Source organism: Bidens hawaiensis, unplaced genomic scaffold (genome assembly GCF_021521415.1).
Source record: "Bidens hawaiensis isolate Kalapana, Puna unplaced genomic scaffold, B.hawaiensis_p1.1 tig00011466_1, whole genome shotgun sequence".
Lineage (NCBI taxonomy): Eukaryota > Viridiplantae > Streptophyta > Magnoliopsida > Asterales > Asteraceae > Bidens > Bidens hawaiensis.
The window spans coordinates 659,558-730,197 of record NW_027491894.1 but is presented as its reverse complement, the minus strand read 5'-3'; the positions used below and the strand labels follow the sequence as shown (position 1 = coordinate 730,197).

The window sequence follows — 70,640 nt, the reverse complement described above, 5'->3', positions numbered from 1 at the left end:
GCAGTAATAGCCCAAGAGATAAATGCCGAGGATGAAGCACTAGCCAGACTCGCGCTACGCCATGCTCGGTGGTGCATGAACCCGATCACGAGTGAGCATAGTCCGGTTGCACCTCCAAGTAATCCAAATTCTAACATGTATGTTGTGGATGGGTTCCCTCCTAAGTCTTCAAGTAATCCAAATTCAACATATTGCTTTTTATAAATTTTTAGGATGCATATAACATTAATGTTAAGTTTCTATATGGTCATTAGAAAAGTAAACAAGAGTACAAAGATGATTCTATCAGAAATGATTTGAAAAAAAAAATAAAAAAATTGTTCGCGCTACTAAGGAGATGGACTTTGATTTTTATTATAAAACGACTAAATCACACACCTACTACATCTACTGACATTCATTTTGCACATCTTAATATCCTTTTGCTATGAGGACTAGACTCTAGAGCTAGCTCAACAAATTGGGCACCACCCGGGCCCACTTTTCTCGAGACTCCGAATAAAAAAAACTACATATTATTAATTATTATTTTTTATATTTTAAGTTGTTTTATATATCTAAAGTAAAAAACTAAAGATTTTAGAGGCCAGTTTTTTATACTCGTCCCGGTCTACGAATTTTCAAGGATTCTTAACAAATTTTCAGACAAGGCCCTTTGGGGCAGATTGTTTTAAGAATTCCAATCTCATAATTGGGATCCCATACCCGATCTTATAACGTGAGCAAAATAAGTTTTATGTGAACTTATAATCTACCTATACTAAGAAAATAGTTATGGACACATGGCATTTTAAGATTAATTCTCATTATCAAATTCCTGTTTAAATCACTTCTCTTTTATTGATGGAAAAGAAAAAAAAATATCTTTCAATATATAGTATTGATTATAAATTCAACATACTGTATTAATTGGTCAATATCCATCTCAATTGATTGAATTATTAATATCATAACTTATATTGTAAACATACTTAATATAACAAAAATATTATTATAATAATTACGTGTCATAAAAGGTATTTTCTTCAAAATTAAAATGTATATAAAAGAGTTTGTATTTAGAGAGTACACTAACATTCAATTTTTGAGACATCTAAGAAAACTATAATATATTTTTCTATTCTACAAATATTGTTTAATAAGTCTTAAAATAATAAGTCTTAACAATTAAATAATTAAATAATATAAAGAGACTTAATTATCTTTGTTATTTGTATTAATTTATTTATTGTAATATATACATTAACTTATCCCGTGTGATACACGGGTTTCTAAAGCTAGTATAGTTATAAAAATTATCCGTGATCTGTGGCTAGGGTTGTACACTTGTATCCGGCGTGGACTGTGTGGCTATCCAGCCACACAGGGTCCATAAATTTGAATATATATTTAATTATATATGGGCCTAATTTTTCACTTGCTCGAGGCCCATGAGAGCCCACAATTTTAAACTTACACTAAAAACCAACTTATAGATAACATCAAATTGTCAAGTAACCTAATTTTAAACTTATCCTAAAAATCAACTTAGATACATCAAAAGTGGCATGTACAATATGCTACCATATTAACACAACAAACTATTTTCTAAGCAAACAACTTACGAGGATGGCTTTGCTCGCCGTCAATATACTTGTCGATAGACCACGCCGCGAGTCCGACCACGATTATATACACGATAAAGTTCGCGGTCAACATCGGCACCATTAAACCTCTACCAATTCTCCCAACCTCCATTGTCACACTCACAAACACACACACAACACCTTGGTGTCAAATGGAAATTAATATGCTTTAACAACACCCAAACTATGTATGAAATATTAATAAGCACTCCACTATGCTTGTTTAACAAGGTATGAGTAATGTGTTAGGTTAAGGTACAACTTATGTTGCTTAGGGTACAAGTGGGATTTGGATGGTTTGAGAATTATTTGGAGGTGTGTAGAAAACAACAAAAGGAGATTCCTGGCTTTATTTGGACATGACATTGTTAATGGGTGTAGCTGTAAACGTGGACTAGGGTTTGTACACGTGGACTGCATGCAGATAGTTCATAGATTGGACCCAAAGTGGATAAAACAAAACTTTCGCAGGCCTGATTCCAATGCTTGAGCCCATTTCGAGGTCACATAATCTGATAATCATAATTCATAAATCATAAAGCTATATCAAGAGGTGTATAAATCGGGTTTTTCTACTGTCGGCGACTAGGTATGACAGGGTCTGGATATGATCGGGTATTGTCATACTCGGGTTAAGTTTGGATTAGAGTATTGTCTCTAAAAACCATACCGTATACCCCGAGTTCAGGTCGAGTATAGAACCGGTGTTTTAATACCTTATTTCCGGGTATCGAAAAAACCTTATTTTCAGGTTTTTTCCCGGTATTTTCAAGTCTAGATTAGGTTCTCTAAGGGCTGCACTTTTTGTGGTATTTTTCGGGTATAGATCGGATACTTGAAAATCGGTTTTTGGGTTTTGGAACAACCCATTTCCGGGTATGGAACCGGTTCTGGTTTTCTGGTAATATACTAGCTACAAATCGGGTCCGGTTCCGGGTACGGTTTTGGCACTAAAATTCATACCATGTCCGTACCCTACGGGTATGGTCGGGTACGGGTATGGGTAGCAAAAACTTAGGTATAAAAAAGTTATGGGTTTTTTCGGGTTCGGTTATGGTTCCGGGTTCGGGCTTTTTGTGCACCTCTGGCTAGATCTATAACTAAACCGAACAATTAGACACGAACAATAGCATGTTTCTGCTTGTTTATTAACTCTAAAGAAACAAGAACATCTAATCAGCAGACAAATATTTTTGTTCATGTTCTTAGAAAAAAAAATATTCATTCAAAATTTAAATGAACTGTTCACAAACATAACTGGACACAAATAAACAAACAAAAATGAACACATTGAAACAATCAAACATAAATAAACACAAACAAACAAATTTGTATTAGATATTATCATCATCATAATCATCATCGTACTCACAAATAGCAAAGCTATGCTCTTGATTCGAGTTCTTTAATATAATTTGTATATACTAGCTCTAATTTAAGTTTCACGTTTGGGACCAAACTCCCCTTAACGACCAAACACGTTAAGAAACAGCTTACGAGCTAGAGAGGTCACAAGTGTCTCATTGTGTAGCCACATAGGTGGGGCTATTTTTGTTTTTGTTTTTGTTTTTTTATATATTTATTAAAATCTCTTTTATATCTTTTTTCCTCGGTTTAAATAAAGTTTAAAATTTTAAAGATTATGTATAATTTATTAAAACTTGTTGATTTAAATCCACATGTCTAGTTTGGTATTGCAAGAATAATATAACTAAAATTTTGTTTTTTTTACAATTCAGTTTAATAATAATTAAGTAAATAAATTTGATTTGTTCACTTTGGTAATTGATGTGCGCAAAGAAAGGAAAACAACTTAAATAAAATTAATATCAAGACGCGAATAAAATAGTCTTGGAGCGACCCTTTTACCGATACTAAATTATTGTAATTAAATTTAAATAGTTAAATTCGAGGGCGTAATTCATGTTAAAGTTGCAACTTTAGTTGCACCAGAATGATCCTTGGTTGCATATAATATCATCAACTGAAAGACAATTTTGTTAAGTAAATCATTATTGGTTTATAATCAGAAATGAAAAGAAAACTTTATTGACTAACTACTAATCCTAAGAGCATTCTTATCCCATTCTCCATCCATATCTCTATAATTCCTCCAAAAAATACTACATTTCTTTCTTCTGTTCAATTAAATAATATTTTTTAAACTTTTATCATTACAGTTTTTCTCTCATCTACTCACAACTAATCCAACAAATATTAAAAAATAAATAGGGGCAAACAATGTTCCTTAAATGTTTCCCCAAATTTACAAAAAATCACTACATTTCTCTCTCCATCCTATAATTTACACTCACAATCATACACAATCTCACTCTATAATTTGTAAACTCCTCACACATAATTATAGGAGATGGGATGAGAATACTCTAATTATGGCAGCTTGAATATAATAGTGTAGGTAGGTTTGCGTGGCTTATTCACGAACCACACACTTAATTGCCTTTTTAATGCATTTTTAGCATCTAGTATTTTACCATAAGCATTGCACACAAGATTGAAACTTAGGTTTAATATTAAGATGACAATAATCTATGTATATTCTTTAAGTGCTAGTCATGGTGAATTGTTGCGCCATAGTTATCTTTTGGGAACTTATACATACCGTTCAGATTCATTGATAATTTTAACTAATGATACGATACCAACAATCCTCAATAAACTTACAAACTGATATGTAAGAAGAACCATTTTCGCTAATTGCCTTTTTTGCACCTTCCTTCAATCTATTCATTTTCATTTGCATTGCTTTTCCTCTTTCACCCGACACCAAATCCACTACTAGCCTCATAATCTCTTCCCTCCCCACCACTTTCTTCGTCGTCAACACCTCAGGTCGCACTGCCACCTTCAATTCCTCCGTCAGCATGGTAGCATTCATCCTCTGCTCAGCATACAACGGCCACACAATCATCGGTATACAAGAAGTAATACTCTCTAAAACCGAATTCCAGCCACAATGTGTCACAAACCCTCCAACAGACGCATGGTTCAAAATCTCCACTTGTGGGGCCCATGATGGCACCACAAACCCTACTTTTTCAGTTCGTGACAAAAAACCTTGTGGCAAATAGTCACATGGACCATCAAACTGACCATATTTTAAAAACGAGCTGTCTGGATCATGTCCAACCGGAGGGCGGACCACCCAAACGAATCGTTGCCCACTCATCTCCAAACCCCAAGCCAGCTCGTGTATTTCCTCAACCGATAATACACCCCCACTTCCAAACGACACGTAAACAACCGACCCGTCCGGTTGTTCATCGAGCCACTTAACAACCTCATGTTGTAACATGTCCGGTTCCGGTTCGTACCTTTTGCAAACCGGTCCAACCGTGTAAACCGGTTTATGCTTCACCAAGGCACTTAAACTCTCATTATTTCTTAATGCATCAAGAGTTTGTGGTTCAAGATCTTCCCACGTGTTAATCAACAAGCCATCAGCTAAAGTCACACCAATAGCAAGGTCTAGGTAATATTTATACGCTTCATCATTCCGGTTCGGCATGGGATCAACAACATCTTCCGGTCGGACCGGTTTACACCCGGGTATCTCAAACGGTTCTTTTTTATCAACATATTGTCCCACAACTTTTTTATCTAGCACTAGAGAGTATACAAAAAGCGCGGTGAACCATGCACTGCCCGTAACAAATACATATTTCGGTATCCCGAATTCTTCGGCTAGTTGCCAAGATTCGGTTGAGAATATATCGCCAATGAGGACGAGGGGACGGGGGTTTATTAAGGATAAAGTGGTGCGAATGGCGGGTATTGTTTCACGCATCATGACACAAATTTGTGTAATGACTTTGGTGTCCGAAGGGAGGACGGATGAGACGTCCGCTACGGGGATTTGGATGATGGATAGGTTGGTGGTGGTGGCGAAGGATGTTAGGAGTTGTGTTAGGGAGTGAGTGGTGGTGGCGGTGACGGCGAGGATGGTGACACGGAGGTTGTGGTGTGTGACAAGGTTGTGTCCTAGTAATAATATTGGGACTAAATGGCCCATGCCCGGACTGGCTAGTAGTGCAACGTGAAGTTGTTTGGAGGCCATTGTGATGGAGTGAATAAGTTTGTGGTGGTTTTGTTCATTTATATAGAAAGAGGAAATTGTTGTACATATAAAAAAAGGCATGATAAAACAATCTTAGTATCTTACCTAAGCTTTGATATAAAACTATAAAAGGTTCTTGTTATTCTTTTTACCGGTAGCAAAAAAATATTTTGTTAAGTGTATCCAGTTTTAACATATATGTTATTAAATATTAAAGGAGAAGTTATTAATAATATCCATTTTAAAAAATGGTTTTTCAAATTTGTCTATCATTTACTAAGAATTCTCAAAATGTCCATTACAACAAAGGGGGACGACTTTTTAATCATTCAAGACGACTAGTTCGTATAGGCAATAAAAAAAGAACACGTGTCCATAAAGCTGACGCGGCAACTGGTTCGTAAAGCCAATCTAAGGGCCAACAAAGCAGTCGACCCAACGACTACATTCATGTCTATGTCGGGCCGACTATATCGTGAACATGCCGACTAGATATGAAGACGCTAACTAGATCACAAACAACTAGATCACGTTGTTATGAATGCAGTTGTCAGGCCAACTGCTTTGTTGGCGCTTAGATTGGCTTCAAGAACTAGCCACCGCGTCAGCTTTGTGGACACGTGTTCGTTTTTTATTGGCTATACGAACTAGTCGTCTTGAAATGATTAATAAGTCGTAACGCCTTTTTTACAATAGACATTTTAGGAATTCTTTATAAATGGTGGACAAATTTGAAAACCATTTTTTTAATATGGATATGATAAGAATATTCTCATATTATTAAAATAGACAAATGAACCTAGGTTTATATAGAAATAGACAAAAATGGGGAAAAAAATAGGCATAACCAATGAAAGTGTACTAGGCAACCTTTTTAGGTACTAGTAGGCAACCCTCTAGCCTAACATGTAAACCATGATCTGGCATCATTATAAACTAACACATGGCACGCTTAAGCTACAATGGAGCCCAAGGGAACCATCTGGCTAAGAAGTCATCAATACATTGGCAACTAGCAGGCACCTCTATAGCGTAACCACACTGTCCAATAGAACATAAAAAGAAGCCCTAAACACCATTTGAGCTAATACGTTGAAACTTATGCATCTTTGGAGCCAAAACACTAAGCGGTATACATCCTTGGAAGACCCATTGGCTATGAGTGAACCTTCTTAATCTAAACACTCGAAGTAGATGGTAAAGTTGAGGGTCATAAATGAATAATAATTCGCTACACTAGTCTAGTATAAGATAGGTAATTGTAATAAATTTGTTATTGTTCATCTACCCACGCCTCCCCATAGGTATTTATTTGAACAAAAACATGTTTATATTATGTAAATAATATTTCAACCTAGAGGCTAGGTACAAACACCGGATTTCCAAAACTGGCATGCCGATATATTAAATCTTCAAGATATACATTGAATATCAACTTTTCAAAAGTACGCAAAACTAATGAAATAAGGACACGGAAGATGGTTAGGCATCACTAGGCAACATCTTAGCCAAACACTGAAACTCATGAAAGTTGAATTGGCTCGTGTTAGGCCACAAAGGAGCTAGCCTTAGAGGAACGATCTAGCTAAGAAGGATCATAGTGCGTTTTGGTTAGAATGGTGCCATAAGGCTCTAATTCGGCTCCATCCTAGCTAACTTAATGAACATGAAGTTGGTTTCGCTCAGTTGAGATGGATAGTGCCTAATTCTTAGTGTATGCGGCTATGGGTCCATCTTCTCTAGCAAACACCATCTTCTATGCCGACCATAATTTCTTTCAGTAATCATCAACGAAGCCATAAACTAAGATGCCTTATCTTGACAAACCTCCATCTCTGTCCGACCACATCATCGAAAAACTTTAGTTTCAGAGGTATCAAGGTGATGATGAAAGAATAAGTGAATATGTGGTTTTTACCAGATGGATCTGAAGAAACGTGGATCGACTCACTAGTAGACGATCTACTTTCCTCGGGCGTGATTATGCTCTTCCACCTATGGATCTCTGGAATCTGGGTTCTTCCACCTACAAAATGAACAGCACCGTGAACTTACCCCTCAGAAAGGGACAGAGGGGTCCTCTTTGGGGTAACCCTCCGGTGTGAGAATAAGTGTTTGTAGGAGAAGATAATAATATGAGAGTAAGGAAATTTGGAGAGTATTGCTTTAATATAGCTGAATACTGTGTAGTTGGATCTGATTGTGTGTCTTCCTTGTGGAGTTGATGTGGTATTTATAGTGCTAGGGTTTCCACTGATTGGGCTCAGCCTTGTTGGCCTCCTCCAATTGCTTTGCGCCACGTGTCCTTGGGGACACCTGGTGCTTTTTCATTGGTTGTAATCACGTGGTAGCACATGGGTTATGCTGAGTTGTCCACCTTTCATTGGCAGCTGTCAACATCAGCATATTCTTATTCCTTAAAAAGATACCTTCTGGAAGGTTGTCTGACGTGCACAATCAAGGTTGCCCTAATCCTGATTTGGATAAGGACGAAGTTGATTATGTGCATGTGTGATATGCGCCTATCCTGAGGATGCGCGAGGTCTTCTCTTTATTCTCACGCGCAGATGTTTCATGCGCAGATGTGATATGCACAAGCATGTGATATGCGCCACGCGCGGATGCGCCACGCGCAGATGTGATATGCGTGAGCATATGTGATGCGTGAGCATATGTGATGCCTGAGCATATGATGCATGAGCATATGTGATATGCGTGAGCATATGTTATATGCGCCATGCACATAGGTTTTGGCTTTGTGCCTTCATAATGTCTTGATTTCAAGACTCTTGTCTATATCTTGTGGGTTGACCCGCCTCGCTCGGTGTTGAGGCGGGTACATACCTCTTCAAGCCCCCCCAGTCTAATGTGTGTCTTGTCTCGCGCGAGCGAGGTAAGATAGATATTAGACTTAATAGTTTGCTCTTTTAATAGGGTTTTGTCTTTTTCTTCTTATTACTCATCATTGCGCGAAATTCTATCCTTTTGGTTGAAAACGAATCGTCTATGTACGTGATGGAAACGTGTCAGACCTTTCGTGTGCTCGAGGTGCTACAGTTGCCTTTCATGTCCCCTCACATAGTGTCAGGAACACGTGTCGCGCTCGCGTTGGTCCGTACCTGCGAGTGGTGGCGCGTGAACTCTGGTGGCAGCTGTATCGTTTCTTTTAGTGTCCCCTCACACAGTGTCAGGGACACGTGTCGCGCTCGCGTTGGCTTACACCTGCGAGTGGTGGCGCGTGGAGTCCGATCAGTACCAAAATTTCTCTCTCCTGGGCCTATAAAAGCTTTCCTGTCTTTCATTCTTTTCCGATTACCGTCTTCTGCTTCCAGATCTCTGTTCTTTTAGAGGCTTCCTCCGTTCGTTTTTACAGTTGTATGTCTGATAGTTCAGACAACACAATCTCCCCCAATAGTCGCCGTGTTAAATCGCTAGTAATGTCAACTTTGAAGAAGACCGGCAAGGGGAAGAAGACTGCTGAGGCCTCCTCGGAGGAGGTAGGGAGGACTAAGGCAGTGAAGAAGTGGGATGAGATCCCCTGCAAACTGAGGCAGGCCGATTTCGACAGCCTTATCGCCTCTCAGGGTTTTCTCCCTGAGTATGGCTGCATCCTGCCTGCGTCCGGGCAAACGGCGGCGGACCCGCCTACCGGTTATATATCCCTGTACTGCCATTTTTTCACCCACTGCAACCTTCGTCTCCCGATGACAAGGTTTGTAGGTGCGGTGCTTAGGTTTTATGGGATTTATATATCCCAAGTCCATCCGTTTGGACACGTGCGCATGACTCATTTTGAGTTCATGTGCAAATCTCAGCGCGAGGAGCCCACCCCTCGGCGCTTTCAGTTTTTTTATAAGCCCAAGATCCAAGATTCTTGGTTCTCCTTTATTCCTCGCAGTCAGAAGGTGAAGTGCTGCACTGTTTCATTCAAGAGCCTTCATGACTGGTCTGAGAGATTTTTCTATATAAGGGCTTGTGTGATCCCCATCCGCATGACCATGCGCGAGATCTCTTCTGCGCCTGCGGATGTGGGTGTCCTCAAGAACCCAACTGGCTCCTGGGTTAATAAGTTGACCGCTGAACCATCCCCTGCCAAGAACATTTGTGAGGAGGCGCTGGTGGGGGTTGGTATGAGCAGGAGGTGGGCGGACAGCTCGACTGAGCCCGTTATCCAAGTTGACGGCTTGTGTAAGTTAATCTCATTGCTTTACTTCTGCGCGAATATAATTCGTTTTGCTGATATCATTTGACTTGTTTTGTGCAGTCACCAAGGAGTATATCCACGCCGCCTATGATGAGCATATGGAGGGTGGCTCCGTCGCGCTGGGCGCTGGGGAGGTTGGCTTCCCCGATCGCTTTGATGACATGTTCATCCCTGTTGATCTGGGATTTCTCTTTGACAGCGATGCGCCTGGTAAGCCTTTGTACTAATGCTTATGCCTTTATAATACCAAATTTGGCTAACATTTCCGTTGCACGTATTGTAGATGCGCTCGAAAACTACGAGCTGGAGCTCGCGGAAGAGGAGGAGGAAGAGGAGGCGCCCCAACTAAAGCGTAAAGCTAAGGGGAAAACTGGCGCAGGGGCCAGTAAGAAACAGAAGAAAGATGATGCCCCTGTTGTTCAGGATCCTCCTACTCAGGCGAAGGGACCTGAGAAAACCCAGGTGTTTACCACCAAGTTTTCCTTGTCTTCCCTGCCTCAAAAAGTGGGCAGACCTCCTGTCCACTTGAGGTATGGTGGCGCTACCTCCTCCTTTCGCGCGGCGGAAAAAGGAAGCGGTGTTGCGCCTTCGACAGGTATACTTTGCTTATCCTTTGCCTATCTTTTATGGTTCTATGAGCGCAATTCTGATAGAATTACTAACGAATCTTTGCTCACTCAAATGTGTGTAGAGCCAGCGACCTTGGTGGATCAACCTCAAGCGCCACAAGATGCCGAGGCTGCGCCGGAGGTCCCTTCGAAGTCCCCCGTTTTACCCTCAAAAAAGGGTAGAATGGACTTCATGGCAATGTTTGCTTCGCGAACGGAGTTGCGCCAAGGTATGTATTGCGCTTTTATTTTCTGACTTATTTCTTTTAGATCAAGTCATGAACCATTTCTTTTTGTTGATTTTTTCATAGGAGTCATAGCTGGCGTACAAGCTGCTGGCGGCACTCCTGGCGCCGGTGCCAGCGCCGCTGCTTCTGCTCCTGCTCCTGCAAGTGCTGAATCTCCCCTCATCGGGATTACTAAGGAGCAGGAGGCCGTTTTACGCGCCGACCTGGCGGCGTCGAGACCTCCCTCACCTCCTCCTGCGCGCAGCCCTCCTCGCGAGACTGACTTTGGTTCAAGGTCGCAGGAGAAAAGGCCTGTTTCCGAGGAGGATGAGGAGATTGAAGTTGAAGACTCCGACCGCGGTCGCGTCAGCCCTGCAGCGCCACGAGGTTTCGCGGCGGAGCCTTCTCGTGGGGCTGGCGCTGACTTTTCTGCTTCATCCCCGCAGGTATAGGTTCGTTTTTGCTCCGCTGCGCGGACTTCCATCTTAGTGTTTTGTTGACTTAGATAATTACATTGTTTTTGCAGGAATCCGATCACATTTACCGCCCGAGATGGAATATTACTGAGGACAACACATTTCAGTCCATGGGTGTGTGTGCGGAATTCTGGGCTCATGCTGTGCCTCCAGCTGAAAGGAGGTTCCAGGAGGACCGCGCTCGCGATGACTTGCTCAACGATCATCTGTTTGCTGGGTCGGCCTTCTTTGCTGCCTCCCAAGAGCTTCGCTATGATTACGTAAAGGTACGTGATGCTCTTGCGGAAGCCAAGCAAGAGGCTAAAGTGTCTGCTTGGCATCTTTCTGATGCTCGAGAGAGAGCTGAGAAGCTCCAAGCAGAGCTCAGTGAGAACAGAGCAAGTGCTAACAGCGCCTTCGTGAAGCGCGGGCATGAGCTTCAGGCTGCGCGGGAGAAGTTACAGGCGGCGGAGGCGGACGCGGCCAAGTACGCGCGCAGAGAGCGCGACTTGGAGCTGGAGGCGGAGGCGCGTGACCAAGCTCTTGTCCAGTCTATAACTGAAAAATCATCACTGGAGAGTGAGGTTGCGCGCCTGAAGAAGGAGCTGGCGGCCGCGCAGGCCGAGAAGGATGAAGCCTTGGCGATGGCAGCGTCTAGCCAGGAAGCACTTGATTCTGCGCGGGCGGAAAAGGAAGAAGCCTTGGCGGCAGCACCGTCCGACAAAGAGGAGCTAAAACAGACTAAGGAAACTGTTGAGTTGTTAAACTCTCAGATTCCTGCCCTCGAGACGACTGTTTCTTCTCTCACGCAGGATCGCCAATGGCTAGTCTCACCGGGTATGACTCGTTGCGCTTATGCGATGAAATATTCAGACGAGTTTCAGGCCTTTGTGATGGATTGCAACGCTGCCGCGCGCTTGGTGGGTCGAGCTGAAGGGTTTAAGGATGGCTATGAATATGGGATGCTGAAGAAGAACCCATCCGACTACCCTTATCAGAGCGACGTTGCCTGCGCGGACATGGCCGCGATGGGGGAGAAGTATTTAAATACTCCCATCCCCATCCTTGGGCAGGTATTTTAACTTTAATGAGATTACTTTGATTTATTTTCCAAGTATTTTTGTACTCATATTTTTCCTTATGATTTGCAGATATCCGCGCTTGCTGACCAGCCCGACCTCGGCGCGCTTAAGAAATTACTTGACGAGTGTGAAGGGGCTGGTGGCGGCGATGATGGCGCGGGGGATGCTGCTCCTGCAAGCGGCTCTGGCGTGGACAAAGGATCCGCTCCTGACACTACTGTGATAGAAGACTCCATTCAGGATGAACAACTTGACTATGGTCAGTTTGGAGATGACGAGGAGCAGGCTGCGCCAGATGCTGAGGGCGGTGATGAGGATGATGAAGAGGCTGATGTCAACGTGGAGACTTGAGAAGCCCTTCATGTTTTTTATTTTTATTTGTAGTTTGTATCTCATCTTGTAAACTTGTAAATTTCAATGCTTTGGAATGAAATGTTGTTTTTCCCTTCTTCGCATCTTGCGCATTCCCCATTCATCTCTTTATATTGAATGTTTGCTTGTTGAATATAAGATATGCTTGCACGTTGAAATAAGAACAAGGTTGTAAGGAAATTATTATACTTAATCCTTGTCATATTGTAAGTGATTTTGCCATATCTTGATTATGTTGACACGTGTCTTGGCGTTTCCATTATTCCTCTTTTGCGCGACGTTATCGCGCATTATGGAATTATGAGTTTTTTTTAGCCTTTACGTGTCAATGTGTTACTCAGATATCCATTACAATTTTATGCGCGACCTCGACCTGAGACCTTAACAACTATGTTTTGGCATTTGCTTTGCCTTAGTTGTGTTTAGGTATTTTTATGGTCAGGCTGCGCAGCATGTAAGATGGATGTTGTGAGTTATTTGAGCTAAGGCTCACATTATTGGGCTAAGGCCCTAAGCTAAGGCTCATAATTTTGGGCTAAGGCCCTGACGTTTTAGAGTTAAGACTCGTTAACGCGTTTGCGCATGTATATTTTGCTTCGTTTTATTCTGTTTTGATGTCAATACAATGTTGTCATATTGCTCAAAATTAATAAAGGGAAGTGTGAAACATGTATGCAAAAGGTAATAGAATCCACAATAAGTGAAGATAGCGCGTATCATTATACATAATGGCTTAAAAAGCCTTGATTACAAACTTGACATTTTTTACATGAAACATTTTCTAAGCTGTGCTGCGTTCCATGCGCGCGGGATCTTCTTTCCATTCAAATCTTTTAAGGCGTATGCGCCTTTTCCCAATTCTTCCAAGACTTGATAAGGTCCCTCCCAATTGGGGGACAATTTTCCCTGGGGTATCGCACGGCTAGCTTCATTGTTTCGAATGACAAAATCATTTTTCTTGAAGTGGCATTCTTTCACGCGCTGGTTGTAATATTTTTCCAGTTTTTTCTTGTATTTGGCTTCACTGATGATAGCCGCCTCTCTGCGCCCTTCAAGTAAGTTGAGATCCAACCTTCTTTCGCGCTCGTTATCAATCTTGCTCATCATGAGCACTCTATGGGATGGACATCCAATTTCTGCTGGAATCATTGCCTCTGTTCCATAGGTTAGGCTGAACGGGGATTCGCCATTGCTGGTTTTGCTTAATGTCCTGTGTGCCCACAGGACATTAGGTAGCTCTTCGACCCAAGAATGGGATTCTCCCTCTAACCTTTTCTTCAGCCCATTCAGCAAGCTTTGGTTAGCGCGTTCCACTTGGCCATTCCCCTGAGGGTGATAGACTGAAGTGAAAATTTGGTTGATGCGCAATTCCTTGAGCCAGCTGGATATCTTCTTGTCAGTGAATTGCTTGCCATTATCGCTCACAATTTCCATGGGCAAGCCAAAACGGCATATGATGTGGCTCCATATAAACTGCTTCATCGCTTCGGCTGTGATTTTTGCTAGTGGCTTGGCTTCAACTCATTTTGTGAAATAGTCTACTGCCACTACCAAAAATTTTACTCGCCCTTGCGCTTGCGGAAGGAGACCCACAATGTCGATTGCCCATTTGTGGAAAGGCCATGCAGAGGTCACTGGAATCAAGTTGTTCTTTGGCCGCATGGTGTTTGGCGCATAGCTCTGACATGCTTTGCATTTTTGGATCTCTTTTAATAGTAACCTGCGCTCATTGCCTTGGCAACCACCATGCGCGGGCCAGCATGTATTCCACAGATTCCTTCGTGTATCTCTCTGATCACATAACTTGCTTCCTCAGCATCTAGGCATTTCATGAGCGGCCCAAGATAAGAGCGTCGATATAATGTGCCATCAAGGAGTTCATAGTTCTGCGACTTGTGTCTTATCTTCCTCGCCTGTGCGCGATCATCTGGTACCTTTCCCTCCTTCAAGAATTCCATTATTGGAGTTATCCATGATGAAGGGGTTGTATGAGTTACAAGGACAGACTTCGCTACCACCGACGGGTTGCTCATTACTTCTACCCTGACATCTTTGCCAAAGTGATCAAAACTGGTTGATGCCATCTTACTCAGCGCGTCTGCAAATTTGTTTTCACTGCGCGGAATATGAATGATTCTGAAGCAGTCAAATTGCTCGATGAGCTTTTTCGCCTGCTCTAGATATAGAGGCATGGTGTTCTCTTTGGCATCATAAAGGCCATTGACCTGTGCTGCTACCAAGTATGAATCAACATGGGCCTCTAGTTTTTTAACTCTGAATTTGTGCGCGATGCGCAGCTCAGCCAGCAGGGCTTCATACTCAGCCTCATTGTTGGTGCTCTTGAAGTCCAACCTGATGGCATAAGTATATTCATGATTCTCTGGATCCACCAGTTTGAGACCTGCGCCGGACCCTTCGTTGTTTGAAGCTCCGTCAGTGAACAATCTCCAAACATTTTCTTCATCATTGGCTCGCGGAGGGTCTACCTCGCGCTGAGCCTCTTCAACTCTTCCTTCGGGGATTTCTGCGATGAAATCAGCTAAAACTTGCCCCTTTATTGCTGGACGGGGCTTATAGGCGATCGTGTGTTCACCTAATTCCAGGGCCCATTTTGTCAGCCTTCCCGAGAGCGCGGGGCGCCGCAAGACTTGCTGGATGTTGTAACCAGTTAGTACTTCAATAGGATGACCATTGAAATATCTATGAAGCTTGCGCGACGCGTGTGTTAGTGATAAAACTAACTTTTCCATGATGGAGTAGCGCGTCTCAGGATCTGTCAGCACCCGACTCACATAGTATATTGGCGTTTGGATTCCCTTGCGATCCACCAACAATACTGCGCCGATGGCGCGCTCTCCTGCTGATAGGTACAATGTCAAAGTTTCACCAGGAAGTGGAGCTGTGAGCGCGGGCAGATTTATCAAACATTCTTTAATCTCACTGAAAGCTTGCTCGGCCTCAGGAGTCCATTTGAACTGGCTTTTCTTTAAGTAGTTTCTCAATGTATTGACAAATGGGGTAGATTTGCTTGCATGGTTCGCTAGGAACCTGTTAATTGATACCAATCTACCATTCAGCTTCTGAACTTCTTTCATGGTGGATGGCGAGGGCATGTCAAGGATGGCCTCCACCTTCTCAGGGTTCACCTTAAAACCATCCTTGGTGACCATTACACCTAGAAATTTTCCCTCTTGCACGCCGAAAGTGCATTTGCTCGGATTGAGCTTCATGTTAACTTCCGTTAGGCGCCCAAGGGTTTCTTCGATGTCTTTGAGCATTTGTTTTTCCTCCCTACTTTTGATCACCAAATCATCCACATAGACTTCTAGGTTTCTTCCAATTTGCTTGCTGAAAACGGCATCCATAAGTCTTTGGTAGGTGGCTCCCGCATTCTTCAAACCAAAGGGCATCTTTGTGTAACAGAAAACACCCTTGTCGGTTCTGAAGGCGGTCTTGTCCTCGTCTTGTGGTGCCATTTGAATCTGGTGATAGCCCTTGTAGGCATCCAAGAAACATTTGAGCTTGAATGGCGCCACGGAGTCCACCTTTGCGTCGATGTTTGGGAGGGGGTAACAATCCTTTGGGCATGCTTTGTTGAGGTCCTTGAAGTCAATGCACATCCTCCATGACCCGTTACTTTTCTTTACCATCACAGGATTGGCTACCCATGTCTGGTATCGTATCGGGCGGATGATGTTTGCGCGCAGTAGATCCTCAACCTGCTCATTCATGGCCCTCGCTTTCTCATCCCCCATGACTCTCTTCTTTTGAGCAATTGGCTCTACAGACTTGAACGTGTTGAGAGAATGTTGTGCCAGGTCTCGCGGAACCCCAGTCATATCAGAGTGTTGCCACGCGAAGACCGACATATGTGCTGTGAGCAATCTTTTCATTCTCAACCTCGTGTCGTCTGATATCGTTGCGCCAATTGTGATTTTCTGCTCCGGGAATTTTGGGTTGAGAATCCATTCCTCTGGTGCGTTGTCTGCCATTGGAAGTTTCATTCTCCCCTCCCGCGGAGTACTTGTCACTGCACACAAATGATCCCGGTATACAAAAGTTACACCTGTTGGTGTTGGGAACCCCAACGCGCCATGCGCTGGCGACGGTATGGCGTTAAATTGGGCAATCGTTCCTCTACCCAAGATCATATTGTGGCAAGAAGTGGTGGGCAAGACCAAGAAGTTGACAACTTCGGCTCGCTTGTGTTTCTCATCCCCCATAGTTAGCTCAAATTGTATTTGACCTAGGGGATGAATGATTTCATTTGAAACACCAGAGATTGGTGCATTCACAATTTCAAGCCTTGCTTGGTCTGCCGGATCCTGTTTTCTGAAACATTGCTCATACATGATGTCTGATTCGCTGTCAGTGTCCACCAGGACTTTTGACACTTCGTAATGAGCAATGTGTGTAGTGATAACAAGAGGACTGCTGATGGAAGGGCCTCCCCTGATTCTTGGGAAGATTACTTGTTGCTCGCGCCAATCTCCTTGGATTTGCGCGTTTCTCTTTCTTGATGTTTGCCCTTGCCTTCCTCCCTCGGCTACACAGATTCTTTTGTACTTTTTGCTGGCAGAGGCTCCTTCTGGTTGCTCACTTTCTGGTCTTGGGTTTTTCACCAGGTGAGCCAGCTTGCCTGATTTCACATCTTTTTCAATTGCATCCTTCAAGTGATGGCATGCATCAGTGTTGTGTCCCGTGGACTTGTGAAACTCGCAGTACTTGCCACTGTTTGATGGTCCCTTGTAGTGTATTGGCTTGGGGCTTTTGAACTGGACATTCTCAGTGCTTAACACTTGTGAAGGTGTTTTAGTGAGGGGAGTCCAGATTCTTGGCAGAGGTCTGCTAGGATCTCTGCCGCCTTCCCTCTTGTCACCCTCCCCGCGGTTACGAACGTCTTTTTGGGGCTGGGGTGAGCTTGGTTGCGCCTGCTTTTCTGCGAAAGAAAAACTGGTTGATTGCAACCTGGACCATACAGTGTTCTGTTTGCCCCTTCTTTCGCTGCTGCGCGGTGCCTCTGCTTGATGCCCTCTTTCTCTCGCTCTATCTTGGGTAATCTGTTTTTCATTTCTCGCGAAGACTCGCGATGCTTCCATTAGCTTGGCCCAAGTGGTGGGCATGCCATCTCTGCTCACGAGAGCTCGGCGGAGTTGATCACTGCGCGCGCCTTGTATAAAGGCCACGCGCAATAGTTGCTCAGTGATACCTCCGATTGCCAGAGACTCCTGATTGAAACGAGTGATGTAGTCTTCAATCGTTTCATCATTCCTGCGCACGCAGTGCATGATGTCATCAGGGTCGCGCGTGTGTCTGCGCTGTTGTACGAAGTGAGCTTGGAACTTTTCCAATAGTTCCTCGAACCCATCGATTTGCCCATTAGGCAAGCTTTCAAACCAGACACGCGTCGCGCCCGTGAGGCAGCGAGCAAACATGTGACACCATGTTGGCATCGTCCAGCTTTCTAGGTTTCCAGTGTTGTAAAAATCTTGTAAGAAATCGTCTGGATCTGTTGTGCCGTCATATTTGCCCAAACCACTTGGCATCTTGGTCTTGTGCTGGATAGGGGCCTTCACGATGCGCTCAGTGAATTTTGAATGTTTCACCAAGATGGCTGGCCTGTATGGTGTGGTTACATCCACTTGCCCTCTCACTGGTGGGCTGTATGGTGTGTGCAGATCCAGATCGGCTCTGGCTCCAGGCGCCATGTTCATTTGCGCGCGGAGCTGTGAACCTCCTGCATGAGTGTCTCGCGTCTTCCTGACGCTGTGCACTTCTTCATCACTAAACTCAGCGTGTTCAGTGTGAACAGAGTGACCCTCTTCCGGCGCGCACGCCCTTTTTGTTCCTTGAATGGCTTGCCTGTCAAACGCTAGCCTTTGTGTTAAGTCGGCTAACTTTTTCTGTTTGACCATTTCATTGTACTTGTCCATTAGACGTCGTTGCTCGTTTATGAGCCATTCTTTAGGGTCATTGGTTTCATCTTCTGGACCCATTGGTCCTTTTTGTTTCGCGCCGGCAAGATTTTGTAACGTGAGATCGTCTCGAGGAGTTTCAGTCTGGCCGTAAGGAGTTGTGATGAAGGGACGGTTACTAGTGGTGCGCGTAGAATCACGCGGCCCCCTCAGAAACTGCTGTCCCTCATTAACATCCTCACGTTCAATATCCTCCAGAACTTGATCGACGTTACGAGCACCAGAAACCATGGTGAAATTTTGTTTTTTTTTAGAGATCTGATGAGATCTTGTTGCCGTTGTAACAGTGGATGGCGCCAATGAAGAAACGTGGATCGACTCACTAGTAGACGATCTACTTTCCTCGGGTGTGATTATGCTCTTCCACCTATGGATCTCTGGAATATGGGTTCTTCCACCTACAAAATGAACAGCACCGTGAACTTACCCCTCAGAAAGGGACAGAGGGGTTCTCTTTGGGGTAACCCTCCGGTGTGAGAATAAGTGTTTGTAGGAGAAGATAATAATATGAGAGTAAGGAAATTTGGAGAGTATTGCTTTAATATAGCTGAATACTGTGTAGTTGGATCTGATTGTGTGTCTTCCTTGTGGAGTTGATGTGGTATTTATAGTGCTAGGGTTTCCACTGATTGGGCTCAGCCTTGTTGGCCTCCTCCAATTGCTTTGCGCCACGTGTCCTTGGGGACACCTGGTGCTTTTTCATTGGTTGTAATCACGTGGTAGCACATGGGTTATGCTGAGTTGTCCACCTTTCATTGGCAGCTGTCAACATCAGCATATTCTTATTCCTTAAAAAGATACCTTCTGGAAGGTTGTCTGACGTGCACAATCAAGGTTGCCCTAATCCTGATTTGGATAAGGACGAGGTTGATTATGTGCATGTGTGATATGCGCCTATCCTGAGGATGCGCAAGGTCTTCTCTTTATTCTCACGCGCAGATGTTTCATGCGCAGATGTGATATGCACAAGCATGTGATATGCGCCACGCGCGGATGCGCCACGCGCAGATGTGATATGCGTGAGCATATGTGATGCCTGAGCATATGATGCATGAGTATATGTGATATGCGTGAGCATATGTTATATGCGCCATGCGCATAGGTTTTGGCTTTGTGCCTTCATAATGTCTTGATTTCAAGACTCTTGTCTATATCTTGTGGGTTGACCCGCCTCGCTCGGTGTTGAGGCGGGCACATACCTCTTCAGGATCCTTGAATAAACGAGTTATATTTCATCGCATTGTCGTGCCTTCGGGCAAATGTTCACAGACATTGGCTTTAGGTGCGAGTTTTTTCCAAATCAAAAGACGAGTGTATCTAGAAATAATAAATTTAGCCACTAGTCTATTTAAAAAATTTGTTTACCGTTAAAAAAAGTTATGTAAAAAACACCATCCATCATGTGTAAAAATTATGTAAAAAACTACAAACTACAAACAAAGAAAACACCATCCATCATGTGTATCCACATCACCAACCACTCGACGCCTCGTCACGTTCAACCGCTCTTCGTTTGACACCTGGAGCTATTTCCACCTTACGTGTCATCTCTTTAATCTAATCCTTTCCATCTCACCTTCCCACCGGACCACCGAACCACCACCTTCTCACGCCGGAACTACCAAACGAAATCTCACCTAATTATCATTTCCGATAACATCACCGCTTCAACGGCAGCTTAACAGGTTATTATTCCGATTAATTTTAGGTTTTATCTATTTCCGTTATAACAGATCTATTAGTTTCCGATTAACATAAATATCTTAATCAACCAAATCTGACTTAATTGACATCATATATGTTCAATTCAATTCAATTCCTCCGTATAACCGCTTCAACGGCAGTTTATTATCTCCGACTAATTATAATTAGGTTTTATCTATTTCCGTTAACGGATCTATTACTACGCACATAAATATCTTAATCAACCAAATCTGACCTAATTAACATCATATCTGTTCAGTTCAATTCAATTTCTCCGTATAACCGCTTCAACAGCAGCTTAACAGCTTATTATTTCCGATTAATTAGGTTTTATCTATTTACGTTAACGGATCTATTACTACGCACATAATAAATCTCCGATAACATCATATCACCGTTAGCGGCAGCTGAACAGGTTATTAACTATTTAATTTAGGTTTTATCTGTTTCTGTTAACGGATTTATTACTATGCGTATAAATATCAATATGTTATTATATGATCTATTGTAGTGAACGATTATATTCTGATCTGGATCTGATAATTATTAGCTACTCTGTTTACAACAGTTTTTTGTTGAGATTAATTGTTTTGTAGTTAAGTAATTTGGTAGGAAATTTGTTCTTATGTATTGTCAGTTGTTACTAATTATAGGTTGTGAGTATGATTAGGGCTTGAACCTTATTATGTATGATTTTGGTAGAAATAGACATCGCAGAGGTGTGCATGGAAACCGAAAATTTGATCCGAATCCGAAACAAAAACTAACGGTCTAGTTTTATGTTTTTATAAAAACTGAAGTTACGGTTTAGTTTTAGTTTCACATGTAACAAAGCTGAAAAATACAAACCGAACCGAATTTATAGATTTTCATTATTTATTTTTTGTTTTAAGTAATGTATAAGAATTTAATAACTATGTAACTTAAATATTTTAGCTCAAGTGTACAGTAAGCAGTTAGTTATTGATTAACAAAATGGCAAACTGAAAAAACCGAAACCAAGCGGTTTTCAAAAGTTCAAAAACTGATATTTTGGTACTTGGTTCGTTTTAGCCAAAATCCGACCCAAACCAAACCGTGCACTCCCCTAACTGACATTGTGATAGTATATGACTTGTCTATGTGATGTGGTTTGATATTTTGTGATTTGTTTTGATTAGTTTGTTTTTGTAATTGAACGAAGGTTGACATATCATATATTGAACCAATTGATATCTATGGGAGCTGGTGAAGGAGGTAACCCAACGGCTAAGCCTTCCAAACCTACCATACCTCAGGTTGTATTACCATATCATTTCTATAAGACACACCATAATTTTCTTATTTTTTATTGTCACATAAATCATTACACACTCTTACCTTATCTTCAGGAAGCAAATCCACCTTCTTATGCTGATTGGCAAACTTCAATGCAGGTGCACGATAATATATGATATATAATCATTTTGTTTAGAATTTTGTTAAATTATTATTGAGGTTTACGCGTTTTGTGTCAGGCTTATTATGGTGGTGCAGCTCCTCCACCATTCTTTCCTTCAATTGTTGCATCTCCAACTCCACATCCATATATGTGGGGAGGCCAGGTCATCATCATCATCTACAATTAGTTGTCTGTTAAATTTTAAAATTTATGATTATACTGATGTATGCATATGTATAACTAAATTCAGCATCCTATGATGTCACCATACGGGGCTCCGGTTCCGTATCCTGCTCTATATTCTCCGCCAGAAGCTTTTGCTCATCCTGGTACGAATATGGGAACCCGCCCGAAGGTAGCATCAAGTTCAGCGAACGAGGGTCCCACTGCCCAAAGGTGAATATGCATCATGAAGATTTAAAGGGTTTTTTTTTAAGTTTAATTTACACATTATTTGTATTTTTAAATTGTGTAATTCTGATTGTAAAGTTTGAATACTAACAGTGCTGAGAGTGAGAATGATGGTTCTTCAGATGGTAATTCAAACTTTGACCTTTGGCTTTTTACCCTTGCCTCTTTTGTATCATGATATAAAATTATAGTTTTCATTTTATGCAGCCAATTTGCAGAACGAGAATCCTATTGTTAATATGCCTGCAACCGATAGAAATGTTGCTGTAGATATGCAATCTAATCCTTCTGGTGCACCTCAAATAGTGGTGCCGCCACCGATAATGGGACTGTCGGCACGGGTATGTATAAAATTAAAAAGTAATTTTTATCTGATGCATATAAACTATTTTAGATGCTATTAGATGATTTATATCATATGGATGCAATGTTTAATTAATTAAGTAATGCAACATACAGCAGGATGAACGGGAACTAAAGAGACAGAAGAGAAAGCAATCTAATCGTGAATCAGCTAGGAGATCGAGAATGCGTAAGCAGGTAGTTTTTAAACGAATAAAAGAAATTTAGCTAGATTTTAATTTTTATTAGTCACTGTGAGAACCCATAACCATAAAACTCACAGCCCCACCAATATCATGTTAACCAACGGGACCAGGTAAACTGCAACTTTGCTAGGTAGGTGGCCTTTAAGGAGTCAAAAGCATGAAAGCGAAATAACCAAACGCAGCCCAAAACCGACGTTTGGTTTTATGTTATTTCAAAAGCCAAATTTGCGGTTCGGTTTCGGTTCTGCATATTTTGAAATAACCAACTTGTAAAAACCAAACCAGACTTTTATAACCAAACCCATAAATACCGGATAAATCGACTTTTGTCATTGAATTTATGGATTATAACTTTTATTTTCGACTGTTAAGTAACTTAAAGAATTAATAAATTGTGTAGCCCAAAAGTTTTAGGCCCAAACGTGTAATAATCAATTAATCGTTAATTAACAAACAATTTTAGACCCAAAGTTTCAAGCCCAGATTCATTATATTGTGTTTCTTTTTATTGGCCCTAAAAATTTCAAGCTCAAATACCAAAACCGAAAAATACCAAAACAAAACAGTTTTCAAAAACCAAAAAAACGAATTTTACGGTTTTTGGTTCGGCTTGAGTTCAAAACTGACCCCAACCTCTTAAATTTAGATGTTATATTAATAATGTATGCAGGCTGAGTGTGAAGAGTTGCAAGCTAGAGTTGATGTACTAAACAATGAGAATCAGGGGCTAAAAGATGAGCTGCAAAAACTCTCAGAGGAATGCAAGAAGCTAAAGTCCGAAAATGAGTCAATAAAGGTTTCTGCTACCTCCAAATAAATGAACCCTTACTAATAAAATGCTTTCTTGTTATTATTTTTGTCAAATTGTTGATAGTTAATATATTGATGCTGCTTGAGCAGGATAAACTAAGTAAGGTTCGTGAACCTGAAGCCATGTCGGAAGTTGATGTTCATAGTAAATCTCGGGCAGATGAAGGTCAGAGTTAAGAATGTGACAGGATCAGACAATTTAGTTGCTAAAACTACAAGTTTAGGTTAAATATTTGTCTGTAATATGAAAATCTGACTGTAGGATTGACCGGTCAAACTAAAATGTTGTGAATCTAAACCGAGCGAAAGAGGTGGCACCTGATAGGAAACTTGTGAAACTTTTGAGTAATTTCTGATTTGATTTTACCTTCTTTAGCTATAATTATGATTCTATTGACTTCAACGGGCCTATTCGGCTCATGGCTCGATGGGTCTTAAACCTTAATAGGTGAACCAGGCAGTATAATGACAAGCAGCAAATCGTGGACCGAGTTGAATGGAAGTTGTGATCTGGGGTGGGCCGAACTGAATTTTGTTCCAAGAATTTTCTTGGCTTTGTTTATGAACTTGAAACCTATGATAGAAACTACAATAGTAATTTAACTCATCTACCATCTTAAGTGTGATACATATATTAGAACTTTTCAAATAGCTTGTGACTTGAAGCTCGTTTGAAAAAAAACTTAGCTCAAAAACGGTTTCATTCAAGTCAATCTTAGCTGACTTGTTTAAATTCCAAGCCTAGCTCGAGCCTAAGTAAGTTTTTGCTCGTTAGCTGCTCAAATTATTTGATTACTATTAAGACTGGGCACGCATGCTACCATCACAATGCAATCAATGAGGAATATTCTCTTACAAATTTAATATCATGACCTCACCACTAACGATAATACGATTAATGATACCATATTAGTGGCACACGGTGATATATCAATGCTTGATGCATAACTACTCATGTCATGTTACCGGTAGATTAGTTATTATCTGGATTGAGAGAAAAGGCTGTTACCGGTAGATTAGTTATTATCTGGATTGAGAGAAAAGGCTTTTGGGTGTATAAGCCTTTTTTTGAGTGAATGAACTAAGAATATTTGTAATCTTTTGTCCCTTTTATCCCTCTCAAATGTTTTTGTTCTTATTCTTTGCAATCATCCGAATTTGATCAAGATCGATTATTATACTCAATCAGTGATTATCATTCTTATTCCATCATTGTTGATTCAATCATGTTATCCTCAAAATATTACTTAACAAATGTATTTGTAAAGACAGATTCATCGTTACGTGAGTGATTCGGAACTAACAAAACATAAGTACACGTGCAGATGTGGGATATCTCTTCTTGTTCATGAATTGTTCTTGTTTTCATCTCATCCTCTATACTCTCAATTTCAAAAGTAGATATTTAGAAAGAATAATAAGTGGTTATAAAGATAAAAGCTGGTTATAGATATATTTTACGGCCGTGCACAAAAGTTTGCATAGTTATACATATAGAGAAATGAGGGGTGAAAAAAAGGGAAAAAGGCAATTATAGTTGTAAAAAGTTGTATAAAAAGATTGTATAACATCACATAGGAATAAAAAGATAGATATGTTTTTAATGGTTATAAGAAGAAAGATATGTTGTGTCTTTTTGGTTGCTAATAAAGAAAAAAACATACATACTTCTATTACTTCTATTGTGTTATGTTTTTCTTCTTAATTATTTAGTATTCTTACACATACTAATTTCTCAGATTTCTACAACTCTACAAGATTATCCCATGGACGCCTTTGGTTTACAGGGATCGACCATACACCATAGAACCTTGTTTAACAAGTAGAACGCGATTGATATCCGCTCTCGGGTTCGACAGTAAAGGTCAGGGAAGCGCAATCGCACATTCTAAAAACCACTTTCGTTACGGCCTAAAGCATGTACACATGAATATTGATACTAAATATTAACACAGGATCATTTCATTAATATGTGCTTGTATATCTCTTTAGGTGATTACAACGCCACAATATATCATCCCATAAATCCCAAGTTTTAACTTATTTTTCACAATGCCAGAAAACAAACAAAAATAGCAGCCTGTGATAGTATTCATGTATTCGTCTATTTGACTATTATTATTTTACTACTACCTGGCGTACACCCTAGACCCTAAAACCTCCATGCTGACGTGGACACAAGCGGACGATCATGCCAACACAACACCATCTCCGCTTGTCGTTTCACCACATGGAACCCCCTCACTTGCACCCGCCTCAACAAACACTCGGCTTGAAACTCCGCGAATTGACTCAACGCCACCGCCCTCACCCCCGCCCTACCAAACACCTCCCGCCACAACGGAACCTGTCGCCCCGACGCCTCCACCGCAGCCGTAATCCGCGGCAACAACACAAACATCTCAATCTTCCTCATCCAATCACCACCCCCACCGCCAACGTTCGCGGCCTCCAACGACTCGAGAAGCGTAGAATAAAATTCTAAACCGTCAATAACCGTCTGACGGAAAAAGGACTGTTCGCTCCCGAACAGTCCTTCCCCGTCAACGCACACGATCACATGCGGCGAAATTCGCCGCAGATCGTTAATAAAACCCGCGCCTATCTGATGAAAAATCGTCGAATTTAGGAGAACCGCGTTCTTTTCACCGTCGATAAACTTAATCGATTTAAACGATAAGTACTCGAAATTTCGAAACAAGATGAATTCGATATCGAATCGTAATCTAAGACCACGCGCGAATTGCCAGAGATTATCTCTGATCAATTTCGACTCGGTTTCGAACTCGTCCGAAACCACCGCGGTGATTCTCACCGCGGGCGAATGAACCTTTCGCGCATCCGCTTTTTCCGCGATCTCTTTCATTAGAGACGCTAAATGCTCGCCATACCCGATGTCGAAATCGATGACGTGGACGATCATCGCACCGTCCACGGCTTCGAGTACCGCTTGGTTCGCGGTAAAGTCCGCGAACATCGGGATTGGCGAGACGTTCGAAAACGTCTTGTAGGCTTTAATCGCGTGCACGATTTCCGAACCCGAAGGCGACTGAGTCGGCCGAGTCGGTCCGGTTAGAAGCGACTGGAGCGCTTCTTTGAAATAAAACGCGGCTCGTTGCAGCGGCTTCCCGTTAGGCGCGCGAAGCCGCTGGTTGAGCCGCGTGAGTATCACTTGCGCCAGCTGGATAGACCGAGTTTCGAAGCACTCGGCTATCCGTATCAAGTCGTCCACGTAATCATAACCGTTGTTGTTGTCGGTGTCGTTGTCGTTATCTTGGCTCATGAAATCAAGCGCGTTCATATTCGGGTTCAAGTTTTCGAACTCAGAGTGAAATAATAAACCCGTGGCGGGATTATTCGTCTCGGTATGTATCGGTGGTAGCTCGGGTAGATCGAGCGGGTAAGCCGACTTACTCGAATCATCATGTAACCCGAGTTCCTTCATTAGTGAATCCCATTCTTCAAATTGATGCATGACTCCATGATCAGTATTACTGTTACTATTACTATTACTGTTATTATTATTATTATTTTCCAGCTGAAGCTGATCTTCCGCTAAAGAAAACACAATATTATTATTATTATTAGTGGTCGCAGCAGTAGTAGTACCAGTAATCTGACTAGACGGACTGCGTCTGACGTCTAGTACCGAATTGGGTTCAAACCGGTTAGGTTCAATAGCACCACTGGTGGTAATAAGTTGATGCTTGATGCTAGAAGAGTTGATATTATTTTGGGATGAGGCAAGGGGCAATTTCATTACTCAAATGAAACACAAGGGCTAAAGTATGATACAAGTTTTTCAATAATATGTTGTGTGTGATGTAAAGACTAAAGAGAGTGTTTTGTAAGGTTCAAAATATTAGCTTTTGTAACCAATGAAAGTGGTGGTGGGGTAATGGGGCAATTGAATTGACAATACATCTTTAGTAATAAGATTGATTGATTGATTGAGCCATATCATAGAAGCTTCTTGCTCAAGATCTTCATAAAAAATAAGCTTTTGCTTTTGGGGATGGTGAAACTAGTTAAGGTACAAGTGGTGGTTAACATAGTACAAGATGTGGGAGCATGAATGTTTTGTGTTTGAGAGGTTTTTGGTGTGGGAAGAAAGTTTATCTTTGGCTTTTGTTGATTCTCTTGGTTGGAACCTTTTTAGAGTTAAGTGGGTTGACCTCTAACCTCTTGGATTGCCTTTTACACTTGATCGTGAAATTTTCACTTTTTTTTCTTTTTATTTACGTTTAATTTTGTTACTATTTTGTTAGTTTTGTGTGTGTCAACTATGTTGTTGGACCATCTTTGATGCTTTGGCGTCCATGAATATCTTGGTCCTTAGTGATGTAGAGATGGTCATGTATGTGTCGTTGCTGGTTTAACTAGTCGTCATGTTTGAGCACCTTTTTATTGTCGTTCTTGTGTTTTAGGTGATATAGCATCGTTAGTTGGTAACAATTTTCGTGAACCGTTGAAATGATGTGATGAAACTTCATGACTCGTTAGTGTGGTTTACAATTGACGAGCCATCAGCTTGTTAAATATGAAAAGTCGAAGCTAAGTTAATCTTCATTGATAAAAAAAGTTGGCATGGATTTAAGGGTCTGAACAGTCTTATGACTTTATTTTTCTTCAAATACAACAAGATTTTATTGATTTTAAAGTTACAATCTTTCATTTTTAATCACCCTATTAAAAAGTTGTATGATAGATGCATTTGCAAAATAAAATGATTTATAATGCTTTGAATGCCTTCTATTCACATAGTTACTAACTAGGGTATAGCCCGCATTACACACGGGTGGTAAAACATGTCAACAAACATAATAAATTTAAACAACAAATTTAAGCAACACAAAACTTCTTCAAACTTTCGGACCAAAACGTTAACAGTTTACATTGTCTAGATATTAATAGTTAAAAGTTATAATAAGTTAACATCAACAAAAGACATAAACATGTTCTTTCATATTAAACCACCTTCAACTTTTTCAAACATTCTATCAAAAGAAACTCATTTTGATTCACCACCTGAAAATATAATAAAACAATAGCATCCAAATTAAATATATTATAATAAATAATACTATTATTAGAATAAATTGTTAAACTTCTTCAAACATTATACCAAAAGAAACTAATCTTGAACACTTATTTTTTATTTTTGACCAATCTAGCTTCCAACAAACTTTTAAATCACTAACATTAATATTTTGTTAAACTTGCAAAACTTAAAAACGTTTTACAATAAATGAATTTTCAAATAACTTTGAAAAGATTGTTTAAATTTATGTTGACTTTGGAAAGATTAACTTTATCATAAAATCGGTTGCTAAATAAATGTATATATATGTGTGTGTGTGTGTGTGTGTTAAAAAGAAATCAAACCCGAGCTGACCCATTAAAAATATATATATAACTCAAAAAAGTTTTAAAATATAATTTGTTATTATGGAAATGTCAAATCCGTTTTAAACTAATTTATTGACTGCTTAACAAAAATAGTTTGTAAAAAGAATCAAGAATTTAATTTGTTCTTATTTGAAATTCAAAAATTTTGACCACAAATTAAAACATAATAGGATTAGATAATATTAATTTTGTTAAATGTATTATGTATAGAAACTTTCTAAACATAAGTTTGAATATAATAAACCGGTTTATTGTAAATAATTATCTCCAAAAATAACATATTGATTATAAAAAATACTATTATTAGAATAATTATACATTGAATATTATAAATTAAAAAAATAAATTATATTCAAATAATCATGTCAAAAAATAACTGATTGATTATAAAAAAAGTATTTTAGAATGTATTATATTCTAATATTTAATATTTTCATGTTTAAGGTTTTTCGAAAATCAGTTAATATTTCATAATAATACATTGGTTAATTTAGGAATCAAATAATAACAGTAATAAAAACATAAATTATTTCCTTAATTATCGTTTTTATAGTCAAAGCTGTAAATATAATTTGGATTTCAGATTATAGTAAACAGGTCAACTAATAACGGATTAAGTTAATGTACTTTAATATTTTTAGGAAATTCTAGAATAAATTATATTTGAAAGATTAATATTATACTTTAATATGTATTTTAAAGATCAATATTATAATATAGTAAATTTAGTAAATTTATAATTTAGTAAATATTAATAAAAATTAGTAAATTTATAATTACTAACATTAATATTTTGTTAAATCACTAACATTAATATTTTGTTAAACTTGCAAAACTTAAAAAAACTTTACAATAAATGAATTTTCAAATAACTTTGAAAAGATTGTTTAAATTTATGTTGACTTTGGGAAGATTAACTTTATCATAAAATCGGTTGCTAAATAAGTGTGTGTATATGTGTGTGTGTGTGTGTGTGCGCTTGTTAAAAGGAAAATCAAACCCGAGATGACCCATTAAAAAATATGTATTTAACTCTAAAATTTTTTTAAATATAATTTGTTATAATGAAAATGTCAAATCCATTTTAAACTAATTTATTGTCTGTTTAACAAAAATAGTTTATAAAAACAATCAAGAATTTAATTTGTTTTTATTTGAAATTCAAAATTTTGACCCCAAATTAAAACATATTAGGATTAGATAATATTAATTTTGTTAAACGTATTATGTATAGAAACTTTCTAAACATAAGTTTGAATATAATAAACCGGTTTATTGTAAATAATTATCTTCAAAAAGAACATATTGATTATAAAAGATACTATTATTAGAATAACTATACATTGAATATTATAAATTTAAAAAAAATAAATTAAATTAAAAATTAAATTAAAACATTGAATATTACAAATTAAAACATACATTGAATTAAAGTATAGAATAACTATACATTGAATATTACAAATTAAAACATATTAGGATTAGATAATATTAATTTTGTTAAACGTATTATGTATAGAAACTTTCTAAACATAAGTTTGAATATAATAAACCGGTTTATTGTAAATAATTATCTTCAAAAAGAACATATTGATTATAAAAGATACTATTATTAGAATAACTATACATTGAATATTATAAATTAAAAAAAAATAAATTATATTCAAATAATCATGTTCAAAAATAGCCGATTGATTATTAAAAAGTATTATTAGAATGTATTATATTCTAATATTTAATATTTTCATGTTTAAGATTTTTCAAAAATCAGCTAATATTTAATAATAATACATCGAGTAATTTAAGAATTAAATAATAACAATAATAAAAACATAAATTATTTCCTAAATTATCGTTTTTATAGTTAAAGCTTTAAATATAATTTGAATTTCAAATTATAGTAAACACATCAACTAATAACGGATAAAGTTAATGTACATTTATATTTTTAGAAAATTCTAGAATAAGTTATATTTGGAAGATCAATATTATACTTTAATATATATTTTAAAGATCAATATTATAATATAGTAAATTTAGTAAATTTATAATTTAGTAAATATTAATAATAAATTTGTAAATTTATAATTAAATTTATGGAATATTAAAGATTAATATTATATATGAAACAAATAATTTACAAACAAATTTATTAAACATTCAAAACAATTGTATTATTAAATCAAAGTTTCTGACTTTTGATAAAACTAAATCAAAATTGGCGGGAAAAAAAATCAAAAATTGGACGGAAATTATGTTTGTTAATATTTAGTAAAGAAAACAATAACAAATTGGACGAAAAAAAATATGAAATTGGACGGAAATTCATTTCTTAATATTTAGTAAACAAAACAAAAAGAAATTGGACGGAAAATTTAAGAATTGGACAAAGAAAACAATAAAAAAAATTGGACGGAAAAAAATTAAGAAATTAGACGGAAATTCACTTCTTAATATTCACTAAACAAAATAATAACAAATTGGCCGAAAAATGTCAGATAACATAAAATATGCTTATAACAAAGTGGCCGGAATATATTCATCGGATATTATAATAAATAACTAACTCTATGTGCAAGAACAGATTGTTAATTACCTTTAATATATTTGAATCGATCTGTTATAATCATCATTAATTGACCAAAAAAAATCTTATAACATCTCCTCTGAGAAACGATCAATTGAACAGAATCGAACCGATTAAAAACATCAATAACCTTGGAAGTAAAGAAAAACATGGTAAAACAATTGTTGGTAAATACTGTAGACGTTCGATGTTGGATCTGAGCGGCGGAATTAGGGTTCATATGTTCTTGAAGAGGTTAGAGAGCAAAATGAGTGGTGAAATTTGTGGTAGGTTATGAAAAATCTTCCAAATATAAGTTTTTTGGGTGTTTGGTGAACATGACACGTGGCAGCATAATAGACACTATGAGAATGAAAACATGGTGAGTTGGAGACCTAGGTGGACAACCTAGTAGAAGGACATGTGAAGGAATTGTATTGATTTAATAGATTAGTAAGATGATACTTACTATAATTATCCAGTTTTTGTAGAGTTTGAGATATTCTGAGTTATAACTCATACCCTAACAAGTAACAAGCTATGAGAAGAAATAACAATTACAAGAGTTGCCTACTACTGTCAAATAAAGTTCTATTTAGAAATGCCAAATGACCCACCAACTAGTAAAAACGTAAGAGCGATCGTAACGCCTTTGAGCTAGTAACCAGGCTTACCAAACCCATTAGCTCATTTGGCACTTGGAAGAACCAAAGGAAATATTCAGCCGCCTTTCAATCAAATTCCATATATTCTTTGCAATGTCACAGAATACGATTATGAATCACATGTCCGCGTCTTTGGAACCCAAAGGATCTAAGGGACTTGGAACATTAATCCCCATGTCAATTAAATTCAACCTTGATGGAATTAGTTAGGCAGAAGTCACCAAGCAAATATGTAAACTTTTATTGGAACTACGATTCCATATAGTATAACATGACTCCTTTGGTAAAATAAAATTAGCGATAACTTTTGAAATACCTTCACTGAGAACTCATCGACACCATCCATAGATCAAGACCGCCTATCCAGAACATTTGAAACACTAAAAATACTCTAGCACAGTAGCACTCGATTCGACTATTGAAGATGTTAGGCCAAAATTAAGTATTATATCCATTACTCGCCTTCTTTCTCTTATCTAAGAAAGAAGTGGTTAAGACTTGTGAGTGGAAAAAAGAGAATACGTTAATAAGAAAAATATTGTTTAATTAAATAAAGGCATTGTGATTTGTTAAGAGTTAAAAGAAAAACAAATTTTATGATTAATATGAGTTTTGATAAATTATATGAATAGAGATGAAGAACTAAACATGAATACTCTTACAAAATTTCCATTTTATGTAAATCTAACACGTTAACAATAACCTGACAAGGTTTGGCCTTCACTAATAGTTGGCGGCCAAATGGAATATAACATGGCATAACATTACAATCACAAGTTAGAATGTTTTAAGGCAAGAACATGTGTAAATCATTTTATTCACACATCATGTATTGTTTTAAAATTTATTGATATTCAGATAGTTGGCAGTTGGCAGTTGGGTTCAAGTTCTCAGTAAAAACATGACGAAGTATATAATTTGTTAACAAAGTAAACAATTAATTTTCTAAAACTATTCTATTTCATCATTTAAAGTGTCCTCAATAGTTATATTGCACTTTAATACACTCATAAAATGTGATAATTAATAACTTATTATAGTGTGAACGCCTTTATTTCACGTGGAAGGAGCTATTAATTTTATTATGAGGTCTGAATTCTAAAGTGTGATTCTTAAGATTTTATCCCAATATTCGAGTTTTTTTCGATTAATCATACCTTATAAAATTAGTTTTTTTTCTTCCACTTATGCTTATATTTTGTTAAACGTACTATTCACCTACCTAATTAAATAATTTGCAAACAAAAATTAAAACTCATATTTTAAACAAATACTTATAAAGGGCTGTCAATTTTTTTTTTTTAATTGTAACAACATATGTCATAAAAACACTCAAAAGAAATTCAATACAAATTAACACAAATTGAGGAAAAACAAATTTATCCGACCAAATTAATTATCTGTTTATTTAGTCACATAGTTTTGCCAGACGTTTCATGCTTATAAGAAACAATGATGCATAAGTTATCATACTCTATGGAAGTTGGTGAATCTCCAACGATGTACTTGAAACAATATTCGTCCGGCTTGAGGCCTAAAACAAGAAAGTTATCCCGTTCGCCCCTCTCTTGGGAAGTTTGAGACGTATTTCGGTTATAAAAATGTTTACTACTTATAGACTTCTAGTATATGAATATTATGTCATTATGTGGGACTCTATGATATTTTCTTTATGTTAGGACTTGTGTTTTACATATAGTGGTGACATGTCACTTCTTGTGATCTCATGCGACGTTCACTCCACTCGTATCATAGCCCTTCGGGTTTCCATCCACGTTCATTGTTATGTGAGAATATTTCTTATATCGGAATCTAACTTCCTTCCATCGATACCTTGACAGCTCACATAGAGCCCCCCCTCTCCTATTATAGTCCTCTTGTCTTTCACGTCCATTGCTTCGTGTCTTATCAGAGCCTTCGAATACCTATGTTAGGTGCTTTATCTACTCTAGACTTCAAACGTATTTGGAGAATCCAGCTTGTGAGTACATCATTTAGAAAACAAACTTGTAACAAAAAGAAAGTGTTCATATAGACACTAATAACTTAACAAATGAATGAAAATTTAATTTAAAGCAACTCTAAATTATGCTTGCATAAATATATTAAGTTCTACTACATATGAATTTACATCATTAAATATCAAACCTTATAATCACAAATTGTAAATGGTTGGCCATTGTAATTTATTTTTCTTATTATTTGCAAGTATACTATCAAGTGTTAATGAGAGAAATCTAGCAAGTCATATCTAGTAAATAAAAAGAAATAAGTCGGTATGTGGAGGATAGAGGAATCAATCAATCAATCAATCATGCCCAGTAAAATCCCACCGACAGCAAAGCTATAAGTAGGGTCTGGGGAGGGTGGGATGTAGGCACACCGTACCTCCATCCAAAGGAATGAAGAGGTGGCTTCCAGAGAGACCCTCGGCTCTAAGTACATGTGTATGAAGCAAAATAAAGGAAATCAAAGTTAACAGTTATATACAAACTACTACTAATTATAATAATATTAATAATAAGATCACAGTTTAACAGCTATATAAAAGCTAATAATAATTATAATAATAATAATAATAATATATGTAAGGGAAATACCATTATAGTATGCGACCTAAATAAGTTAAGTCTAAGCCCTAAGGTATTCAATTCTCTCTAAAAATCCTTAACTTTAATTCTACTTCTCCACGAATTCCTATCCTCAACCATGTCCTCGGAGAGGTTTAGGTCTATCAAATCATGCCTAATCCTCTCATCCCAAGTCAATTTCGGTCGTCCTCTACCCCTCCTCCCCTCTATAGTAACGTTTTCCACTGATCTAACAGGATTCGTCGTCTGTCTTCTCTTTACATGTCCAAACCATCTCAATCTCCACTCTCTTATCTTGTCTGCTATGTTCGCCACCCCTAATCTCTCGCGAAACACAACGTTTCTTATTCGGTCTAGCCTTGTGTGCCCACACATCCAACGTAGCATTCTCATTTCTGCTACCTCCATCTTCCGCACTTGTGCCTTCTTGATGGCCCAACACTCTGTTCCATATAGCATTGCAGGTCTAACTGTCACCCTATAGAATTTTCCCTTTAGTTTAGTCGGGAAACTCTTGTCGCACAATATACCTGTGGCTGCTTTCCATCTACACCATCCTACCTGAACTCGGTGGGTGACATCACTGTCTAATTCCCCATCGCTCTGTACAAATGATCCTAAATATTTGAACTTCGTTACCTGCGGGACCACCTGCCCTTCAATTGTGATCTGTGCGTCTTCATTGTCGTTTATCCCACCAAAATCACAGTGGAGGTACTTCGTCTTAGATCGGCTAATCTTTAAACATTTTGTCTCTAAATCATAATTCAGGAATTAAGGATAGAGGAATATATACTCCAAATCATAACACTAAAACTTAGGAATTAAGGTTTCGAAATAAAGGAAAGCATGTGAGATCATAATTTAATATTAGAAGTGCGTCAGCTGGAATGAAAAGACAAAGAAATGAGAGGGACAAAAAGATGAAGAAATGAGAGACTTGTAAATCACAAAAGATGATATAAAGATGGTTTTGAGATTCTTCGTGATTTAAATCTTTCATTCTCAACGGAGGTAGAGAAAGACAAGTCAGAAACACACACCCAAACTTTCTTTTTTATAATCATGAGAATTCGTTATCGAAAAATCTATGAGGTCCCTTTAAAACTCCGCTAAGCAACGAGATCCTATAAATTGCAACTTGTATTAGTTAGATGATCTTAAAATGATTATAATAGGAAATCAGTGAAAGAGAGAACAACTTTGCCATTTATTATGCAACTATTATTTTTATTTCCTTATGCACTAGTGTGACAATAAGGTTCTTTGTGACCAATAATGTTGATGTGTTTGGTTGGAAAGATGCCTTAAAGTTACCTTTTATATGAAGGAAAGAAAACATGGGCTTTAGAGCCATCATTACCCTTTTTCTACTAATAATCACTTAGTCATTGGCATTTTTTCCCCCACAAATAAGTCATCATTAGATCTCCTTTAACTAACACATATATACTTTTCTTTAGTCGTTTTTAAGTAAAACAAAAGAATAAAAAGAAATTGAGATTATGAATGAGGAATATCTTTTTAAACAGTTAGGGTGTTAGGGGGCATCATTCAGATAACCCTCGGCATCCATCGGCTACACTCAGCAAAACGTCCCTAACAAATCAGGTTAGGCGATCGGGTTTCATAATCAGGTTCTTGAAACGAATGAGAAGAGCGAGGGGGGGGGGGGGTGATTGGTCATCTCCTTTCCATTTTTTTTAATTTCTATTTATAGTCTTCATCAATCTCCGTACACTTCTTAAATTTAAGGTGACACGCTCTTATTTGTCTATTCCTCTCAGGAAATTTCATTATTCTCCATTCACCCCTACACCCTTATACATACACAAGACACCTAAAAAAAGCTTGTATATCTACTCTATTTTCATATAAATTAAAATTATCTTAACGAATAACAAGAAACGTTTTAGAATATACAAAGTAACTCACGTTTTAAGAAAAATAAAACTTGATATACAATAAGTAGAATTAGGTTGAACTGAGGTGATATAATTTTATTTGTATTAAACTAACACATATGATCAGGCCATTAGTTAAACTGAAAAACTTAAAAATCGAATCAGTAAACATGGGCAAAGTGGGAAGGTGGAACAACCCGTTGCTTAATACTAGGTGGGGAGAACATGAGATAGGGCCGGCCATGGCTTAGGGTTGGGTGCTCGACGACCATTGGCCCGACTACCCATCAGGCCCGGATTTTTTTTTTTAAATTATAAGTATTTTATTAAAAACGATATCGTTTAAACTCAATTACATAACATCCAACTTGGTCTAGTAGCAAGGGGTATGATTCCCAACCAAAAGATCTAGTCTCGTTTGAGACACATTTAAGCCTATTTTTATACGTTAGTTTTTTTTACACAACCCAAATCATAATTAATGAAGCCAATTTAAAAATTAAAATGTTTAAACCCAACAAAATATCATTTTTACTTAAGGCTAAAATATTTTTTTGCCTTCGACCCAACTTTTTTTCAATTGTCGAAGCCAACCCTGACATGGGATAAGAGTGAAAAAAAGACAAAGATAGAGATGACTGAATGTAAAAATAAAGCATTTTTATTAACGATACATTTACACACTCTCAAATTCTACTATTACATGTACATCATTTGCCCACATCAAAACTAGAACCCACAGCATATTTTAAGTTCGATCTTACATCACGCTTGAATACTGTGAGACCAAAGTCCCTTTGGTTAAAAAGGAGTACTCACTTTATTTTTTTCATTTTGTTGAAAAAAGGTTAGGAATATAAGCCTCAATTTTCTTTTTAGTTTCAACTGCTCAGTTAGCCCAAGCCCAACTCAAGTAAAAATAATAACACTTTTATCAAACTCATGAATAGCCCCATGGATCCAAAATCATCATCATTGAATCAGGTCCATATGTATAAATGTATAATTGGTCTGATCTTTGTCAATTATATGATTTCAATAACTAATGTTACAACTTTGTAGGCGATGTAACTTTTTATCTTCTAGTTCCTTCGTCCCATTAAAAATATCATGGTTTAAAAAACATAAAGTTAAGGTAGTTTGAATTATTTATTTTTGTTACCAAATGATTATAATACCTTTAGAAATTGGGTCCATCAATATTGTTGATTGATATTAGTTGTGTATGTTTAAGGGTAAACTTGAAAATTGACTAATAAATTTTTTTAAAGTGAATATTTGTAATGGGACAAACAAAAAGAAAAATATTGACATTTTTAATGAAATAGAGGGAGTATAACTTTCTTTTTTTGAAGTGTTTTTTTTAAAAAAAAAAAAACTGAACAAGCTTTAATGATTAAGATGTCTTTTTAGCTCAAATATAGTGATGGGAATGACAATTCCAACATGAATGCTCTTATATAGCAAAACTTTATTCATAGAGTTTTAAAAAATGTAATGTGTTTAACCCAGAGTAGAGAAGCAAGTTAGAGATCATGATATAGAAATCATGTTTTTAGCATGATATGGTACAAATGAAACAATAAACACATGGTAACATGCAAATAAAATAAGGGGTAGTAACTAGTAAGTAGGTAAAGATGTAGACATGTAGCTAGCATGTACAACAACATGAGATGGGTGTGCGAGCATTCGTACGTATTTCACAATATTGATCATCCCACCAAAAAAAGAATATAAAAATTATACATAACGTATCCATACAACCATAGAAATACATTAATACGAAGTCAATAGCATTACATGTCCATGCCACAAACACCCTCTCACGAACATATATGCTCGTGTCATTAACGCCCCGTTTGGATTGACAGTTATCTTCAATCTCAAATATGTATTGATAGTTACACCGTAAGTGGTAGTGACAATTCCAGTCACAATTAAATTTCTAGTTCCAATTGCGGTGTAAATGGAAACTGTAGTAAAAACGCAGATGCCAAAACGATCGAGTGATCAAATTATACGATAACATGCCACTAGATAAGCTAGCGTTCCCAAGGATCCAATGTTGGGTTGCTCATAATTAATAAGTTTATTTTCATACATGTTTGTTTACTTGAACTATGTAGGAACGGTGTCCGACACAAATGAAATTTACGTACTAAACGTACGATTAACAAGAGTCACTATTATTACTCTATAGTTTTGAACTATAGTAATTACGCATAAAAAAAAGATAAAGTAAATTGATTATAATTACTATAATTCAAAAACTCTAGAGTAATAATAATTATTCTAGTATTAACATAATTAATATAGTTATGTGTATGTTTCTCACACGTTAATTCTCATACCGATTTTTATACGTATATTGTAATCATCACAATGTAATGATCTTCAACCTTAAATGAAACAATTAAATACCACTATACTAGTTCAGTTTTGCTATCTCTATCCTCTGCATGTCCTTCCAAAACCAATGCCTAAAAACATGTTTATACATCGCCGATGAATAACCTGTGATTGAAAGACAATAACAACCGACATGCATGTCTAGCCCCATATACCCATTACACGCACCCACATATATTCCACTTGTTCAATACCAAATGACACGTTACACTAAACTCCCTATATTTATAACAACACTATACCCATGCATTCATTTCAAACAAGTTAAATCACATACTACTAAAATGAAAATGAAGGCTAATGTGTTTTCACTTTGTCTTCTACTCTTTGTAACATGTAACTTTATCTACTTTCCTCATGCGACAACCGCTTTAAGCGGTGCTGGTGCTGGTGCTGGTGCTGGTGTTGGTGCTGGTATTGCTGAAGGTCCTGTCCCAGTGAGCGATGGACCTACGGTGAAAAAGGATGAGAGGTGGCCGTTGGTGTCGACGGAGTTTGGTGAGGTGTCCGCGGTTAACATTAGAGATGGTAGCAATGGGAGTTATTATCTTCACTTTATTACGTTGAATCCTCGTGCTCTCTTTCTGCCGGTTTACCTTCATTCGGAAATGGTTTTCTATGTCGACTCAGGTATTAATTAGTCGGGGTGTGCATGAAAAGAAAAAAATGATCAGTTAGAGAAAACTGAACTGAAATAACTTAACTCAAAACAAAAACTAACTCTGTAGTATCATGCTTGTAGTAAAACCGAACTTTCCGATGGGTTTTTGCTTTTTGCATGTAACTAAAACCGAAAAACCGAATTTATAGATTTTCATTTTGAATTTGAAGTAATTCATAAGAACTTAATAAATATGGTTACATTAATTATTAATTAACAAAATGATTTTCACAGATTGATTAAATTTTGTTAAAGTAAACAACGGTTTTCGTCCCTGTGGTTTGTCCAAATATGCGGTTTTAGTCCAATAGTTCAAATTTGTGATTTTCGTCCATGTGTTTTAGTTGCGAGTGAAATGAAACCACTAGGACGAAAATCGCAAATTTGAAACTATTGAACTAAAACCGCATATTTGGACAAACGACATGGACGAAAACCGCAATTCACTCTTTTTGTTAACTTTTTAAATCCCAAAAATGTAAAGCCCAAATTGTAAAACTGAAAAATCGAAACCGAACGATTTTAAAAAACTAAAAAAACCGAATTATATGTTTACGCCCAAAACAGACCAAAACCAACACGTGAACACTCCTTATAATCATAACTAACAAGAAGAAAAGGTAAATTTGTACAATGTTCTTTGTTTGGAGGAGCGAAAATTACGGACTTGATCTCTAATTTCGTATATTAATTCAAAAAGAACATCTATATAATTTACTCATAACTTTTTAAAAACTTGTGAATGATTATCAGGCAATGGAACCTTGAGTTGGATGAACGCGGAGAAAGATAAGGTCCAACAAGTGTTGTTGCACAGAGGAGACATCTTTAGACTGACTTCCGAAACTATTTTTTACATAGAAAACAATGTTCAGTCCGGTGGTTACCGGTTCCAGAACCTTCAGATTTACGCCATTTTTCCCGGTTCAGAGGTTGATCTACAGGTATTATATATATGCACATTATATGACATTAACTTATACTTGTGTACACTTTATATCATGGTTACATGTTGCAAATTGAAGATATATTTGTTTTTGAACATTAACTTATGATCTTGTACACTTGCATGCTTCAATATATATATGTTTTTGAACCATTGAATTAGCTAGCTTTATAATTATAAGTATTTTATTATAAGTTTTATTTTATGCATAGAGTTTATTAATTAACAATGGTGTTACATGCTGCAGATTGAACCACAAGTTGCTGGAGTATACACCCCTGTTCATGATTTAGTATTAGGCTTTGATGATCAAGTCCTCCAGTCAACCCTCAGTGTACTCTCAAACTCTCTCTCTCACACACTCTCTCTCTATCTCTCTCTCTCTCACACACATAGGGCTGTAAATGAACTGAACCAAATCGAGCAAGGTCTTGATTATGTTTGTTCGTTAAAGATATGAACTCGTTTGTGAACTATTCACGAACACAAATAAATACAAACAATATTTGATTTTACTAACCGAAAATGATTAATGTCAACGATCACTCTAGCTACCAAATTTGTGTTGGTGTTTTATCAAACATAGATATTCATATATTGTTAATTTTACATATTAATTTATCACATAATTAACTCTTATTAATTTTTTTATATAGTTAATAGTTTTGTTTAAATCTATATAATAATATAGACCGGTTATTAAAAAATATTATAAACCTTGAACAAACAAACATTAAACAAAAGCAGAATAACACTTGTCAAACGTTCACGATCACAATAATTGAACGGGCATCGTCTTTGTTCATGTTCATTCATTTAGTCAATCTTACAAAGTTCATTTTCATGTTCATCCATTTATTAAATAAGCAACATAAAAAAATTTCTCACCAAACATTCGGTTAGTTTACAGACCTACACACAAAACTGGAGTTGACAAATTAATTAACGGGTTTGGATCTTTTTCAGGTGCCGCTTGAAGTGATACAAGAGCTAAGAGGAGCAGAAAGACAGCCATTGATTGTGGAAGGGCAGCCGGAAGCGAACTCAACCGACGTTGGTTTATGGGGAATCAGAGGGTTATTTGGAAGAAGCAAGCAAGTTGACATAGATAACAAAATGAAGGCATACAATATCTTTAGAGAAGATCATGATGTCGAGACTTGTTTTGGGTGGAGTGCAACAGTGACACAGGATGTGTTGAAACACACTTACTTTGGTGTGTTCATGGTGAATCTAACCAAGGTCAGTTGTTTGGAACACACTCTTTACTTTATGAGTTTATTTGAATTCTAGTGGATTGAAGAAAGGAATGGATAGGTGTCTCAAGACATTTTATAAACGGGTCCATCTATACACGCGCCGCCTGATATTTAATTACACACCATTTCAAATGGCCGTTGGGATAGAGGTCTAGTGTCCATTTTAAATTAAAATTTCAAAGCTTGACCGTCTATGGTCAGAACGACCATTCGGATATTGGTCTAACGGTCATCCAGACCAATAATTTTCAAAGCCTGGCCCCTAACGGTCAGACTATATGTCCGAATATTGTTTAAACAATCGTTCTAACCAATAACTTCAAAGTTTGACCTGTTTTTTTTGTCAAAATGGTCGTCTGAGTTTCTTTTGGACAACGGTGGCGTAAAATCAGATGGGGGATGGTGTATAGCTATAGTGTAACCCTTTTTAAAACTAGGTTATATAAACACTGTGATTTTTTTTTAATTTTTTTTAAATGATATAAAGTCTGTTAAAACTGAGTCTTTTCAAAGTTATGTAACTATTAGCGAATAATGGTTTAAGGTTTTATGGTGTGTTATTGTTGAAATGAAGGGATCGTTGATGGGGCCACACTGGGACCCAAACACCGTTCAAATAGCAATTGTGTTGCAAGGGCAAGGGATGATTCAAGTGATATGCCCCGGCATTGCCGGCGAATCAGAGTGCAAGAATTCAAGGCTTAAAGTTGAAGAAGGTGATGTGTTTGTGGTGCCAAAGTCTCATCCGATGGCTCAAATGTCTTTCAACAATGACTCGTTTGTGTTCGTGGGGTTCAAGTTGGGAACAAAGAAAGAAAATGCTCAATATCTAACAGGAAAGAATTCAATTCTCCAAAGGTTGGATAGAAGTGTGTTGCAAAAGTCCTTTAATGTAAAAAACACGACACTAGATTGGTTGTTGTCGGCTAGAACAGACAATATTATCTCCGAATGTGTTTCGTGTGCTGAAGAAGAAGCCGCAAAGGAACAAGAGGAGGCGGGCGGAGGTGGAGGAGGAGTGCCACCAGAGGAGGGAGGCGGTAGTGAATTCCCACCCCAAGAAGAGGGAGGAGGCAGCGAAGTACCCCCTCAAGAAGGAGGCGGCAGTAAAATGCCACAATGGGCCCCTCAAGAAGAGGGAGGTGGTAGCATAATGCCGCCTTGGGCCCCTCAAGAAGAGAGAGGTGGTAGCATAATGCCGCCTTGGGGCCCTCAAGAAGAGGGAGGTGGTAGTAGAATGCCACCTTTGGAGGAAGCTGGTGGAGGATGGGGGAGTATGGGTGGTGGAGTTATGGAGGAAGGTGGTGGTTACGTTCGTGTTCATTAAATCTAATGAACATGAATATAGGTAAAATGTGGATGAATAATAAATAGGAAGGTGTAATTGTTTTTATCTTTTGAACTTGTTTTTTTGTTTTAATAAGAAAAAGAGACTAATTTGCTCCATGAAAACTCTTAGTTATAATAATCATATGTCATGTTATTAGTTTTCCAGTCCTTTAATTTATTTATTTTTTTTGAATGTCGAATTTCGTTTATATGTAAGACTTTAACTCAAGATTTCCCAACCACTTAATGTTTTATAAAAATTTTACTTTGTCAATGATCACCAACCGCGAAGAAATATTATACTTTTAATATATAGCCTTTCTATGTTTCTAAAAAGCTAGCAAGACAAGATATCATTTTTTTGACGTTTGTGAAAACAACACAATTTTTATTATTAAAAGCAACCAAAACACCTTAGACTAATTCCCAAGTCATGTCACTAATCTGCTCTGACATACTAGATTATTCTGTCAACAACCAGTGTTGAATTTCATTTAATAATATTGTATAGTTAATCTCATCAGTGTACATCAAAGATACATGATTTTAAAATGTGTAAAATTTTATTGAAATCATGTTATTAAATGTTCTGTGCAAAATTTCTAGTATTGTGTCGAAAATCGAATGTGAAGTCGAAGCAAAGCTACATATGTTCATTGGTGCAAGAAAGAAAGATAAACAATATGTAAAGCAAAAAATGACAAAAATATCGTAGATGTGAAAACATTTACGATGATATGTGAAACTTAATATTTTGCACTTCTATCTTTGTGTAACACCATAAGGAAATCTCATGTCATTGTGTTATGTAATGCCAACACAGCCATAACGAATGTCTTCGCTATAATATCATTGTTTTGGGCCCAGTGGTGGTGAATGATTGAAAATTTTCACAATTAAACATGCTTGGACATACACAATTTTATAATAGGTGATCCCGTAAAAAGTTTCTTTTCGTACAATAGAAAAAAAATCAAATTTACTAGCACGTCATGGGCACAATGAAAGATTGTGGAATCTCAAATGTACATGAGTTAGCGCATCCACACCATGTTACCACTGTTTCTCTCTCATCCGGACATTTGTGCTTCCGTTCGAAATTCCAGACACCCTTCAACCTCTCTCTTTGTTTTCACCTCTCTGGCCAATCCATCTCCAAAACACGTCAGATCCGATATTTCCATCTCCAAAACACATCGGACCCGATATTTCGAACACCCTTCATCCTCTCTCTCTTCCCCTCTTGATCTATCATGTTTAAATGGTGGAACAAACCCAATAGAAAATGTTCCATGATAGTGATACATCACGTGCTTGTTGGTCTAAAACTAAAAAGGCCAAAACCAAAACCAAAAGCACTTTGACTTTTAGACCACAAGACATTATTCTATCTTAACCATGGTTAAAACCAAATTATGGCATTTGCCTTGTTCCCAAATTACCCATTTCAAAACCCAATCCCATTGAAAATTCATTAAATGACGACTTTTTTGTGACATCTGCCCCGATCCGACCCGACCCAGGTACCCGTTTCTCTGACCCGATCTCTTTCTTTTATGATTTAGTATTTATTTATACTTATATTTTACTTTTAATAATAATAATAATATATATTTCCTTCCCGCCTCTTTCTCTCTCTTTTTCTTTCCGCCGTCCCGTCCCTCTCCTCTCTTTCCGCCTTCTTTTCCCTCTTGTCGCCGTCCCGCCCTTAAGCCTTGTTTCCCTTCTAACTCTTTGCTTGTCCTTTGTTCCTTCCCGCCTAAGGTTGTCTGCGCAGCTCCACGCGCCAGACTCCTTACACGGAAGCCTGCGTGAAGACATCTTGTTCCTGCGATGCGTGAAGAGAACTCTTCTCGCAGCGCGCTAAGAATGTTCTTCCCGCAATGCGCTTTGAATTCTAGGTTCTTCTCGCAGTGCGCTAAGGATTTGTGATTCTTCCCGCAGTGCGCATGGAATGTAGTTCTTCCCGCGACGCGCTAAGGATTTGTAGTTCTTCTCGCAGCGCGCTAAGAATCGTAGTTCATCCCTCGACGCGCGAAGAATTATAGTTCTTCCCGCGGCGCGCTAGGAATTTTAGTTCCTCCCGCGGCGCGCTAAGAAATGTGATTCTTCCCGCGACGCGTTAAGGTTTGTTGTGCCAGCCTTCGCGCTCGCACACTCAGCCTTCTCGCGCTTGACCCTTAAGTCTAGTCTTCTGTTTTATCCAGCCTGTATGCTTTTGTGTTGTCTTATCTTCTGAGCTGTTGACCTAACCTATCTAATGTCTGAATAGTTACTTTCGGCGCAGCATGCGTACCAACCCCATTGGTTGGTAGAAAAAGTGACTGACATAATCTTTTGAGATCTGCCTTTGCCATGCTTGACCAGTACCTTTATCTGAACTGCCCATGCCTTTTTACTGTTCGCTGACAGCTTTATCTTGCCCCCTGCAGCTGCCATATCTTTTGTTATCTTTTGTTTTGTCTTGTTCTGTTTGTCTTGGAACCTTTTCCCCTTTTTCTGGATTTATGTTTCCTAGGGTTTTCCTATAAATAATAGTATTATTTTCTTAACACTACACACACTACACTTATTATCTCTTCCTCCCTTTTCCCTCTCTGCCTCCGTCTTCCTCCTTGTTCTTCCTGCTTTTCCGGTAATATATATATTATATATAATAGTTTACTTACTAATTATGCTAACTTATAATCAAGACTTAAAACAGATCGTTAAAACAATAATCTTTAATTATAGGTTAACTTTGCTTGTTTAAGAGTTGATTCTTGCATATCTATCATCGCATCTTTATCAAGTGAGTTATCTCGTACCTAATCCCTTTTTATTTTAAATGTTTTGGGATGTTCATGTGTTCATACAAACTTAGAGTCTTAAACTTGTTTATGAGTTTTAGTCGCGCAGTATCCCATGTGTTGAGGACGTTTACTTGGCTGTTTATTTGTATGTGTGTATCATTAACCGCTTTGTTCGGCCTATTCCGCAGTTCCGTTGGTACCATTAGTTGAACACGGGAGACCTATCGATTACGGTTTTCTTGTTTTACACTTGCACAGATGTTTCTCGTTTTTATGCTCAATTGGGAGCATGGATTGAACTATGATCTATGAACTATCTTAGGCTTGATCACAATCTGATTACACCCTTGTTAAACTCTAGACATACACGTGTTGCGCGCAGATTTACTGTGATTATCTATGATTATCTATTAAACTTGATTTCTCACCAACACGCAAGTGTTTGACGTTTATTTTAACACATGTTCAGGTTTGCAGTAGCTGTTTTGGGAGCTTGTGGACACGTAGGACGTTTTTACTTTTGGACCTAGAATTAAAATGTATCAAGACAAGTTATTGCTGTTCGAATATTTTGATTTATAATATATTGATTTATGTTGGTTTATTTATATCTTATGTATACGTTGCGCATGCGTGAATGAATATATTTATTAAATATTGACACCCAATAGTGTCACGAGTAATGAAACAATATGTGGCGCCCCGATGTATAATCCGCCTTTGGTCGGGGTGTTACATTTTTGCTACCTTCTCTTCCTAGATATTTCCACCAAATTAATTTCAACTTCATTATCAATATTAATATAATTATTATCTACAATATATATAAACGAAACCAAAAAAATCCTATGTGTCGCGATGTGATCGCTCCCCCTTTTTTTTTGAGTCACCAGATTTGCTTGATTTTTAAATTGAGGTTTCTCATGCATTTAACCTGAATTCACGAGTATGGGTCTCATCAAACCCATATATTTCTTAAACGGGTTATAACATCTAATTTAATTAAAAATAATCTCACTAAGTATTTGATATAAATATATTAAAAATTAATATATGATTTATTTAAAAAAGATATATGTTATTTATAATTAAAAAACCAATTTCATAATAAATAAAATAAACGGGTCTTGGGTCTCATCAAACTCATATAGCTTTTAAACCGGATTATAACATCTCATTTATTTGTGAAACAATTTATCATCAAACCACAATTGTATTATTAACTTTCATACAATAAAAAAAATAATAATTCAAAAAATAAATACATATTAGAAACAAATAATATAAAACAACACTCGTAATACGAAGGATAAAAACTAGTTATTTATATAGATAAATAAAAGAGTTTGGTGTTGCAGATCCTTTTTTGGTTACTATGATAAAGCTCGTGTAATACACGGCTAGTTAAAACAACAAAACAACAAAAGTTAAATTTAATAATATACATAATAACATATCTTATCAAAATGAAATGTTGTAAATCTATACCAATTAAGAAAAAGAGAAGGCTAGCATCAATTAATCATAGTTGAGTTGGTAAGCCATAAAAAAAAAATAAAAACCTGTACACTTTGCAGTATATGTGGATGGTCTAATTGAATGACATGTGTCATATCATTCAATTTTTTATTGCTTTAAATATATAATTTTTTTTATTTTATGACTGGTACTACAAAAAACGCAACTGAAACCAACGTAATTCGCATTGACTTATCGTCACAATTCCGAGTTTAAGTAAGGTATTTCTTTGTGTTATAAACCACACAACTATTCTAGGTGTCTACTAATTAAATCTTGGATTTATCGCATGCATCGCAACGAAACTAATCCATACCATCTGACTTCACGTGGCTTTCATCAGAAACTATATTTTTTTATTATTATTTATACTAGTGCCGCTATGTTTTCTTCATTAATAGATGTCGGTATCGCAACACACTTAACTCATAGCAACCGAATGCGCATTAATGCACCGCTGCAACATGTTAAAAAAATCCAATTATTATTATTATTATTATTGATTTATTTCCTTTTTAATATGAGATTCTAGTGATCTATCTGTATATATCTCTGAGATTCAATCAATAGCCCTAAAGATTTGGGGCTAATGTCTGAAACCCTTGTCTTTGTACTCTTTTGAAACCCTACGATAATATTATTAATCTCATGACGACTGAATTCGACAACTCCTCGGCGGTTAACGAGTCTAAAGTTTCCGGCGAAGCTACTGTATCTTCTCCGGCCAATCAGACGCCGGTGCCGGCAGAACAACCGGCTAAACGGAAACGAAATTTAGCCGGCACACCAGGTAGTATAGTATAGTATAGTATAGTATTGTGATTTAGTTAAAGTTTGAATCTTTAATTAGGTTTATTATTATTCTGGATATTATTATTAAATTGGTTGCCTTTATTGGTAGTTGGATGTTAGATTAGTGATTAATGATTAAATCTTACTAATTCGGAAAATTGTTCGTTTGTTTAATAAATGAACAAACTTGAACAAGAAGTTTAATTGTGTTCGTGAACGTTTGATAAGGTGAACGTTTATGTTTGTTTATGTTTGTTCGTTAAAGGTTTTGTGTATTCTTTAATGACTTTTTTAACCTTGTCGTGTAGATAAAAGCTAATTTTTTTAACTTTAACTATAATACAAAAGTTTTATATGAGAGTTATGTGATTAATTTATATGTAAACTAACATATAGACCAAACCATTGAAACCGAACTGTTGCACTGACCACTCTCGGTTAGCCAAATAATAATAAAAAAAACATTGTGTTGATTTGTGTTCGTTCGTTAGTGTTTGTCAACCATTCACGAACGAGTTGGTTTTCTTTAATGAACGAACTCGTGTGAGAAATTCCGTTTGCGTTTGGTTAGTTGTTCGTTAATCGTTCGCTTGTCTGATAAAAGCTTAACGAATGAACAAGGTTAAAGCGAATTTATTAACTTTAATATAATACAAAAATTATATATGAGTATTATGTGATTAATTTATATGTAAATGTAAATTAAGATATGCATATGAATGTTAAAAAAACACCAACACAAACTTGGTAGCCAGATCGAACCATTGACATTGACCATTCTCGGTTAACGAAATAAAAAAAATTGTTTTTGTTGATTTGTGTTCGTTCGTTAGTGTTCGTGAACAGTTCATGAACAAGTTGATTTCCTTAATGAACGAACACGAACGAGAATTTCCGTTTGGTTAGGTGTTCGTGAACCGTTCGTGTGTCTGATAAAAGCTTAACGAGTGAACAAAAACATAGCCTTCTTCTGTTTGATCTGTTCAGTTCGTTTACAGCCCAGTAACAATTTATTTCACGCTGGTTTAAGCAAAACAACGATCACCTTTTTAGCATATACTTATCGGAATCTTAGGGTTAGGGCTTTCCGTGTAGAAATCGAACCTTAAATCAAGTTGATTTATTAATGTTTTAAATATTCAACATATAGATCCAGGTGCAGAGGTGATAGCTCTATCTCCGAAAACATTAATGGCGACAAATCGATTTGTGTGTGAAGTTTGCAATAAGGGGTTTCAGAGAGACCAAAACCTGCAACTCCATAGAAGAGGACACAATTTACCATGGAAGCTTAAACTGAGGACAACCAATGAGATTAGGAAAAGAGTGTACGTATGTCCCGAGCCATCATGTGTGCATCATGATTCCAAACGCGCATTAGGTGATTTAACCGGGATCAAAAAGCACTACAGTCGGAAGCATGGTGAGAAGAAATGGACATGTGAGCAGTGCTCAAAGAAATACGCGGTTCAGTCTGATTGGAAAGCTCATTTGAAGATATGTGGAACCCGAGAGTATAAATGTGATTGTGGAACTTTGTTTTCAAGGTTAGATATTCATATTTGTTAAAAGATTAAAATCTTTGTTATTTGCTAACACGTGTTTTTCACATTTTGTTTGTTTATATGAAGGCGGGATAGCTTTATTACACACAGAGCGTTTTGTGACGCATTAGCCGTCGAGAGTGCTAAATGTCAGCCTGTAGATGAAACTCCCAAGATAGATGAAGACCATAAGCTTCAAGATACAGACTCAGCACTACAATCAACCTCAACAGCTTCATCGTCGCCACCACCACAACCATTACTAGCGCTTCCTCCACCACCACCACTGCCCACCACTCCTGCAGTGCCTGTAACATCTTCAGTTTTGTGCATTGCAAATTCTCCAGGTATAACTTTATATACAAGTAAACTACCATTTTCGTCCTTGTGGTTTGGTCATTTTCGCACATTCGTCCATTTTATTATTTTCCGCTTGGTCACTCTGGGGCTTCAAAAACTTGCCATTGTCATCCATCTCATTAACACCATTCAATTTGACCGTTAAAGGTCAGTTTCATGAGGGGTTTTTATATCTTTCTAGGTGTTTTAGTTTAGAGTTTATATAGTAAACTACCATTTTCGTTCTTAGGGTTTGATCAGTTTCGCCACTTTCATCCAATTTCCTATAAACTCTAAATTAAAGCATCTAAACAGACATAAATACCCCGCATTTAAACGACCTTTAACGGTCAAGTTGGATGCCGTTAATGAGATGGATGAAAATGTCAAATTTTTGAAACCCTATAGTAAACAAGTGGATAAAAAGTAAAAATGGACGAAAGTAGTAAAAGTGACCAAACTACATAGACGAAAATGGTAATTTATTCTTTATATACTTTAATAATAATAATGAGATTCAACCCAATTATTTCATTTAAAGATTCAATTTAGTACATATTGCCTGCAGATTTGCCAGAAAGTTCAAACATGAATCATGATTCGAAACCTGTTGTAGAAAACCTGCCACCATTGGTGGCAGGGTTGACCGGAAGCTGTAGCGGTAGCTGCAGCTCAACCAATACAGGAAGCACAAGTAGTAGTGTATTTGCTAGCTTATTTGCATCATCAACCACACCCAAAAGTTTACAACAGCAACCACAACCGCAAACAACTGGATTCAAAGATTTTATCCAATCCATGTCCCGACCGACACAAACACCCGATCTTACACTCCCGCTAACAACTCCAGAACCCATATCACTATGCTTGTCAACCAATTTCAGAACAGCTGGACAATACGGGCCGCCACCTCAGCCCACCATGTCAGCAACAGCATTACTTCAGAAGGCGGCTCAGATGGGCGCAACCGCGTCTGGTGCATCGTTACTTAGAGGATACGGGCTTGAACGTGATGACACAGACGGTGGTTCGGTTTCAGGTCCGTCTATCGGGCTTGGGCTCGGGATGGGCTTTGATGGGCGGCCCGGTTTGCAAGAACTCATGATGGGGACTCCGTCTGTATACGGGCCTAAGCTTGCCACTCTTGATTTTCTCGGGTTGGGTATGGCAGTTGGTGGCGGAACAACCAGTGGTCTGTCGGCTCTAATGACTTCCATTGGCGGCTGTCTTGATGGGTTCACTGGACATGGTGGCGGCAGAGGCGGCGGTGGCAACGAGTTCACTGGAAAAGACATGGGACCTCAGCTGTAACTCAAGCTTGGTAACTTTTTTCTTTAGGAAGTAGTTTATATTATTGGATTATTTTACTGTTTTGATGAAAATTATTGTTTTATTTTATTTATATAATTATATCCAGAAGAAAAATGTTTATGGGACTCTCTGGATCTCTCAGTTTGCTTAGCAGTTGGCTGTTTTGGAGGAATCAACCTCTGCCTACTTGATATTATCTATTCCTGTGTTCTGCATCTAAGATTCTTTATATTATTTAGTTTTTATATAAATGAAAAATATGCCTGGCTTTAATAATATGCTGCATTTCAACTTGCAAATAGAGCATTCAGGGCAATGCTTCTTCTCTCTTTGAAAGTTGACTTTTTTTTAGTCTTTTATCTTTATTTGGAAGTGAATTCAGGGACATTGATTATGCATGCAGCCAGAATGGTTGATGACTTGATGTCTCCTTGGTGGTCGAAGGCAGCAATGGCGGTGGACCGATGATTTTTTGTAGGGCGGCCATCGTTAGGTGGTGTTACACTAAATATAGATTTTGCTAACATAGAAAAACCAATCCTTAAAAACTTATGATAAACGTTAAAAAATAAAATAAAATGAACTAACACTCAATGATCAACTATACCTTCATCATTTGCTTGAAGATTTTTCTCAAAAGAATTCATCCATTGTTTACTTATTCTTATTATTATCATCATCATCATCATCATCATCACCTTTATATTTATTTTTATTATGTTTCTAGTCTATATACACAAATTTGCAATTAATATACAAGTTTATACATATAGTCATATACACGTGTACAAAGTTTTAGATTATATTGATATAAAAACAAATCGGTCACGTTAAAATGGACAAGTTGGGTCACAGAAAATAAATATTATAGTTTATTTCAATAATCATTTAACATAAACAATCAAGTTAAATTAAAAAAATAAAGCAATTAACTAAATAAGTTTAACTGAAAGAATCAGTAACAAAAAATAACTTTCAATGTAAACAGAAGAAAAGTACTAAAAAAATTTACAACTACAAGAATGCACGTTAGTTTCATTTGGGAACTGTTGGGCAGGGGCCTCTTGCTATTTTGAGAAGGGGCCTAGCCTCTTGTTGGGAATTAAACTTTCATCATGAAAAAATATATCTATTATATGAACCGAAAACAGAGGGATTCGACCCTAAGCTACATCGCTGATATGCAGTTTTAAATTTTCTTCTTCGTTTTTATAGAAGTGTCGAGAATACAAATAATTAAGACTGTGAAATGATTCCAAATGTTACATTAGAGATTTTATATTTTAACTCATGCGTTATAAAGATATTGACAAAAAAAATTCCCGTTTGAAGGATCAGCCTATTGTTTTTCCATGTAGATATATGTTTCTCATTCGTAGATCATGTGATGAGATCAACGACTAGAAGTTAATTCGTACACTTAACATGCATTTTCGGTTTTAAAGGAATCATCCTTCGTATGTTATGTGAACACACACAAACATTTAACCATAAGTTCATAACAATTAATAACTTTTTTTTAATATTCCTTTTCGTAATATTTGAATCTAAATTCAGTATCTCCTCTTTTGCTTCATTATTAAAGAGGAAACAATATTTATTTAATATTATAACTCGTTGTAACACTTGACATGGGTAATAATGGTAGGGTACGTACAAGTGGTAACCTATCATTCATCAAGAAGGTGCATGGAGAACGACAAAGTACTAGGTTGAGCTTTTGTTTCAACTGAGTCGACCCTTCAATGAAAAGTTGAGCTGAATTGTACGTGTACTAGTTTTCTATCAATCCAATTGTACCTTTTATAACTTCTATTCTCTATTTTTTATATGTATGTACTGATTATTAGATCGAACACACTACTTAGTATCGGTCAGGCCATACTCAAATACTGGATTACACCAAAGTTAATGTTAAAAAAAATTTAAACATTGTTGCATGTATAATATAAACTTTTATTTGAATGACGCGAGTTTTACTCTTATCACAAAACCTGAATACCGCATGATTTGAATTCTTGAACTTTAGGTTAGAGGATTACACAAGTACCTCTAATTTCGCATGGGACATATGGAATTTAAATCCTTGGTTGATTAAGTACTTGATGGTGTATCTAATATCGATCGAAATTTGTGTTTATGAAATAGAATCAATGGTTGTTTACTGGTTAAAGAGTATATGCCATCCACATATCATATATCTATGGGTGTTTATTAGTTTGGTTTTTGGTTTATTCAGTTTGAAAATCTTTTCAGGTCAAACCGAAATCTGGTTGTGTTCGGTTTTGATCAAATATAACTTTTTTATTTATTACTATTTTCATTAATTTTTTATTTTTGTTTTCTTTACCATTATTTACCATGCATTGGCATATGCTAAATAAAATACCGTTAATACTGAAACTGGACCGGGTAAATAACTATTATTTTGTTATTAATTTTGAACCAAATGCGGGTTTATGGATTCGAACCAAACCAAAAACCGAAAATGTAATTCCATTCGATTTTAAACAGTTTCAACTCGATTCGGTTATCAGTTTAACCTAGTTGAAATCAAGTATCCAACCCCTATATATTATACCCTCATAAGGCCTATATATACCTTCATATTCTAGATGAATACACTTGTCCATTTCACACATACTAAATGGTGAAATTCATCCTTCGTATCTTCAAATCTTGCCAAACAAAACACTCTTCTCCGCCACGCCAACGACACAAAGAACTCACCGGCGAATCACCATGCAAAATGCATGATTCACCATCAATACCAACACCCCACCATTCTTCCTTCAACGCCTTTCAATTCCCCTCATTGTCGGTTCCATTATTCTACAACAAGAAAACCCGTTGCACTAAACCAAAGGCGAAAGCCTATAGCCACCGGTTTAGCACCAGTTACTCCGTGGACGACAAAGGAGAACATGATCAACCTCGTAGAAGCTTTTCAGACGTTGGAGTACACAACCAGTGGTAGACCCAGAAAATATTTTCATGGGGGTCAGAAATTTTAATATAAATTTTGTGGGTCGGTTAACTATAGCTCGATATTAATTTTTTTGGTCAGGTTCGGGTTAGAAAGGGCTTAGTTAATGTTTTATAAAAATTCTATTAGTGTTTAACCAAGATTAATTATTTACATAAAATATATATTTGAACATTTATAAATTTCTAATTTGCTTTTTGTTATGGGTGGTCATTTTCAAAAGTTAATAGGGGTAATCATAAAATTTCATGAAGAGCGACAGGATTTGAGAGCTTCTGGGATTGCTTATTTTCACCAACTTATAACTTATAAACTTTTTGAAAAGTAATAAGGTGTTTGGGATTGCTTATATTATGAGAGAAAAAGTTCTATAAGTTACACTTTTGTAACTTATTAACTTATTGAAAAGTTATAAGGAAGTAAAATAAGGGATTCCAAACACCCCCTTAAGCCATTAATATATAACACTAACTTTTTTTTTCCACTCTAGGTCCGCCAGTGGACACAACAGTGGAGGAGATGGTGAGGTGTCACCAGAGTGGGGATCACCAGCAAGATTGTCCGTGTTTAAGAAACTTATGTCGTGTAAAGTAGAGGGGAAGGTGAAAGAAAGCTTTGCGGTGGTAAAGAAGTCGGAGAAGCCATACGAGGATTTCAAGAAGTCGATGATGGAGATGATTGTCGAGAATCAAATGTACGAGGAGAGTGATTTGAAGCAACTTTTGGAGTGTTTCTTGTCGTTGAACTCGTGGTATCATCATGGTGTGATCATGCAAGCTTTCTCGGAGATTTGGAACACTGTGTTTATTGATCGTTGAATCTTTGTTGTTTGAATGAAATAATAATTGCTATTATGATTGTAATTATATGGTTATCGGATCCTCTGGTAATTTAGAAGTATTGTGATTTGTGACATTATATATTATACTAGTTAAGTTCATGTCAAATGTTATTATTGAACACTTTCAATGTATAATATAACGTCGAAACATGATCTCGTTCGACTTAGTTTATTATATATAAGATAAAAATCAATTTGTTGTTGTCACAAGACCGCCACCGGTTCATGTGGTGGCACCAGCTCTCATTCATTATATTATCGTACTTCAAACACTATTTTCATGATTTTGGTCGACGACATATAGACATGTAAGATAATTTGTTATTATTCAACGCTACAAAAAATTGTTATAAAATACGAATATATTAATGATCATACGAATAAACCAAAATCTGAATTCGTTATTCGAATCAGTACGTTATATATCATGGTATTCAAGTTCGATTCGAATAACGAACTTTCGTCGAAAGAGGCAGTCCAATAAATGGGATTCACGGAAAAAGTCCCCAAAGGGTACCCTTTGTATAAGAGGGGATGTAGGACGGGTTATACATAACCTGTCCGGTTGTAAACCCAAACACTGATGAGGCTAGTCCGGATATATGTAATCAAGTGTCAAAAAGACAAAATTTTAAAACATCTGGTTACAAAGGTCTTGGGTTCGAACAACAAAAATTAAAAAGAGAAAGTTGCTATTCAATAAAATTGTCAAAAGGTTTGTGATGGATGTTGGTATATAAAAATAGGTCAATAGTTTTACTGCATATTTAAAATTTGCTATATATATTTTTTATGAAAGATGTAGCAAAGAATAAGAATACTTGTTTTCACATGGACGTATAATTTATTTTGTATGTGTGAAGGTTGGACACAAAGTCTCTTATGATGTCGATTGTCGAATATAAATTATAATTACATTTTGACGGACAAAAAGGAGTTCAAACTTATTGTAATGTTTTTATGTTTATAAAGATAAAATGCTAAATGAGACAAAAAGTACCAAAATCGTTTGATAAGATTTCTTTTAGCGTACATGCATGTAACATTAAAGAATGTAAAAATTCATATATGTTGAGTGGTAATTCTAGAATGAAAAATTTATATTTCTTTTTATTAGTTATACATATTCAAAAATAATAATAACCAAATGTATGTAAAGGGTAAGATTCATTATATAAAGATTTGAGAGAATTTTTATCATGTTTCTATATTTTTAACTTTTTATATACTAATATCATGCAAAATGAGATTTTCTTTTTTTAAGTGGGGCAAGGTTGTGGGTTGAGGGTCGTCCTGAACAAGGCTTGTTTAACCTGTTTATCAAAAAAAATTAAAAGAGTTTTTAGAAACAAAATCGATATAATTTAGAGACGGTAGACTAAATGAGTAATATAAATATTGTTCTTTAAAAGAAGTAAAATCTACAAAATAGATCGGAAAGTGCAAGTGTATTTTCATAAAAATGAAAAATGGAAAAATAAAAATAAATATATAACTATAATTTTTTTAATGCTTAAACGGGTTAACTGACCAACCGGTTTTTATACGGGTCAACCCAGACTATTTCTTAAATGAGTCGTATTTTGTGGCATGTCAACAATTGCCGCACCTATGTATTATGAAACAGAAGTTTAAACATTGTTTTCATTTGTTCTTTTCTAAATCAAATTGGTTATAAAATTAGCATATCGGATTTATTCAGCAAAATCAAACTTGGTTTAACCCAAACCACTCCTAATCCAAAACCGGTTTTCAATAGAAATAATCCAAACCGATACGGATCGGATTGTAACCGGATCGTGTGAAATCAGATTTAAAAAGCCGTTTTTTTGTTAAATTGTCTTTGAAATAAAAAAATATGTAATACATTATACATTCTTAGTCATCAGTTTGCAACGAATAAACCCTAATTGTGATTTCTTGAGTAGCCTAAATCTTGGTATGACGAAAAACATATGACACGTGTTAGGTTAGGATATTATGCAACTAAGAATCTAGCACCATTTTTGTAGGAATGTAATAGGGGGGAAACACACCGTTTGATTCTAATTGAACAAATTTGGAATGCTTTCTCTCTCTCTTATGTTTTTGTTGAATTCCTTTGTAATCTCAATTCAGGTAATAATATTTGATTAACAATTTTTAATCCCGTCAAATAACAAGATAGCAATGTGTAATGAGGAAATTATGCATGACTATAATGAATGTTGTTTCCTTCAATTTGGAGTTTGGATTTTGATCATGATGATGATCAACAAAACCATCCTTTGTTTTCAATCTCCATGCATACGTATTATGATTCATATGTTTGATGTATGATCTTTTATTTTAATATGTAGTTTGAAATTTGCATGGTGGAGGAAAATCAAGAATTTTGTTACAAGTTACAATCCCTAATGAATATTTGAATCTTCCGGCAGAGTTTCTCAAAGGGCCGGAAAAGTTCATTCTAATATATGGTTCCGGCCCCCAAGTCTGCTCCGGCCCCTGAAACCCCGTCTCCAAGTTCAGACTCGTCGCCACCGCCTCCTGACTCTTCACCACCGCCACCATCTAGTCCTTCACCGCCACCACCTAAGCCTTCAAAAACACCACCAGCCCCTCCACCTCCTAAATCACCACCTGCTGATGATAATGACAGTGAAAGGGCAGGGGATTCTCCGCCTGCCCCTTCACCTCCTAATGCATCACCCCCACCCGCCCCTAATGGAGGCAATACAGGAGGTACCCCTCCTGCCCCTCCACCTCCCACTGTACAACCACCACCTAATCCAGGATTTCTCCCACCTGGCGCCACTTCTACACCAACACCGGGTACAATCCCTTCACGAGATGCACCTCCATCCCCAAACATTCTTCCAACCCCTGGGGACAGTTCTGACAAATCTGCATCGGATCATGCTAGAAAGATACCCAGTCCATCAAACCGAAAGTCAGCCCCGAAATCATCACCCAATTCAGAGTACAGTGCATCCAATATTCCTATCATCATTGGAGGAATAGCTGCTGCTGTTGCAGTGTTTCTTGCTCTAGTAGTCATTTGTCTTTTATGCAAAAGGAAAAAGAGAAAAGGTTATTATATTCCGGAACAAGGTCCAGAAGTAGGTGGACCCTACTACTATGGTAAACCCGACCATGTGGTCAAAGTAGGTAATGGTGGTGGTGGTTGGGGACAATCTCCCCAACGACCTCCTATGAACACTAGTGATGAATTTCTAGGACCTAGAGCGTCAGTGGCATCAGTGAAAATGCCAATGGCATTTAGCCAATATCAATTCTCATATGATGAGTTAGTAACGGCCACCGGAGGGTTCACCCAGTACAATATTTTGGGTCAAGGGGGATTTGGGTATGTTCATAAAGGGGTGTTGCCTAACGGGCAAGAGATTGTTATAAAGAGCTTAAAATCAGGTAGCGGGCAAGGTGAGCGGGAATTTCAGGCTGAAGTTGAGATCATTAGTAGGGTGCACCATCGGTATTTGGTTTCACTTGTGGGATATTGTATAATTGATGGTCAGAGAATGCTTGTTTACGAGTATGTTCCTAATAACACTTTGGAGTTCCATCTTCATGGTGAGTTGTGTTTACTTGTTATAAATACATGCTCACCAAAAGTTCAAAACAAAATACTTGACATTCCATGTTCATGCATTATGAACCATACTTTTATTTGTAGGAAAGGGTCAAGTGGTTATGGATTGGCAAACTAGAATGCGTATCGCGCTTGGATCCGCCAAAGGACTTGCTTATCTCCATGAAGATTGTACGGCACAAACACTCGTAATTGGGTTGGGTTTTGGGTCACAATGGGTCGGTCGGGTTGACTTGTAAATTATATTAAAACAATCCAAATCATTGAAAAAATAAAGAATAATTACGAGGTTTTGCGCATTAAAAATATGAAACCGACACCTCTATTATTGCAGGCCATCCAAGGATCATTCATCGGGACATAAAATCTGCCAACATTCTCCTTGATCATGACTATGAAGCAAAGGTAACATACTACAAAAGACATTTGACATTTGACATTTGACATTTGACATTTACATTTGAAGTCTAGTTTGATAGTTCATGACATGCCATGAATGTAAACATAGGTGGCTGATTTTGGATTGGCTAAACTCACAACCGATAACAATACTCATGTCTCTACTCGTGTGATGGGAACTTTCGGGTAAGTTAGTTATGCTTTAAATGATTAGTTTTACACGAATTTTGTTAGTTTTTACAAATAATTTTCTTCACTTTATGGGACAAATGACAGGTACTTGGCTACAGAGTATGCTTCAAGTGGGAAGCTTTCAGAGAAGTCTGATACTTTCTCATTTGGTGTCATGTTGTTGGAGATTTTGACAGGAAGGAAGCCGATTGATCCCGAGTCTGAATACATGAATGACAGTTTGGTAGAGTGGGTTAGTATATCAACCAACTTATTTCATTTTCTCAACTTTGATGATCTTATACGAGGTTGCAAAAGGGTCATATGAGTTACGTAACAAGTCAAATTGGGTTCATGTTTAAATGAGAAGTTCTTTGTTAGGTTCGGTCGAGTTAAAACACTTTTTATAACTAATTAATGAGTAAAATAAGATGAGTTTGTAGAATAAAATGATATACGAGGTTTTATGCATTAAAATTACATTTTTAGCTAGTTGTAACTTGTTTATTTTTAGTTATTATTATTTATTAAATACTCGCTTGGTTAGAGATGAAAATAAATAAACCAAACCAACTTATTTATAAATAAATTGGTCGAATATGACACCTATAGATTTTATATATAAAAGGGTGAATGATTTATCTTACTTGTCTAATAAAACTGAAAATCAGGCAAGGCCACTCATTGCCAACGCGAAGGAAGATGGCGACTACAACAAGCTTGTGGACCCACGCTTGAAATCAAACTATAATCAAAACGAGATGGAACAAATGGCTTCTTGCGCTGAGGCAGGTGTCCGTCATTCGGCTAGGAGACGTCCTAAAATGAGCCAGGTTAGTTATTCGTAGCTTGTATGTTTGTTCACCCGTGCATAAACATAGAGTTGCTTTGGGTGGACCCTCCTGAACTAGGCGGGCCCACCCAATATATCGTAGATGTGAAGTTAACATACTAATTAATATTGTAATTTCACATGAAAATAAAGATTGTGAGAGCATTAGAAGGGATTGCATCATTAGATAGCTTGGATGAGAAGGAAACAACAGACGCAAATGAATCAAGAGTTTATGACACGCAAGCCTACAATGATGACATGCTTAAGTTCAGAAAGATGGTGATGTCGACCGAAGAATCTTCTGGTAGCGAGATTGGTAGTTCCGGACAGTATAGATGAAACATTGTAAACTTGGATATCACATGTTAAGAGCTAAGGTGATTGTTAGGCGCTACTACGGTACATATGAGGTTGATTTTGCAAATCTAGTGAGTAATGTAGCATTTGTAGTTAGCACAAAATCAATATTGGGCCAAAGATTTTTAGTTGAATGGAACAAGAATGTGGCACGTGTGTTTTTTGCCAGAATTATTTATATTAGTTCTACAATAACACCCAAAACATTGTAGCAGGAGTATATATGCAATTAATGGAGGGCACTTTACAAAACTTTATGAGCTTGATTTACAAAGCTCATGCATATAAAACAATTGTAACTTTAACATATTATCGACGGGTGGGGCCTGAATACAAAATACAATAACTATTTTGCACCAGATATAACATTCGACCTCCCATATCAGTCAATATTGTTCGTTTTACTTACAAGAAGTTCACATATTTGGTTTTGGTTGCCTCGGTAAGAACTTCCAAGGTAGTCATACATCTTGGTTATAATCTCATCTGGATACGCTTAATTGTGGAAGTCACTTTCATTCACAACGCCCAAAACATGTTATTGATATTTAAGGCAAGGCATATCTTTTAATTCAATGTATATAATATATTCTATTTGTCTAAGGCCTCACATGAAAAACAACATGAATTTGATAATATCTTCTTCTTTGTTTAAAATATTTAAATAAATACATAATAAAAATTCACTCATTTATTTATTGCTTAATGGCACCTATGAGTGTATATATAATCGAAAAATTAAACTGGAATAAAAACCAACAGTTTCTTTTATGTTTTTGTAAAACCTAACTTTATTTTAGTAATTTATACAAATTTAATAAACATATAAGTAAAATATTTTAATCTAAATGTATAATACTCAACTATTTTGTTAATTAACCATATAATTTAGGCCAATTAAGCTCAAATGACTAAACCGAAAAATCAAAACCAAACTGAACCAAACCAAAACCGAGCGGTTTTCAAAAACCTACCCATATCGAAGTCCAATCGGCTATTGGGGCCGTCTTAATATTGGTACAAGGCCCAAACCGGTGGATCTCGGCTAACCGTTTACCAAACAATTCGACCCGACCCGACCCGACCCGACCCGACCCAATCCGATCCAACATCATACATCTATCGTCTATCATCATCAAAACCCTCGTTCGTTCCACCGTTAGGTAACAAAACCGATCTACGCCGCCACAATCATCACCCGCAATCGAATCGATTCAATTCACAGGTGTAGATGTTCGTTTTGCCGATATCACGGTGAAATCGTAACAGTTTCTGATCTGAATCTGGAAGCATGGGGGATTACAACGATGCGTTCATGCGCGGCAACAACGCCGCCGTTCAGGCTCGCACTAAGCAGCAGAATCGTGCTAATCTTATGCAGATGAAGCTGGTATGAATCGATGCTTAAGTTTTAATTGTGTTTTATATGTTTTAATTGAAGTTTGCCCTAGGTTTTGGTTTAGTGTGATCTAAATTGAAATATAGGTGCTGAACATGTATTTGTTTGTACTTAAGGTGCTGATTGAGAACTAGTTTTATGTAGTTTATTTTAGGTTATTGAGTGGAGATGATGTGAAGTTGAATTGATAAACATTAGGTTCTAGTTGATTGCATGAGTGTATTGATATATTCTTCTATGTATAACTCACTTGTTTTGATTATGTTTTAGTTGAAGTTTGCTTGTATTGTGTTTCTGTTGCCCTAGGTTTTGATTATTTGTTTGTTTGTGTGGTTTAGGTATTTGTTTTGGTTTAGTGTGGTTGAAAGTGAAGTATAGGTGTTGAACATGTGTTTTTTTATGCAGTGGATTTGAAATTAGGTAGTGATTTGTATTAGTGTTGTTAGTTTTAGGTATTGGTTGTACCTAGGGTTCTGATTGAGAACTAGATTCACATAATTTGTTTAGTGGAGATGATGTTAAATTGAAATGATAAACATTAGCGATTGTCCTCAACCTCAATTTGCTTGCATGACTGATGTTGCTTTCCAGTTCTATTTCCAAAACATTTAGCTTCGTATCAGTGTTCTTAGTTTTAGCTATTGATAGTACTTATGGTTCTGATTGAGAACTAGATTCACATAATTTGTTTTAGGTTATTGAGCGGAGATGATGTGAAGCATAGCTTGTTTTAGGTTATTGAGTGGAGATGATGTGAAATTGAATTGATGAACGTTAGGTTTTGTCACTAATTTCAATTTGATTGGAGATGCTTTCCAGTTTTAGATTCATGTTATGTTAGTTTTTCTGTGTGAATAGTTGATTTTGACTTTTAATACTTTGTGTTTTGCAGATTGGACAAAGTCATCCAACTGGATTAACTAATAATCTGTTGAAGCTCTTTGAGCCACGGCCTCCTCTGGAGTATAAGCCACCACCAGAGAAGAGAAAATGTCCACCATACACAGGTATTTCTTATATGCTTTATAATTCTAATTTTGTTATGTGTCATTGATGTGGTTTTGTTTTGAAGTTTTATTTGTTTTTTTGTTTGAAAGGCATGGCGCAGTTTGTTAGCAACTTTGCTGAGCCCACTGATCCTGAATATGCTCCACCTATTCAAAAGGGCGAAACTCCTGTAAGTTGTTGCATTTAGCAAGCTATTCATCATATGCAATTATTTATTGATTGATATACTTTTTTGTGAACGAAACTAAAAGCATGATATTGTGGCTCACATCACAATATGGGGAAAATCATGACTTCATGGGATTTTTAGTTTGTTTATGTTTATTTGTTCTGGGAAGGTTTTAAATGAGCCTGTTTAAGGCTTTAAGCTTCAAAAAGCCTCTTTTTGCAATCCTCAGCAAAAACATGGGATTTTTGTTTTTAATGAACATCTATCGTTTTATGTTTATGTGAGTATTTTTAACAAAGTATGGACGATGTTGTAAAGGTTAAACTATGTATTTACAGCTTTATGTTTTTTTTGTGAGTCAGGGTCAAAAGAAGGCTAGGATTCACCAGCTACGGCTTGAAGAAGGTGCAAAAAAGGCTGCTGAGGAACTTGAGAAATGTAAGAAGGCTTTTTTGTTTATATTTAAGTTGATATACTAGTAGTTAATATGTGACTTAAATATTGGTGTCTTTTTATTTTGCAGATGATCCCAACAGTGACCCAAATATATCTGGAGATCCTTACAAGACATTGTTTGTTGCCAAACTTGTGAGTAATAAGCCCTTTGCATTGATGACAATTTGGATTTACTTTATTTCATTTTTTATTTAATTAACTTGATAATCTTTTACTTTCAGAACTACGAGACAACTGAGAGCAAACTAAAAAGGGAGTTTGAGGCATATGGCCCCATCAAACGGGTAGGTTTTGTAGAGTACCCTCTAAAGGGGCTCAAGGTTATTGCCTTTTTCGGTAAGAGGTTTGATTTTTTGTGCTATATAATGTCGGCAACATTTTTTTCTTGTTGTCTGACAGAAACCTTTCTGAAAATTTGCATTTCAGAGAAAAATAACTTCTTTTTTGCTGACCAGCTATGTTTCTTGTGAACAAATTTTCCAGCAAACTGTTTTGACAGATTTACTCATATTTTAGTAACTGGATTATCTTGATAAATAGAATTTATACAAACATTTAACTCCTTAATAAACCGTTGTTCATGGAAACTTAAAACGTGGATTATAATGTACAGTTTCAGCATTTACACCAAAATAGTAATAACGAATGATAAGAAATTTGGTCTGCCAACTGTCGCCTCCGTTATCATATGATTTCTGAAATGTTGAACTTAAGGTATTGTAAGTGTAACTTTCCATTATCAATGTGATTTACGTCTAAGTGGTTAGTACTTAGTACAAACAAAATTGTAAGTTTGAGAAAGTTATATACCTTTTCTTGCTCGTTGGAGGTTCACTGAAACCAGTTCCTCAGGTATTATCGCCTATCTTCCACCCACCCTATTAGTTTCTCTCCTCTCTTTTATATTTCTGGTTAAATCACAATTTCAAGAATTCAAGATTCTGGGTATCTTAGTAAAGCATGTAACCATCATTCAGCTATAGTAAGTTTCAAGGTAAAAGGTACTTTGTGCTCCTTAGTTTGTACCGTATCCTATTTGAGCAGATGAATGATGTATGCCATTTGGCCAATAAGTCTTGCAACAAATGAAGACCGACAACTTTTTGGTAAAACATATTGGGAGTGCCTCTCTTCTCTTCTTTTCTAAGTTCAGTATTTGCGGTTTTTGCTACTGAAATTTAACTTTTCAAAGTTTAGCATCTGCAATCTGCATATCCTATCGAAAACATTTCAAATGTTGAGAAGATGTTATGGTATTTTATATAGCTATCATTTATAGTAACAATTTATATAAATAATAGTCCCTGGTAAGGAAAGGGTAGTATGGTCCAAAATTGTTGTGCAACTCTAGCAAGTGATGGTGATGATGCATCTTGCCTGCGAAGCATTTGATTGAAAGGTGAGCACGGCTATTGAGGCTTAGTGCTTGTCCGCCGTGCATTAGGATTATTAAATTTATAACTGCTAACTTTTTCTTGACTCCACACTTGGATTGGATTAATACTAGTTAATAACATAATACTATGTTTGAAAGATACGGGTTAGTATGCGTTTGCTCTGTTTTCTAACGCGCAAGAGTCTCAGGTCCGCATGGTTGCTGATAAAGAATCAAACAAACCAAGAGGATATGCTTTCATTGAATACATGCATACACGCGATATGAAAGGTTGGTTTTTTAGATTTTATATGTAAACGAGTTGAAATCGCCACATATACTTTCTATGTCATTATTTACGTATCTGATGGTTGATTTGTATGTATAGCTGCATATAAACAAGCCGATGGAAGGAAGATAGATAATAAGCGGGTGCTTGTGGATGTTGAACGTGGAAGAACGGTTCCTAATTGGCGACCTCGTAGGCTCGGTGGTGGGCTTGGTATAACTAGGATTGGAGGTGAAGTAGTCAACCAAAGGCACTCTGGAAGGTAAATTGTTTCGCTGTGAAATTTTGAATTACTAAATTGAATGCATTAATGGTTGATAAACTTATAAATTACAAGATCAAATGAATATAGAGTGGTAAATTAAGATTTGATTTTCTTATTAATATATCAACATGGTTTTGTATGATGGTCAGAGAACAACAGCAATCCGGGGGAACCACTCGATCTGCAGAGCCAAGAGCACATGAAGAACGAGACAGGTAACACTATATAAAAATTATTTAATATTATATCTTTATATACGGTCAATTCGTTATAAATGTTTATTATTGCAATAATTCAGGGATCGTGAGAAATCCCGTGAAAGAGTTAAGGAGAGAGAACGTGAAAAGTCTCGGGAACGGTCTCATGATAAACCGAGAGATAGAGAACATCGGGAAGACAGGCACCATCGGGACCGTGACCGGAAGTCAGACCGTGATAGAGACCGTAGTGGTCGTGACCGTGATAGACACCGGGATCGCGACCGTGACCGTAGTGGTCGTGACCGCAGCGGTCGTGATCGTGATCGCTACCGTGACAAGGATCGGGAGGGTGATGACCATATGGACCGTGACCGTGGGCGGTCACGTGATAAAGACTATGACTACGAGTACGATCGGGTTGACCGACACGAGAGAGACAGGCATGGGGATAGGCAAAAGAGCTATGACCGTGTTGACCCGGAGGAGATGTATGATCAACCCGTGCATGGGGATGATAAGCGAGTCGACGATGAAAGGGATCTTGGAGGCTATGATGGTTACTATGATCAAGAACGGTATGATCACCATGATCGTGATCATGATCGTTATTATCAGATGGAGGAAGAAAACTATGAACCAGGAAGTATTGATCCACATGACAAGGATGATGGGCGTTCGTATAGGCAATCGGACAGGTCGCTTTCACGTGAGTACGAGTACTAAAGGGGTTCAAGTTATAATGTGTGGTTTGGGTCAGGTCTGTTTGAGTGGATTGTTTTTTATGTTCCGTGTTAAATTTTATATGCGTTGAACATGTTTGATATTTCTTAAGAGATTGCTACTGCCTAGTTGTTTATGTTTTCTATTTTTTGGATGCTTGAAGGGTGTGTGATCTTAATGTGTTCTCTTTTATTTTCTTTTTATGTTATTGCGAAGTTATAAAACCAAAACTTAAATGTAACCTGCATGTAATAAGGTTTTTAGCCCATCATATCATATGCTAAAGTTTAGTTTACTATATTCACACAAATCAAATTTGCTCAAAAATATTTGTTGCAATGATAGAACGTTTGTGACTGTTCATTGAGATTCAATCCCTTGGGCATGATCATATATATATTATTCAAACTCTGAATATGTATCACAACATTTCATTCTTCTCAAATACAAGTTTAGTTGGCATGACATATAAGCTTTTTACTCAAACAATACATATTTATCCTTCTCATATACAAGCTATTTAATAATATTAAGTTTATTGATTTGTGAGAAAAGAGAAAAATAAAAAGATCAAGTATAGCACATGTAGTTACGTGCGGAGCACCGAGGATTACTCAACCTCAAAGCCATATGCCTGACATGCAACCTCCATGTTAGCCATTGATGGCGGCAAGAATGGGCATTATAGATAGACTACCATATGTAATGCAATAGTGGTCAAGGGAACGTCATGTATTGATTTAAATTTTTTACTTTTAGTTTAGTAAGGGGTTTAATTTCATTCAACGGCTAGTTTTTCTTGATATTTGCAAATCACTCCCTCCATACCTGTGATGTGACCCATCCCGGTTCACAACGTTGCGACACGGTGTTTTGTACGCGTGTGTTTGATGTCGCAGCCCCCCTTTGTGCATCATCATATTGCATATTGACAATTTTATACAAATTAATTAAATGTAACCAACTGCTTGTGTAACCCTCTACTACTCGTTGCTTGCTATTCATATATTTGTTAAAAGTCTCAAAAGGACTTTCTAATAGTAAATGGTAGATTTTTCGAATTTAAGTGTGAAATCTTTAAATTTTAATGTGTAAATATAGTATAAGGGGCCCCATACACCACTGAAGAGGTAGGTCCCAGCAGAGACCAGTTGGTCCCGCAAGACTCACCTTGAACATGGACGTCTGCGCAAAGGCCATCTGCTCCCGCAGGACCCACCATGCTCATAGAATCTTACGCGCAGTACGCAAGCTGTACACGCAGGGAAAGCCTCCCAATGGTGAAGTACCCCGCCTGTTCCCGCAGTTGCGGATACAAGCCATCAGGGAAGGCTACCCGCAGACAGCAGGGCTACACGCACAAGACACTAGCTACTTCAGCAGTCACGTGAAGGCATGAGCAAGGCGGGAACAATCCCGCCCAAATGAGCCAGTCTGATTCTGAAAGATCTTTTGTACCATACCTACCAAGGTATGGATAGGACAGACGATCTGACCAGAACAGCCCATGAGCCAATCACAGGGTGACAGCTCACCGACAACAGTGCGAGGAGGGCCACCCTCTAGTACTGTTTGTCACTATTAGCCGCTGCCTACTCACCAACCCTCATTGTGGAGCATGCGCAGCCTACAGTTGGTGGAATAGTATTACTGTTGGCCGTAACCTATTCACCAACCAGCATGGCCTGCGTACAGTCCACAGTCAGTGGGACGTGCATAGTCTACAGTCGGTGGAATAGTGCAGCCGACTTTATTACTGTTGGCTGTAACCTACCCACCAACCAGTATGGCCTGTGCGTAATCCACTGTTGGTTGAACAGGAATACTATTCAGCCGGCTGTACCTTCTAGAAAACCTACCTTCGGCTATAAATACTCCAATATCTTGGAATGGTAAGATCATCTACTATCTCGTATAACTTACTTGATAACTGCTCTAATAGTATTCATATACTTTTATATTCAAAGAGCAATATAGACTGATTCTCACGCCGGAGGGTGGTCACAAGGAGGAACCCCCCCTTCTCAGTGACGAGCTTACGGTGTCTGTTTTGCAGGTTCCCTGAAGTACAACTTACTCTGCTGGACCTAACCTTCGTGGGAAACATTACCTAGCCCCCAGATTACCCATAATCTGCCCGGGGTCACTTAGTGTTTCTTCATTGGCGCCATCCGTGCATAAAGCTAGAACTACATCTTTCTCCAGTTTTTCAAAACTTCCAAGATGACTAGAGAAATTCCGGTAACCACAACCCCAGCCACTGGGGTAAACACCGGCAACACAATGTTTACAAACACTACCCCAGCCACCCAAGCTGGGGCAAGTGAAATACATTTTACGAACACTACCCCAGTCACTCATGTAGGGGCAAGTGGAGTAAATATTCCACTGGGATTCACTGATGCCCAGCTGGAAAAACGACCTCGAGCCCCTCGCCAAACACTTGATCAAGTGAAGGCATGGGCCGAGGCACGTCAAAGAGAATTTCAGGCTGAGTTGGACGAACGCTTGCGTTCAGTCCAACAAGCTGAGGAATTCGGTAGTACTCGCCAGCACCTCAACATGAGTAGTGAGTACGAGTACTCAGACGGCGAGGGGGAAGACTCCGACACCGACGCGAACCCTCGCCATAGGGCGAAAGGGAAGCGTAAGGAAACGGATCCCCAGCCAAAAAGGAATTTTGGGGAAGCATTCCAACCAGTCACAGAAAAAAGCGAGCGTGACTTCTCCAAGGCCTTTAGACCTACTGCTACAAACGCAGGAAGGTCAAAATTTGCAAGGGACATTGCAGAAGCAATCGCCCCGAGGAGTGCCAAACAAATGTCCAACATTGGCACATACGATGGTCTATCCGACCCAGATGACCATCTGAACAGGTTCATTGCGGGGGCAACCGTCAGTAACTGGACGGAACCCACGTGGTGCTACATGTTCCAGATGACTCTGGTAGGAGCAGCCAGAGCATGGTTCGACCGTTTACCGGTCCACCACATTTATGACTGGGCAGACTTCCAGAACAAGTTCAGTCAACAGTTTAGTCAACAGAGGAAACACACTGAGGAGCAGTGGACGATCCTCAACTGTGTCAGAGAAGAGGATGAATCCTTACTGGACTTCATCACCCGCTTCAACTCCAAGAAGGTGAGTCTGGGCAACATCAGTGAAGACCTCGTTCGCGCCGCTTTCATTCAAGGCGCTGAATACCCAGAACTCATCCGCACTCTGACGGGTAAAGACGGTATGCCATCCACGTGGGATGCCATAATGACGGCAGCCAAGCGCTTTGCCGAAACAGAGAAACAGCTGGGAAGAGATCTCCCCCACAATACAAACCTCTACACGCAGAGGACAAGGGAGAATAATGTAAGAACCGCCCGGCTAAACAAAAAGAGGCGGCAAGGTATTTGGCAGTCAAGGATAAACTTTGACGCCCCCTCAAGCTCTCGCCCTCTGGTTGGCGGAAGGGACAAAACGCACCCTTTGAACCGGAAAAACCGTTGGACGCCACTCACCAAGAGCGTCACGGAGATATTTGCCACGGAAAAACTGCCATGGCCAAAAGCCCCAGTGATCCGACAGAAACCCAATGCGGATCAAAGCAAGTCTTGTGACTTCCATGGGACAAAGGGCCATAGCACTGAGGAGTGCACATCCTTGAGGGACATCGTCGAGACATTCGTCAAGGATGGGAGGCTCGCACACCTCGTGGCATCTATCAAGAAGGGAGGAAGGAACGACAACAGGTACAGGGGTAACGGACGGAAGCCCGTCGACATTAGCATCAACATGGTCCATGGTAAGGTCAGAGGAAGAAAGAGACCAATGACCGAACCATGCGCATGGAAGGAAGCAGAAGTGCGCTTCCCGCGAGTGCCGGGAGGCCCAAACAAAGAAGGCCCCATTGTCATTAAAAGCCAGCTGGGGCACTACATCACCTCCCGCACCCTCGTTGACAATGGCGCATCGTCGACAGTGATGTACAGGCAGTTCTTCGACAAGCTCGATGATGAAGACAAGGAAC

General features: G+C 37.6%; 7 protein-coding genes and 1 pseudogene across 8 annotated transcripts in view; 5 read left to right on the top strand and 3 right to left on the bottom strand.

Moving 5' to 3' along the window:
• Positions 1–2,166, bottom strand: part of LOC143538036 (membrane protein PM19L-like) — a 2,792-nt gene extending 626 nt beyond the window's left edge. Inside the window, exons 1-2 of the mRNA XM_077031674.1 lie at positions 1,605–2,166; positions 1–166 (exon numbers count right to left, since the gene is read on the bottom strand). The exon at positions 1–166 is cut by the window's left edge and continues 12 nt beyond it. Coding sequence (XP_076887789.1) covers positions 1–166; positions 1,605–1,737 — 299 coding nt within the window. The 5' untranslated portion in view covers positions 1,738–2,166. The remainder of the gene's footprint in view (positions 167–1,604) is intronic.
• Positions 2,167–4,269: 2,103 nt separating this feature from the next.
• LOC143538034 (anthocyanidin 3-O-glucosyltransferase 5-like) lies at positions 4,270–5,765 on the bottom strand. Its single transcript, XM_077031673.1, has one exon. The coding sequence runs from the start codon at positions 5,701–5,703 to the stop codon at positions 4,270–4,272; it is 1,434 nt and encodes a 477-aa protein (XP_076887788.1). The 5' UTR covers positions 5,704–5,765.
• A 14,332-nt stretch (positions 5,766–20,097) lies between these two features.
• LOC143538033 (G-box-binding factor 1-like) lies at positions 20,098–23,882 on the top strand. Of its 2 annotated transcripts, none has more exons than XM_077031672.1 (10): positions 20,098–20,311; positions 21,514–21,607; positions 21,701–21,745; positions 21,827–21,913; positions 22,001–22,146; positions 22,255–22,286; positions 22,369–22,502; positions 22,624–22,701; positions 23,380–23,505; positions 23,610–23,882. In XM_077031672.1, exons 2-10 carry the CDS (start codon positions 21,548–21,550, stop codon positions 23,694–23,696), a joined length of 795 nt encoding a protein of 264 aa, XP_076887787.1. In that variant the 5' UTR covers positions 20,098–20,311; positions 21,514–21,547; the 3' UTR covers positions 23,697–23,882. The 2 variants fall into 2 exon arrangements, with proteins under 2 accessions (XP_076887787.1, XP_076887786.1); XM_077031671.1 differs by having other exon boundaries at positions 22,621–22,701; positions 23,610–23,880.
• A 1,565-nt stretch (positions 23,883–25,447) lies between these two features.
• LOC143538076 (scarecrow-like protein 15 pseudogene) lies at positions 25,448–27,895 on the bottom strand (annotated as a pseudogene).
• An 11,110-nt stretch (positions 27,896–39,005) lies between these two features.
• On the top strand, positions 39,006–43,259 carry LOC143538092 (vicilin-like seed storage protein At4g36700). The gene is made up of 5 exons (XM_077031723.1): positions 39,006–39,696; positions 40,481–40,671; positions 40,921–41,007; positions 41,640–41,915; positions 42,507–43,259. The coding sequence occupies exons 1-5, from the start codon at positions 39,204–39,206 to the stop codon at positions 43,257–43,259; spliced, it is 1,800 nt and encodes a 599-aa protein (XP_076887838.1). The 5' UTR covers positions 39,006–39,203.
• Positions 43,260–48,107: 4,848 nt separating this feature from the next.
• LOC143538075 (zinc finger protein GAI-ASSOCIATED FACTOR 1-like) lies at positions 48,108–51,838 on the top strand. Its single transcript, XM_077031713.1, has 4 exons — positions 48,108–48,361; positions 49,514–49,910; positions 49,995–50,254; positions 50,815–51,838. Exons 1-4 carry the CDS (start codon positions 48,220–48,222, stop codon positions 51,555–51,557), a joined length of 1,542 nt encoding a protein of 513 aa, XP_076887828.1. The 5' UTR covers positions 48,108–48,219; the 3' UTR covers positions 51,558–51,838.
• Positions 51,839–57,294: 5,456 nt separating this feature from the next.
• Positions 57,295–60,722, top strand: LOC143538074 (proline-rich receptor-like protein kinase PERK15). Its single transcript, XM_077031711.1, has 7 exons — positions 57,295–58,957; positions 59,061–59,147; positions 59,311–59,381; positions 59,485–59,561; positions 59,652–59,799; positions 60,218–60,379; positions 60,532–60,722. Exons 1-7 carry the CDS (start codon positions 57,841–57,843, stop codon positions 60,718–60,720), a joined length of 1,851 nt encoding a protein of 616 aa, XP_076887826.1. The 5' UTR covers positions 57,295–57,840; the 3' UTR covers positions 60,721–60,722.
• Positions 60,723–61,914: 1,192 nt separating this feature from the next.
• LOC143538073 (U1 small nuclear ribonucleoprotein 70 kDa-like) lies at positions 61,915–66,827 on the top strand. The gene is made up of 10 exons (XM_077031710.1): positions 61,915–62,128; positions 63,030–63,144; positions 63,235–63,314; positions 63,677–63,752; positions 63,838–63,902; positions 63,992–64,054; positions 65,355–65,436; positions 65,534–65,696; positions 65,849–65,914; positions 65,998–66,827. Exons 1-10 carry the CDS (start codon positions 62,030–62,032, stop codon positions 66,620–66,622), a joined length of 1,434 nt encoding a protein of 477 aa, XP_076887825.1. The 5' UTR covers positions 61,915–62,029; the 3' UTR covers positions 66,623–66,827.
• The last annotated feature ends 3,813 nt before the right edge of the window (positions 66,828–70,640 follow it).

What these genes read in the sequence shown, in the direction of transcription:
- LOC143538034 (XM_077031673.1), bottom strand. Translation starts at nt 5,703, where the DNA reads ATGGCCTCCAAACAACTTCACGTTGCACTACTAGCCAGTCCGGGCATG.
- LOC143538092 (XM_077031723.1), top strand. Translation starts at nt 39,204, where the DNA reads ATGTCTAGCCCCATATACCCATTACACGCACCCACATATATTCCACTT. An exon ending in GGTTTTCTATGTCGACTCAG is followed by an intron (nt 39,697 to 40,480) that starts GTATTAATTAGT and finishes AATGATTATCAG; the next exon opens with GCAATGGAACCTTGAGTTGG. An exon ending in GTTCAGAGGTTGATCTACAG is followed by an intron (nt 40,672 to 40,920) that starts GTATTATATATA and finishes TACATGCTGCAG; the next exon opens with ATTGAACCACAAGTTGCTGG.
- LOC143538073 (XM_077031710.1), top strand. Translation starts at nt 62,030, where the DNA reads ATGGGGGATTACAACGATGCGTTCATGCGCGGCAACAACGCCGCCGTT. An exon ending in TTCAAAAGGGCGAAACTCCT is followed by an intron (nt 63,315 to 63,676) that starts GTAAGTTGTTGC and finishes TTTGTGAGTCAG; the next exon opens with GGTCAAAAGAAGGCTAGGAT. An exon ending in GCACATGAAGAACGAGACAG is followed by an intron (nt 65,915 to 65,997) that starts GTAACACTATAT and finishes GCAATAATTCAG; the next exon opens with GGATCGTGAGAAATCCCGTG.
- LOC143538075 (XM_077031713.1), top strand. Translation starts at nt 48,220, where the DNA reads ATGACGACTGAATTCGACAACTCCTCGGCGGTTAACGAGTCTAAAGTT. An exon ending in AAATTTAGCCGGCACACCAG is followed by an intron (nt 48,362 to 49,513) that starts GTAGTATAGTAT and finishes TTCAACATATAG; the next exon opens with ATCCAGGTGCAGAGGTGATA. An exon ending in GTGCATTGCAAATTCTCCAG is followed by an intron (nt 50,255 to 50,814) that starts GTATAACTTTAT and finishes TATTGCCTGCAG; the next exon opens with ATTTGCCAGAAAGTTCAAAC.
- LOC143538074 (XM_077031711.1), top strand. Translation starts at nt 57,841, where the DNA reads ATGGTTCCGGCCCCCAAGTCTGCTCCGGCCCCTGAAACCCCGTCTCCA. An exon ending in ATCATGACTATGAAGCAAAG is followed by an intron (nt 59,382 to 59,484) that starts GTAACATACTAC and finishes ATGTAAACATAG; the next exon opens with GTGGCTGATTTTGGATTGGC. An exon ending in CGTGTGATGGGAACTTTCGG is followed by an intron (nt 59,562 to 59,651) that starts GTAAGTTAGTTA and finishes GACAAATGACAG; the next exon opens with GTACTTGGCTACAGAGTATG.
- LOC143538033 (XM_077031671.1), top strand. Translation starts at nt 21,548, where the DNA reads ATGGGAGCTGGTGAAGGAGGTAACCCAACGGCTAAGCCTTCCAAACCT. An exon ending in GAATGATGGTTCTTCAGATG is followed by an intron (nt 22,287 to 22,368) that starts GTAATTCAAACT and finishes CATTTTATGCAG; the next exon opens with CCAATTTGCAGAACGAGAAT. An exon ending in TAATGGGACTGTCGGCACGG is followed by an intron (nt 22,503 to 22,620) that starts GTATGTATAAAA and finishes TGCAACATACAG; the next exon opens with CAGGATGAACGGGAACTAAA.